Below are 72,089 nucleotides of genomic sequence, written 5' to 3'. Positions count from 1 at the left end.
TTGTTTGTATATTTAAGCCTAAAACTAATGATTTTGGCTCAAATAGAATACAATTTTATAATTTTCAACCAAAAAACTTGAGTTCAAAAAAATAAAATTTTGAACTCAAAATTGAAAAGAAAAACTACAAAAAGAATAAATTTAAGGTCCAATTAGTCCGAAATAGGTCAAATGGACCAAATTGTATTGAATGGACTAAATCGACTGAAATGGACTAAACGGACCAAATTGGGATGCATTGAACCAAAAAGACCGAACTAGACCAAATGAGCGTAAGTGGACCGTATGGGCTGAACGGACCGAATTGGACAGAAGTAGACCGAATTGGGATGCATTGGACCTAATAGACTGAACTGGACTAAATGAACCTAAGTGGACCGTATGGATTGAATAGGCCAAATTGGACAGAAGTGGACCAAATGGACCAGATTGAATCGAATTATATTTAATGGACTGAAATACTACATTGACATGGCTCAAAAAGAGTAGTAACAATAAATAATTAGGAATTTGTTTATGATATTGTTGATGTGAAACTAATTAATCATGTCAGTTTGTAAATTTTTTAGTTAGTAAACATTATCGTTTAATTGTTCTTTTTACTATTAAAAATTTAAACCCAAACATTTATGTGGGGGCAAGTTTTGTTCCTAAGCCCAAAAGATGAATGGATTAAGACCCAAAGAGCCCAATACAATTAATTTGTAAAGATTGGGCTTAAAAGCTAGGCTTCAATGGATCACACAACACGTATAGTGAATCAAAAATAGTGAAAAAGTAAAGAAAAACAAGCTTTGCGCAAAGAAAACCTTCCTCGGGAAAATCTGAGGAGAGTGGTCCTTATCTATATTCCTTTTAAACTGGGATACAATTTCAGTTCTTATTACTACAGTGTTTTCTCTACAGATTTTTCCCCTTTTCTCCCTAAAGGGTCTCTTACATTATATAACTCCCTTTAGATAATCTTGGCCCTCTATTTGTTGATCGTCTAGGCTACTGCTTAAGTGCCTATCCCATCAGACACCTTCCTAAACCCCTTGTGAGTTGCGGCAACCAAGACAGCACTATTCAGGGGTCTTCTCCATATAAATGCAGTCAGGAGGTTAGGTGGGATGCATTAAATGTGATGGCAACCACCATCCCTTCAATCATGTCAGGGCTAACCCCTTCCACGAAGCTCGTTCTCCAAAGCATGACCTCCTCTAGTAATGTGCCACTGATGTGGCCTTACTGCCCGAGGGCTTGACCTCCTTGGCACAATAATGGCCCCCTCGGCCACGAATATGACACGTGGCGCAATTACCTTTTTTTTAATTTTTGTACCCCACAATTTATAAGATGTATTATTTAAAAGATCTTATTGTTTGATTAATATTAATTTTTTAAAAAACTTAAGTAACTTCATGTACTAATAGATTTGGACAAAATAATTTAATTAACTCATTTAATTATTTACTAATAGATTTTACAAATGAAATGCACTAAAGTAGACTGAATGGACTGAAATGTTTTGCTAATGTGGCTCAACAAGAGTGTAGTAATAATAAATTCTATGCTTTAACTTTTAGATATTATTATATAGACATAGATTTGTAATCAATGTCACATTAAGAGAACCCCTGTTGTTAAATGTGTCTTTATTTTTTAATTGAAGATAGGGTAATAAATGGAAAATAAATTAAAAAGTTCACCAAAGACTATTATTCACTCTACTTAATTTTTTTTTTCTCTTTTTTTGGGAAGGTTTAGAAAACCCATGTGGTTTCCGTGTAAAAAACCTAGGTTTTGAATATAACACTTGACCTTTGTCTCATATTGCTTTTATGTATAAATTGTGTGGGCAATTTTTGTACTCTGGGGAAATTGATTGCGTACTCCCCATGCCCACACATAAACCATTAAACATTTGTGAAAATAAATGGTGAGTAGCTTGTGTAATGACATGTCCATATTTAGGATTGTATATTCACATAAAACAATACATGTGGGGAGGGGGTGTTGCATTCAAAACCCCCCATGAAGTTAGTATTACACAATTTATCGCTTACTTATAAAATAATACTATAAATGGGTTAAGTGTTCCACAAAAAACCTTAAGTAGGTTCTTTGTTTTAAGGAAGAACCACAGGAGGTTTTGTATATCTTCCCCTAACTTTTTTTTGGCCCATATTTAATTATTAAAATACTTTTAACGATTTAGATTGAGCCTATGGTCAGTATTGTTGTATAATTAAATAAAAATGGAACCACAATAACAACTAAATCCTTTTTTTAAAATAAAAATAAAAATAAAAATAATTGATTGCACAACTGACTTGTACAATGAACATCTAAAAAAAAGATGATTATAGAGATATCGGTGCGGTGACAGTTAGGAGTCTTATAACTCAGTTGCATTATTAAAAAGACTGAGGTTCAATTTCTCTCTCAATCATATATTGTAAGGAAAAAAAAAAACTTCTTTTTCTTCCGAGTAAAAGAAGGGGAGTGCCAGGTGGTAACATTATTAGGAATGTATGAGTCTATGATGTCTGAGTCTGTGAGGACATGTCAGTATATTTTTCCAAAAAGTCAAGTTTCACAGCTTATTTCATGCCTACAACTTGTTGAACTGCAAATTGAGATTGGTGATAGAGATACGTTGTGTAAAGTAGTAAGTTTAAATAAAAGAGATTGTCTATCATTCTCTTAAGTTCTTGACTACTTTCCTTCTCAAAAAAAAAAAAAAATAGTTCTTGACTACTTTAAAAATAATTGTGGAATGAATTACAGTATTTGCCTAACAAAATAGTGTTTTTTACAAGCTATAAAAGCTACTAGTTGGACCCCTAATACTACACAATAAAAGCCAACAGAGTTTCCATTTTGGAACCGAAAAGGAAAAGGAAAACGATGGTGCACTAGTCCCCAGCCCCCACGAAAGAAAAATTATGCATTAAGACAAAAGGAGACCATCCCTTTCGGCTCATCTGATCTCTCTCTATCTTACAGTCTCTTCCCTTATTTGATATGGGATAGAAAATGATAGAAAGATGAAAAAGTGGATAGAAAATATTTTAATTTATCTTATTTTTATTTTGTTGGGAGTGGAAAAATTGATGGATAGAAAAAATAAGTTTGTATAAATTTATTTACATGTTCTTGGTAAAAAAAAAAAAAAAAAGCCAACGGTTGAAATCAAAAGAAAAAAAAAATGAAAAAAGAAACAAAGTGTCCCAGGAAAGCAAAAGATTAAAAAAATTAAAAAAGCCAATGTTGCTCAGGAAAGCAACTGTAGTCATTTTTATCTTTTTTATTTTTTATTTTTTATATTTTTTATTAAGCAGTCATTTTTATCTATATAACAAATCACACTCTTTCCCAATTTTCTTTTCATTTTAGAAAGAAAATATTTTCCTGGGTTTGAAAAGAAAACACCCAAGTTCTATTACAATTTTTTTCTTTTTCCCCTCCCAACTAAATACCCTTTAAAAAAAATTTTCTCCTCATTTACTCTACAAAACTTTCCGTCCACCTTATTTCACTTCTAAATAAACACACTGAAGTTTTAACTACCACTACCACTACCACTACCACTACCACTACCACCATTGTCATCCTATTCTTCCAACCTTTCACACTTTCACCATGTTATACGGTCTCAAATCCTTTTTTTCTTTGATTAAATAATCTCAAATCTGAAACACATGCAATATATCACCCGACAAAAGGTGCAAATAAGTGGTGCACAAGGATGTACGATTGTAAAAATATTATTCAATCAAATCAAAAAAGCTTAAAATAATTTTGCCAAAAATTCAACGTGATGCTCAAAATATCTGCCTATCTTTACTTTACATGCCACCAAATTGAATGACAAGCAAAATAGCTCCGTAATTTCCAGGAAGAGTGACAAAACGACAAAAACTGAATGTGGGTTGGGTTATAGGTTTATAGCCTGTAGGACATTCAGAAAGTGGAAATATATATGAGCATAAGCTCATGGAATCTTTACCACTGCTGTTGGTAGAGATGACATTAGAAGCATCCTTTCGGTGAGGCCCAAAAAGATTTTCTGTTGGTTTGGTTGTGAGCTGCAATCATTAAACAACAATATTACAAACACAATCATTTTTACACTCAATTTCATGATTTGGCGTCTTTTGTGACTATGATTTGTGAGCGATTGACAAAATTTGGAGGGTAGTAGGCAAAAAGTATCCACCACTTATAATCACTAAACTTAATAAGTTGTGAAATTTGGTGTATGATTGAAAGTCTTTAAATTTATTTACCAATAAAGTCTGGTTGTCTTGTTTTAGTTAGGTGGAATTCAAAGGCAACTTCTTTCCTGTTATCTTGGCTCTTCTTTAGCCTGCGGTTGTTTTTGATTGGGAACTACTAAATATTGTATTTGATAGTCAGTCTTTTCTAGCTATGACATCTTTTGTAAATTGGGTAGCCTCCCATACCCTAAATCTTCTTTTTTCCTTGATTATAATCTTGTCGCTTTGGGCGGCCTCGAGCTTGGCTTCTGGGTCTTTGCTCATCTCCTTTATCCTCTCAGTCTTTTGGGTCTTTTTCCCCCTTTGGATAGAGACTTTTCTTTTTAATGAGAGTCTTATTTAGGAAAAATCTTTATGCAGAATTTTAATTTATCATGTGTGTTTTATGATAGTTGCTCTTTCTCATTGTGGTCGAGGATTGTATCCAAATTTTTTATTCAACAACAAGTGACTTACTAGTTGAGCCAAATAAAACCCAACTCTAAACAAAAAACTTATAAGGTATTATTGTTAAATATATTAAACTACTATTTGTAAATCTATAAATAGTATACATTCAGTAAATTAGAATTCTATATTACTGCATGAATCAAAATTGACAAAATTGAATGAGTTAATTAAAGTCAATCGAATTCAGAACATAGAAAAAGAAATTCATCAAGGCTAGTGTTTGACATTATGTCCTTACTTCCTAAGAAAAATTTCGTCCCTCACAATAACTTGGACGCTTGCCTTCCTGGATATAATCATATAATGATCTATTACACCTAAGAAATACTGTAACCTTTGTGCCTGAAAAATTAGCCAAAGTTTACGGTTAACTCTCTCTAATAGACTCTACATAGAAATATGATGCAAAAAAGTACTAGACTGAAACGCAAGAGGGATAGACATCTATAGACAGAATTATGATTATTTGAAATAGTTGCGAAAGCAAAAGACATAAATCAATGAATAGACACAAAATAGTGATAGTAGTGAGCCTGAAATGTTTGTTAACAAAATTTAAAATTTAAAATAATTTTGCCAAAAATATATATATAGGTAGAGACCAAGCCCGACCCATGACCATGCCCACGTCTGGTCCCAACCCAATTCACATGAGGCTAGGGTGAATCCAATTAAGCACGGCTTTTATTACTAGTTTCTCATACTTGACCCTACAGGAAGTACCATCACTACCCTTTTTAGAATTTGGGCGTCACACTCTCAATCACGTTCACTGTGATGTTACTAGACCAAGAATCAAACAATTATGTGAATCTGACACAACACTTTCCTATAATTCTTTGCTCCCGATTTCAATTTCGTCCACAATAAATAATGTTTGAAAATCAATTGTGGTTACTCTTAATGAGATGTGAATAAATCAATACATTAATGTGAGATTGTAACACCAAAATTTTGAATTCTACCCATATTAATTCCGGTGTCTTTATTTCTCAAAAAAAAAATCCAGAGTCTTAAGTATAACTCAAAACATGATGACGCCAAGTAATTAGTTTAAAGTCTACATTAAGTTATGACACAGAATTTGGAGCTTACAAGTGTAGTTACAATTGTTCCCGACTCAAGTAAACCTTATTCATGAATAGTGTGAAGTCACCCGTGTAACAGTGAAGCTTGTTACTATTTGAATCCATATCCTCGTACTCGCAAGGTCATAACTCATATATGACTTAATAGTTTTGAGCTTAGCGGTTGAAAGCTTTAGCTGGACCCTAGTAAACTAACAAGACCCAACAAAAATCTCAATTTTGGAGCCGAAAACGATGCTGCACTAGTCCCCAGTCCCCACAGAAGAGGGGAAAAAAAATCTGCATTAAGACAAAAGGAGACCATGCCTTTTTGCTCAGCTGAATCCCTTTTTTCCTGTCTTCCTCATCAGATAAGTTCTCACCACCACCGTTCGTCGTCATCTTCTTCCATCCCATGTTACAATTCCAAATCTCAAAGACATATATGCAGTACTTCAACCGACCAAAAGTGCAAATGAGTGTTGCCTCTAATCTAATGTCACTTCCCCCAAAGTTATTTGTCACTGTATTATAGATTTTTCAATCAAATTTAAACAAAGTACATAACTTTTGTGTTATAAACTTCCTTATACTAAATTCTAATTGGAAATGGATAAATTTATATAGACCCACTTCCATTGGTGTTGTATCTAATGTATAATATCTAAGAAAACATATATAAATTCTGCCCTTTAGTAATTATCAAAAGAATGAATAAGTTTATGAAACAAAAAAATTCCATAATAGTATTAGTGGTTAAAATGATTAGTACATAATAGATAGAGTGAAGTAGGTTATGAAACTATAGTAATATTAGTATGTTACTCTGATCAAAATTACCACCTTTATAATTTGTTAAAAAAGATTGTGAAAGAACAAAAAGCGTGTGTCGTTGGTCTGTCTCAAAGACGAATTGTCCTTTATCTGAAATTCTATGATAGGTTGTACTTTGTAGAGATATTCAATCACAATTTTGCCACAAATTCAACATGAGAATCAAAATATCTGCCTGTCTTTACATGCCAGCAAATTGGAAGACAAACAAAGAGCTAAGTGATCTTTGTGGTAATTTACAATGAAGCTTGCATTCACAAGCACAAGGTGGAAGCTAGAGAGATAAAAACGATGAAAGCCGAACCTGGGTTGGGTTTCAGGACATACACAAAGTGGAGAAGAAACTACAACTAGTGATGAAAACAAAAACAAAAACAACATTCAAGCCAAATCAGGAAAATTAATTGGATGTTGTTGAAAAGATAAGATTTGGAATTTTTTGATTGATTCTAACAGAAGGTCCTCCTAGATCTCTTACTAGAGCCAGTGAATGAAGGACTAATTTGTGGAACAGTGAATCCATCATCCAACCACCTTTTGCTGGCTTTAATGTTTGTACCATCCTTCATGATCTCTTTGAATCCAGCTTGTCCTGCAGCCATTTGTGGAGCACACACCGCAGGAACTGGTGCTTGTGGGACCCAAACTCCAAAGCTCATATCAGCTGATGAGAAAGATTCCATACTGCTCTCAAGATCAGCATCCAGAAACGGCAATACACCATCACCAGTCTAGAGATCCAGTACAAAATCATCAGTGAATATTTGGGTAATTCATATATATTTTTTCAAGAACCCGAAACCAAAGATAAAGGGAATCAATGCAAACCTTACAGAAACCAAAGGGTGCACAAGTTGAATCAAGAAAGTCCTCAACATGCCAGCCAGGAAGGGTCTCTATTAAGTACTCTGATATACTACTTGTTTGGTCTGCTACGAAATTTTCACCAGCACTCTTGTTGTTAGTAGTGATAGTTGGTGGCGTAGTTTTGGTCAGAATAGGTGGTTGTGGAATTGCTAGAGGAGCAGCAGCAGCAGCAGCAACAGAGTTCTTGATCAAGGGCTGAGATTTATGATGATCAGGAACAGAATCACAAGCTTTGGTTAAAGCAGCTGTAGAGGTTTTATACTGAGCTGAGGTAGCAGAGAGCTTAACCCCAGTAAGAAGAAACCTATTGTGCTTCTGGGTGTGCTCGTTGGCTGTGTGGATAGGAAAATCACACTCTCTGCATAGAATAGCTCTGTCTTGCTGACAGAACAAGAAAGCTCTCCTCTCCTACGTTGATACAAACAAACAAACAGACAAACCCATTACTCAACGTATTTATGAATAAAAACACGTTACTCAACTAGCATCTCTTTCTGTTTTCCCCGCTGTAACCATTTAAAGGGGTTTATGGGTATTACCTGGCAAATATCGCAGATAGGGAATTCTTTGGAAGAAGGGTGGAGAAGCGAGAAGCGTTGGTGCTTGGAGGCGAGCTTGTTGGCGTGGTGGACGCGGTGGTCGCAAGCATCACAGAGGGCTGCCTCATCCGCGGTGCAGAACACCGAGGCGTCATCTTTGTTACAGACATCACACTGGATCTTCATCTGTTTGTCACAGTGAGTTTGAGGTAGCTAAAGCAAGAGGAAAGGCAATGGTGAGAAAGACAGAGAGGAGTGGAACGAAAGCTTGTAGAGAAGGAAGAGAAGGAAGTTAAATAAGAGAATAATATAGCGTAAATAGTTGTATAGAATTATAAACTGTTGAAAAGGATATTTGGGAAATTAAGGGATCAAATCTCAAGCTCTTGTCTCTTTCCCCATCTACAAGTTAATTTTTAGAGAAATGAATGCCATTGCAGTAAATGTATTGAGGTTTATTGGTTGTTTTTTAAGTGATTTGGTGAATATTTTGCAGTCCTAGTATCCTAAATAGGTTTTACAGTGAACTTTATGCCTTAGTTTCAAATTTTATGTCTTATGAGGATGAGTGCCTAACTTTCATCATGTTTAGCGCTATTTTCTCTGTTTGGGTTAATTTCATCCCATTGAAAAAATTGAGAAGGTTATCTTACATATCCCTCTTCTAAATGGTCTCTCATAATAACACATTGAGCATGTTGGTGTGAGTTTGCTCAAAACACTTTGACTTTTATTGTGAGTCCCACACTGGTTTGGAGTTAGCTCCCTATGTTAATAAGCCATTGTAAATCTCTTTTGATATGTTAAGATATGCGGCCTAACCTAAACTTAGGTTTTATTTAGACCACAACTCTCAACAACAACTCTCAACACCAGGGTCGGCTCAACGAATTTGGAGCCCTAGGCAAAAACTTCAAACGAGGCATTTGATTATATTTAATTATAAATTCATATATTTATTTCAATTAAAATTTATTTTTCTTACTTTTTGAGAGGCAAAATTACTAATTAAGTTTTTGCATTCAAGTTTCGCTAACATTTCATTTTCAATTGATAATATGACTAATTCACTCAATTTTTCTTGTGGCATAGTTGATCTTAAATAAGATTTTATTAATTTTAATTTTGAAAAGCTTTTTTTCTGCGAATATATGCATTTGGAAAAGATTCTAGCCTCTTTATATAATTTAGTACTGTATATTTTTAGACCCCTTAAACACAAATTGCTTAACCTAGTTATTTAGCTAAGTGATTACTTAGATAAATTATTCAGCTCTAGGTTAACACATTTAAATTATATCATGTAAATAATGTGAAAATATAAAGAACACAACGATATGATAATCAAGGAAAACATAACCGGTAAAAAACCTGAGTAGAATTTAACTTAGCTACCATCAAGGTAAAAATAGATCCACTATGAAAGAATTGAAGTTTGTACAATAAGACTTAGACCACTAACATCCTATTGCTATCTCATGTAGAAAACTTACCACCACGACCATGTGACAGCTCTGAGTCCACGGACTACTTCTTTCCTTGTGACTTTGAGACTCCACTCAAAGGTTTCAGATCTTTTTTAAGCAGCAACTGAAGTGATCATTAAGTTCTTGACGCGAATCTTGATCTTGATAACTCTATGTGTGTGTATGAAGGTAAACATCTCTAGATCTCACAAAAGATTCAACACAAAACACTCCAAAGGCCTTCTAAAATGTAGCTAAGGTTTTTCCTTTTATACTTTGAGTAAAACATAAAACCTTACATATCAAACGAGCTTGGGCTGAATTGGAAATTCTACAGAAAAATAAATCTGCAAGTGGTTTGATCGATCAAGTCTAATTTTCGATTGATCGAGCCTTACAAATTTTGTCCAATAATTTCTGCAATCACTCGATTCTAATTTTACAATTAAAAACACTTTGAGCAAGCCTAAATCTAGACTCTATGTTTTGATCATGGTTTGCTAATATAATACATATTGAAGTTCTAATACATTATTCCTTAAGGTCTTAGAACCTAACAAGTACATTAATTGGAGAGTTTTCATTTATTTAACTTTTAGTTCTGAAAATAAATCTAAGCCATCAATATCAGAGTAAGTTTCATGTGTGAGAAATCATTCAAGATTTTGTTTTTTACTAGTAATAAATTTGTCCATAGCTACTTTTTGAGATTCAATTAGTTCTTCTCTTTGTCTTCTTTTTTTTTTTTTTTTTTTTTAGTTTTTCATATCCAAATGGATATTTTCTAATAGACATTTGCAATTAAAAAATATTTATGAATAAATGAAACACAATTCATAATAAAAAAATATAATTTAACTAGAATAATATATACTTAATGTATAAAACAATAGAACCTCTTTTATCAAAAGTACAATTGCAACTTTACTTTATATGATCACTTTACACTTTAAACTTGCACAAATAAATTAAAATTAATATTAATACAAAGTAAATTATTCTAAATTTATAATTTTGTTATCAATACTCTTTTTGTGTAGGATTGTAGCGATAAACCTTTTTTTTTTTAGCAAAACGTGTAGGACTAAACTTGATCCACTAAGACCAGCCCACTATTCATCCATACCACTAAATCTGATTTAAAAAAAAAAAAGTGTATGACTAGGATCAATGCTTTAAGTAGGTTCCATTCCATAGTCTTCTAGAAAATACTAAAGAAATTAAGATTTAAGAGTAAAAACAAAAAAGAGTAAAAGAGTACAACAAAAGTTAAGCCAAAAAGGGGAATGAAAACCCAGCAGCAAACATAATTCCATGAAGAAGACCAAAGAGGCAAAGAGAAGAGAAAACAAAAAATGAATCTGAAATGAAGATCTGTGAACACACCAAGTCTATTGCCAACACTAGTGGCGGAGCTATGTTTTACATGGCCCCAAAAATGCTCAAAACTTTATTATAGCTGCTAAAAAATAGGTTATACAGAATTGTTGTAAGAGCTGGCCCCTCCAAATGAAACTAACTGGCCCCTCCATGTGTCCTTAACTACTTGTTTCAATCATATTTACTAAATTACTTTGACTTTCCTTCCGTCTTTCCTCCATCTCTCCTCCCCCCAACACATCAACAAGCCCACAACTTTTATAAGTTTTATAGTTTTACTCACTTTTACTATTAGCTTCTCTTTTTAATATGTATTTTCCAATGTTCTACTTTCCAGTCCCTTCTAAAAGAACTCATCACTTAGTGGAAATGTTCTCATAGTCTTACACTAACTCTCTTCAATCTCTTTACAAAAATTCAGTAGAGCATTGATGAGTGGGTCATACATACATAAATAGACACATATTTTTTGTGACTCAATATGATTATTTAGTCTTGACTGGCCCCCCAAAGATAAATTTCTAACTCCGCCCCTGGCCAACACCAATTGATGAGTAAGCCAACTAAAAAGAGTGTTTTTTTTTTTTAGAATCAAGATGGAGAGAGAGTGTTTTTTCTTTCTTTCTTTTTTCTGCCTTTTGTTACATGTCTATTCTTTTGGCCTTTTGTTATCTTTTCTTCTACAGTTTGTTATTTGTATATTGAGAAAATCAGTGTCTCTCTTTCTCTCACTCTCTACATTTCAAGTAATAACCATGGGTTTTTTTTTAATGAAATGTGGTACAAATGTTTGATACAGAGGATACTTGGGTGTGGTGATTTTTTTTTTTCTGAGAAAGTTAAAGATTTGTTAATTTGATTGGACTTTATGTTATTTCAGTTTTTTTGCTTCGTGAGAAACGGTTAGAAATAATTTGTTTTTTCTCAATATTCAATTAGGGGCTTAAATAATTTGGGCGGGACCTTAAATCTTTAGGGCGGACATTTTTTTTTTTTCATCAGATGATAAAGTAATATTATATAATATGTTAGTACTATTGGGATGGGCCTTAAGTGGTGGCCTAGATGGCCTTCAGCCAGCCTGCTCAACACATAACAACTAGTATCTTTCAATCTCAAAAATTTACCTAATTACTTTTTAAAGAAACTCGCTCCATATTTAAGAGAATAATTGTCTTTCACAATTATTCTCTTAAATTGTGAAAGACAATTATTCTCTTAAATATGGAGTGAGTATTTCGCGTCAAAGAAATGCTGTCTATTCGACATCAAGAAATATTTCAGACTTGATTAGGAATTTGAAACAATATCTAACCTATTATATTATCAAAAACTAGATGATGGAAAATGGCATGTCCCATTTATGATTTACCCTACCGAGTGAATCACTTTTTTATTGATGACTCATTTTTGTTCGTACGTTCTTTCCACGCACACTCGATTTGGGGACCGCCCTCGACCTCTCTACTGCTGGCAAATCAATTTATAGACCATGTTTAAAATTCTAAAATTGCTACCTTCCAAGACGCCTCAATTGGTCCACATTTAGTTAATCTATGAAAAATTATTGACTTGTAATGTTAAAAGGTTCTGGTTAATGTGTGCTCTTAGGACACGCATTAAACTATCTATTTTTGAAAATATTTGTTTGAAAATTGAAAAAATTATTAATATTTTTTCAATTTTCGAAATTTTTTTTTTTTAAAAATAAAAATTATTATGTGCCCACTCATTAACAAAATTCATGTTAAAATAATAATAACAACAATGAGTGGAGTACACTGGAGCGTAGTAGATGGAGACTGAAAGTTGACGGCTACTGCTACTGCTACTGCTACTGCACTATACTGTTCTTTGTTGAGAATTTCTAGCTGTAATTGCTGCTTTATTTATTTATTTTTCCCTACTACATTACACTTGGATACATAAAGAGGTGACAACTCAAGCAAAACGATAATTTTGGCGGCTACTTTTCATTTAGTTTATTCATGAAATACAATTTATTTTCCTATGAATAAAAAAAAAAAAATCTAAATCCCTTTCTGCTTTTGGTGAGCTAAAATGGAAAAAGAGAGTGCTCCTATGTGATTTTTTTTTTTAAAATTTCTTCATTGTGACCTTCCTATAAAAAGCATAAAGTAATTTTTAACCTACTTTGTGGAGCATAAACTAACTTTTTTTTGATATTTTTTTATATTTATCATAAGGGTGGTATTAAAATTTTTTTAAAATGATCTACTAATAAATATTCTAAGAGTATTCATTAACTGAACCCATTTTATAATACTAATAGATTGTAGAAAAATTGATTTTATAGTTTATATCAAAAATAAAAAATAAGACAATTGATTTTATGATAACACGTGTAGAGTTATAATTATATATCATCCAAAAATATGCGGTATTGTCTATTATTAGAGAATATATCTCCTAAACTTACTCCATAAAATAGGCACCTCACAAGCATGTGACACAGTATAAGATAATATTTGTTACCACCGATTTTTGCACGTTGGACTGTAGAAAAAATAAAATAAAATAAAAATCTATCACTCTTTGAAATAAATTAACACAAGTTGGAACCTAAAATTATTAAACTATTGCCTTGATCTTCCCTTTACCATCAAGTAGGCAAGGTTCAAAACTCAATACCTACCGCATTTTGGAAGAAATATTCACTAACCTTAGGGTTTGTTTGATTAAGGGTATTTTAGACATGGGAAAGAAATTGAACTATTGATTTCATCTCTTTTGCAAGAATGAAAATTGGGAGGAAGGTAAACAGGGATGAATGGTATTTTTCCTTTTCCATCCGGGCTCACAATTTAATCCCCCAAATAGGACAAAAAAGATAAGGGAAAACGGGGAGATGTGTACAACTACGATTTTGCCCCTCTCTCGTCATCCTAATATTTATGTTTTAACACAACATTTTAACATAACATATTATTGTAATAAAAATTTAATTACTATAAAAAATTATATATATATTTTTATAATAGTGATAGAATAGATATTAATACAAAACAGTTATTTCTTTCCTTCATTTTTTTCCTCGCAACTAAACATAAGAAAGTTACATTATTTATAAATAAATAAAAAACTAATTGCTAAACACACAAAAGAGCTTGCACAAGAAAGTTACTAAGTTTTAACACGTTACTAATTACACAAAAACTAATTACACTCTCTTACTAAGTTTTAACACATTACTTAATCCAAAATTCCACTACAAAAGAGCTTGCACAAGAAAGTTACATACATTTCCTATCTTCTAACATTTCTATCTCTTCTACCAACCACCCCTGAAGAAAAATAACAATTTTCACTCTTTCTAGTTTTCTATATTTTCTGTATTTTCTATCATACCAACCAACAATAGCCTAAGATAAAGAGGTTATGCATCGTAATTTGAAGGAAAATATTAACACCAAAGTAGAAAGCTTGCAATTATCACAAATAGTTTAATCTATCTATTAGAGTCATGCTCACGAAGACTATAAAGTGAGTGATGGTATAAGTATACTGCAATCTTTACTATATAATCTTTATAAATTGATGTGTCATTACACATGCACACACACAAATTTCTAACATTCATTTATTATTCTTTTGAAATCTACCAATAATCTTCATTGTCATATTTGTTAGGTTTTAAATTGTATAGTTTCATTGGCAAACACGTGAACGCAAACTTATCTAGTTATACCTCATAGACTCTATAGGAATGGTTAGACAATGCTCAAGGTACTTCTTCAATGTGCAAGAACAAGAAATCAATTGACTCAAGGAACAAAAGTTTTAATAGTTTCGACCTATTGAAACTTAAGTTCAACCAATCGAACTGTGTATTTTCATAATCCGTTTTGCAGCTCATTAGCCCAACAGATGATTAGGCTTTCAAATTTACTTCAGTAAGTATTTAAAGAAAACCCTAAGACATGTTTTTCAAGGCTTTGGAGTAACTCAGTTTGAGATCTAAAAAGTTTGTACCTACTGGTCTTTCAAGTCTCTATTGATGATCATGCACATAATCTTTAAATTGGTGGATTCCAGTTGTTGATCTCTAGATATCAAGCGTACTAGATTCAAATCTTCAAGGAGACATTGAAGTCATGGGCTGGAGGTTCACGTTGCAACAAATTACTATCAGAAACGTCTATGGGATTCATAACTCAATTCGGTAACTATAGTTAGATTTATAACAAATATGGTTATTCTAACAATAAATCTCTATCTTATAGTGAATATATTCACCTTGGGATTAAGAAGGTCAAGTCATCCTAGGTTTTCCTATGAAACGATTTGTTTCATTAGTTTTTTAGATCATCATATCTTGTCTCATTTATATTTCCGCACTTTCAAAATTATATATTTGACCTAATGCTTCCACAATTAACCTAAGTATCAAGTTGACCTTAAAATTAATTAAATACAGTGTGGGTCTAAACCCAACAACATCAATTTGTAAAAGTTATATAATCAAATTTGTAAAATATCTTTAGTATTTTCCTGTAAAGATAAAGATGCAAATGTTGTTAATGTGTTTTTGACCTCTTTGGGATGGGGGTGGTGTGATGATCAGTTTCTCTCTCATTCTCTCCGCAATTGGGGATTATGGGACCTCTCTTTATGTGCGAGGGGAGCATGGGACGCTTTTAAAAGAGCACATTTATGAATCCAAGCAATTCTTTGGGATAGAATAAGGAATAGGAGCAAATAGCCGAGGAGTCTTGGCTGTCTAGATGGCTGGGGCATCATGGAAAGTTGTCAGGTAATGGGCAATATTGCTATCTCGTCCCTTTAACGAGGAGTAAGTACTGTTAGTAAATTTTGCACCTTTATACATTTATTGAGGGTTAATTGAATACTATATTTCTAGAGATGGCAAATCCATATTCTCCAAGAAGTCCCTCATAACTTTCTTGCTGGCATTTGGTAAAAAAAACCTTCTTGTTGGCATAAGTTTGCTTTGAATATAGTATAATATAGAGAATTGTGTCATGGTTACCCAATGGATATTAGGTTGGGAAAGGGAAACTAAAGAGAATGAAACTTTCTCCAATGGGGTCTATTTATATAACAAGATTTAAGACTCCTAATACTCTTATCAATGTCTTATTAGTTCTTTGATATTCCTCTAGAAACTCTAAGTATGGAGATTAGCCAATATTCTCAACCTTTTAACAAACATTGAATGGTTCTAAACTTGTAATCACGCTTTTCAGAGCAACACTTCAAAGAATACGGATCTAATTTTGTATAAAAGAGTGAATAGCCAGCTTATAAGGGAATCATCTTCTCAGCCATATGTAATGCAGATTGATTGAACTTGTGAACAACCCAATCTTGGACAGTATTTCTCTTTATGGCTCTATTGGTTGACATCAGTCATCACTAAGAAAAAAGAATGTATTAAATATTTCTGTTACAGTGTTACAGTTGAAGTGGCGCTTTAATAATTCAAATGATCATTTTAAGACCATAGCTTGTTAAAAGATAGAATATAATAATTCAAACTATTTTTTATTCAGTTGACATGATTGCAGCCAAATGATTCATTGGAGTAAACAGTTTTAAGCTTGTGTATATAACAAGCCCAGCTTTACGATCGTTGTGATATTAGTCATATTACAGTTTTATCTCATAGCTATCGTTGAGATATCACTTTTAAGTCTCTACTTTATTACAAATTTACAATAATGTCAGTTTTTTTTTTGGTCCAAAATATTGATACTATCAATTTTGGGTGAGTTATTAATGGCAAGGGGTAATAGTTGAGGGTGTAAATTTAAATTATAATTTTTGAAAATTGAGCGTGTAAATTACAATTTTTAAAAGTTGAGGGACCGAATCTAGAAGTGATACCAAATTTTAGAAGATGTGAAATACATTTTAATTTTTAACCTTCCTTTTTCTCTCAAGATAAAGGTTTTTGGGGATCTAATTACCGAACATGTCTCATTATTGTAATGAACATATCAATTGACTTACAGATCATTGACATTATGTCAAGTCATCTCTTGGGCTGTTTGATGACGGAATTTACATTATCATGTTAGTGTGTGTGAGTATAAGCAATTTCTTACTTAATTTCACTACTTAAATGGATCTCTCATATCATAGAATGGATTACTATGAGGACCAATTTTATTTTAACTAACATGAAACCAAAAGAATATATTCCCTCTATGTAAAAAGTATCTTTTGTGACAAACATACCAAGTCAACCATGTAGCAAGCCAATTAAGTGTATGTCATATAATTCAAATTTTTTTTTTTCAAAGTTGGTCCTACCAACCTTGAACATTGGTATTCACTTATTGGCTCTCTACATGGTTGCCTTGATATGCCTATTTGATAGTGACGTTATTACAAGGTGACGGCATATTAAGAAGCTGACGGAAGTTCACTTATTACATACTGAATGCACGTTAAGAAGCTGACGACAATACGCTATCCGTCAACTACTGTCATTGACACCTCTTTGACATTCAAGGCCACACCCCTTATGTGACGACGTTAAGCTAAAGGGATCAAGATAGCGAAGTCAAGATTGACGGCCAAGGTGAGAAGGTCCTTAGCTGACGATATCTTTGGAGATGTACCTAGGCTGACGGCGGTATAGGAGGTGCACATTGGTTGACGACCTAGGCAGAAAAAAGCTGAAGGGGTAATCCAACCTCCATTCTTAATCTATCTTGACTTCTACATACGTGAATATAAAGAAAGTTCTTTCGCTACACGTTTGGTCTTAGTCAAAGGGATCCCTATAAGGAAAAGAGCTCTATACGATATGCAAAGATCCGCGAATTGCTCTTCTAAAAGGAAAGTACTTCCTCGCCAAGGCGTTTATTCGGCTCTACACCACTATATAAACCCCAAAAACCCTCATGACAAAAGGTACGCACAATTACCTCAACTCTGGCACTCTAGGATTGTTTAAAGATTCTAACTTGATCGTCGGAGGGTCTTTGGCCGGCACCACACCGGTGCCCTCTTTCGATCACCTACTTTTTCTTCGCAGGTGTTGCTTCAATCGGTGGAGTACTCGCAGCTTACTGGTGATTTCTTAGGCATCATCACTATTAAAAGCATGGATTTAAAAATCAGTGCGGTCAAATGACCAAAAAGGCATTCTTGACGAGTTTTGGAGGTTTTTAACAAACTGAGTTGGTGCCCGGTTCCTAGTTGAACCAATTAAACTGACCTATCTTGTTTGTTTTTTAAAACTATGATTATAAGAGATGCTGCTCCCCTCTGGGCTCTTCCCTTAACTTTTCCTGTCTTGTGTAGAAGTTTTGTTAACTCTCTTGAGGAAAGTAGATTCGGAGAAAAGAATTGCTGGAATAGCTATAAGTAGAGATCATAAAGCCATAGAGATGCTTTTTACCTTTACATTTTGTTTGGTTTAAGAGACGATGGAGAAAAAGAAAAGAAGTGAAGAGAAAGATAGGATTTTCATTATTTGGTTGGAGAGAAATGAAGTGAGAGAAAGGAGAAATGGAGGGATTGTTTTTCCATTGGCCCCTCAATTTTCTTGGAGGAAAAGGAGAGAGAAGAGTGAACTCAATTTTGAAATATACTAAAATTCTAACATATGAAACATTAGAGTTATTTTAATTATATACTAAAATTCTAACATATGAAACATTAGAGTTATTTTAATTATATACTAAAATTCTAATATATGAAACATTAGAGTTATTTTAATTATATACTAAAATTCTAAAATAGTGTTATTATCGGAACCTCAAAAGGGCTCGCCCAAAGGTCACTCCTAATAATAGCCGATGCATGTTTTAGAAGATTTGTATCAATCAGAGTGACATTTCAATTGTGTTTTTCAAAACCAACTTTTTATTGTTTATTAATAAGGCTTCTATAGTATTCTTTTTCCCATCATAAATTTTACACCGTGACAGAGAAATTCACAAAATTCACTAACTTTTTTATTCAATTGTATCCTGGAAATAGATTCTCTTGCAACCCATTAGCAAACTCTTTGAGTGGAAGTAAATATTACCTTAAAATAACTATAATTTTGTGGCTCTAAGCCTTTCAATTATTGTGTTCTTTTCATTTTTTACCTCATAATCCCCAACAAAGATAGAAGATCGAATACTTTACCTTTTACCATAGTGGAAGATCTGTGTGGCATTTTCTATCATTAGGATAGTGGTGGCTCAGAAGTCTCTTTGATCTTTTGACTCACAGTTGCAAAGAAAGCATTTATTAGTAAGTGTTCTCAAACCAATATTGGTCTATATGGTCGATTTCATAAATAAATAAATCAAAAATCAAAAGAATTAGCACTCCTTTCTAGTCAATCTCATCGCTTCCTTGAATCTTAAATCTTCCTTAATGGTGACTAGATGAAGAATTAATTATGATGGGAGAGGAAAAGAAATTCTGCTTACCACTAGAAAACAAATTACACTTTTTTTTCTTTTTTTTTTTCGCTCAGAGGCATAATCATATGACTGATGCTATAATATTCTTGCCCTACAGGAATCTTGAAGAAACATAATTGAAGTTTTTGCTCCAACCATTTAATTATAAGAAAATAATATTTGTACTTATCGTATGCAATGTATATAACTCATTTAATCTGATTAATCAAGTGAGTTAACACACACAGAATATAACATGTGTCACTTTCTATAGGTAGTTAGACTGTTAGAGCCTAAGACTCAAAAAAAAAAAAAAAATCAATTTAGAATTCCACTCATTCACTTGGAGGAAAATATTTGTGAGTGATTCATGGGATAACAACAAAAGAGCACACACTTAGCCAAAAAAAAAAAAAAACAGAAAAAGAACAATCACATGACTTGTGCTTATATTTACAATCATCCAGAAGAACAAATTATGTAGGGATTTCATTCATATTTGAAGTCATATTTTTATTCACTTCGTCACAGTAGGAAATTTTCCATGTACCTCTTACTTACAGTATATCAAGGCTTTTTAAGATTTAATTTGCGTCACACCTGTTTATGTAGGCGTTAGAGGTCACGGATTGAACAATGTCTATAATTGTTTTTTTCTTTAATCAGATACTTTGCTTTTCAAGTTTCAAACCTTCAATAATAGTCTAAGTTTGATTGTACTTGTTTTTTTTTTTTTTTGAAACGCAATTGATACCGACACGATAAGATATGGATATATTACTATATATAAAAGCATATCCCTAAATTCTAGCTTCATACATAACTAGAGCATAGGCATGCGACTCCACATACAGTTAAAAAGGTTAGGTATTTACTATTTAGAACGTATTGATTGAGCTGGCTGAAACTATTTCCCCCTTGTAATTTCCTTTGCTTCTTTTAATGATAAGTTTTATTCAGGACAAAAAAGGTCAATTTTTTTTTTAATTAAACAGTAATACTTATTAGAATATACACTAAAATAATATTATTATTATTTTAAACTGAGTTTATAATACATTACATAATCAGAGTACAACTACAAAATCGTCTTTTTTTTTTTTTAATTTAAAAAGTCAAAATGGTCTAACTTTTTTAATTGTAGACTAAAGTTATGAATAGCAAACGAATCTACTTATTATGATAGGGAAATTACACACATTAGATTTTAACTATCTATTTAGGACCTATACTATTGAACTTATCTTTACACAATTAAGAGTTGTATGGTTAAGTAACATTGATTAATATCCTCGACAAGGAGAATCATATTCAAATCTTGCTTATTACGTCTTATGATAATAATTGATCAAAAATGACCTTTTATCCAATAAACAAAATGAGAATAAATTGATCAAAGAGTCAAGATGGTGTTTCAACTAGCGTGGAGTTCAGTTTTTTTTTTTTTTCGTTCGTTTGGAAATGTTGAAAGAAGTATACCGAGGTACGGGAAGAATATTCTTAAACCGTTCTTTTCATTTCATTTTTTTCCTTTGGAACAGGCGATAAGGAAGGAATGACTGAGTAAGTATGGAGCAAGAGAGAGAAATGTGGGGATAATAGAAATAAAAATATTGTGGGACTGGCTGCCAAGGTATGGGGAAGATGCCAATAAAGGCAAAAAAGGTTCTTCACCATCTTCAATAATAACAAGAATAAACAATGGTGGATCTCTGCTGGATAAGGTTTTACATGTATGATAGAATGGGGTCATGTCCTCGATTCTCCTAAAGACAAAGAGGTTCCCCCCCACTTGCCACTTCCACTGGCTGCCTCTTTGTCTATCCGAGGGGTCGTTTGGATACATATTTAACATTGTTGTCTGTCTTCATACATATATATTAATGTCTCCAGCCTAGTGTTGTACTTGGGTACATTTTAATATGAAATACTTTATCACAGGATTTTTTTTTTAAGAAATAATTTCAATTTATGGCGTCTACTCTTTCTTGATAATTGATTTTTATTATTAAATCATGACATCAATTGGTTTTTAGTGTAAACGAGAATTTAACCCTAAATCTTTTATTTTTGTGGGAAAATTGCCTTAAATTCCAATTGTGACTTGCAAAGTCAATTAGATTTCCTAGTTGAAGAATGAAAAAATCAATTGAGTTTCCTTGTTATGGAAGGAAATACTGTTTTTTGGTATGGAAGAAAAGTTTATTCCTTATTAAAGAAATAATATATTCTTAGTCTAAGAGGGAATAAGAAAAAAGTCTTATAAATAGACAATACTACAAAAAATTTTATGGTTGTGGCCCCAAGGGTCCTTCCTATGAGAAAACGGAAAATAGAGCGTGAAACCAAGAGAAAAAATGAATTTTCGCTTGGGAGAAATGCAAGAGGAAGGTGAGAGCTGCAACAAGGACGATGGTTGCATATTGAAGAAAATAGAGAAAGAAAAGAAAGAGAAAGCCGCACAAAGAGAAAGAGAGAGCAGCCAAGAGGGAGCCGCTTAGAGAAAAATGGACAGCCAAGAGAGAGAGCTGTGCGTGGAGAAAAAAATAGAAAGGAGAGTGCAAAGTGTTGTCGTCTTTGAGAGAGATAATTAATGTGTCTGAGAGTACAGAAAAACAAGAGAGATTTTTTCTTTAGCTGTGAGACATACAAAAGAATTATTGTAATTAATTTGATAATAATGAATTGATTCGGAGTTTGTCCTGTGATTTTTCCCTTAAAAAAGAAAAGATTTTCCACGTAAATATTTGTATTTTGTGTGTGATTGCTATTTTAGATTGCTAATATTGTGATAATATAATTTGGAACCCAACAATTTAACTACAAAATATTTTACAAGTTGAGATAACTAGAATCTCTTTATCATGATTATAATTTAATTAATGAAACAAGAACAAATTAGTGGTTTTTCCAATATGTTAATGCGGTCTTAATATGGAGCTTATATTTTACTAAAACCTCTTACCTTACTAATATATTTTTAGTAAGACAGAATTTATGCTAATTTATATAATGTTATTCGAGTTTAATGTTCAGCTCAGAAATGGATTCCAACTCACGTATATAGAAAAGATGATTTGATTTAATTCTAACTTTATTGTACTTTCGCCCTTTTTTTAAATGTGGGATCCGTCAAAATAAGCTCCAAAATGCCCAAAAAACTGACTTGTTTTTGCACAATGCACATGTTTTGAACGCAAGTACAACAATGCAAGTGCATCCATTTCAAAACTTAGGGGAACTTGTTTAGCTTGCTGGTATAGAACTGAATTTTTATCTTTAGAAGGCCAAGAATGAACTTTTTATTTTAAAAAAAAAATTCTAATATAAGAAATATACTAAAATTCAATGGTGAATTAATATAGGGTAGATTGTATTTTTGGTCCTTAGAATTTTTAAAATGTACCAATTTATTCCTTTCTTCCTTTTCTATCCCTAATTTTTTTATAAAAAAAAAAAATTTCAATCCAACGATAGTGAATGCATTATGCCTAAGAATCTCAAATGGCTTATTAAAGATAATGCATAGAAAATAAAAATTTGCATCTTTATCAGGCGAATATTCATTATTCAACCCATGAAGGAAATAACATGAATGTCAATAAAAATTTGCATAGAAAGTCATTTTTTTAATCTTATTCTATGACCAATGATATTCTTTTAACTAAAAAAATCCAATTAATGCTTTCAGTTTTTTATTTTTATTTAGAAAGTTTCAATTTATAGTGTCCGCTCTTGATGATAGTTTTTTATTATCAAACTAAGATATTAATCGGTTTTTTGTGTAAGCAAGAATCAAATCTTTTATTTAACCATTAGAAACTTTACCAGTTGAGTTAATTGAAATACACAGGATTTTTTTAAAATGTTTGCGGAGCCAAAAAAATAAAAATAAAACAAAATAATCGTGCTAAATACAAATATAGCTTAGCCATTTTAATTTTTGAATTCTTTAAACCAACTTTCAATTTATGAGACTATCATTTTTTTTATTTTTGAGTGGAGGTAGATGTAAATTTTTTTGGGTCAAGACTTTCAACTCATATATATTTTTATATATTAATAATAAAGTTTAAGAGTTCAGAGAATAGTTTCACTCGAGGATTTAATCTGAAATAATAAGTTATACTCTCTCTCTCTCTCTCTCTCTCTCTCTCTCTCTCTCTCTCTCTCTCTCTCTCTCTCTCTCATACCAAGAGGATATCTCTGGTAAAGTTTTTTGACATGTCAATGGAAGCACAAAAACCTAAGAAATGATCTCATTTGATGTGATTAATTGTTAAGAATGTTATAAATATATGGATAATAATTGTTGTATTGGGATTTAGTTAATTATAATTCCAAGTATGTTAATTACATTTAACACATGTTAGAATTATTAATGCACATGAGGAATAATAGAACCAATAGGATAAGACCACGTGGCTAATGAGATTAGAGCTAATCTCCTATAAATACATGATTGTAATTCAACATTGGATTATTGAATAATAAACCAACTCATTGCTCTCTCTCTCTCTCTCTCTCTCTCTCTCTCTCTCTCTCTCTCTCTCTCTCTCTCTCTCTCTCTCTCTCTCTCTCTCTTTCTCTTAATTTCTATTTTTCTCTATGGAGGGTAATTTCACAACAATTCATATTCGTCCCTATTGGGAACCACTGGGTTCCTAACATTAACTCAAGACGACAACCATCACTTTTCCATTCTCCTACTTGCATAGTTATGACAACCATCAATTTTAATTTTAATTGAAATAAAGGCATGAAACTAAGCTGACTAAATTACAAATTGCACCTTCTATCTTTACTCAAAATTTAATTTAGTAATGTAAATTTTAGTTTATTAATTTCAATCCTATAACTTTTACTTTTATTTAACGTAGCCCTTCTATCTAATTCCGTCCCATTATGCCATTAGTTGCCCTCTAACGAAAGTGAAGAAAGGGCTATATTGAAAATGGATGCAAATTATAGGATGTTAGAAATATTGAATGATTGTATTATATTTCTCACTGAAAGAATATACATAAGTGCCTTTATATAGGAGGCATATGAGTGCAGTTCAAGTAAATATGAGTGCAGTTCAAGTAAATATGAGTGTAGTACAAGTAAGAGTGCTATACAAGTAAACTAGTTGGGCCTAAAGCCCATAATATCATGTTAACAGCCCCCCTCAAACTCAAGGTGGATGTGAGACCAACTTGAGGTTGTCAACCAAAGTACGAAGGCGTCCCGTAGGATGTGACTTGGTGAAGATATCTGCAAGTTGATCTGTAAAGGAGACTGATATTAGCTCGAGAGCACTATGGACAAGATGATAACAGATAAAATGACAATCGATCTCGATGTGTTTAGTCCGTTCATGGAAGACATCATTGTGAGCAATATGAATGGCACTCTTGTTGTCACAATAAAGAGGAGTAGCAGAGGATGTAGACACACCTGAGTCTTTGAGAAGCCATTGTAGCCAAAGAGACTCAGATGTGGTATCAGTAAGGGCACGATATTCTGCTTCAGTATTGGAACGGGCCACATGAGTTTGTTTCTTGCTTCGCCAAGAAATCAGAGAAGAACCAAGAAGAAAGCAATAACCAGTGGTGGACCTGCGATCAGTGGGGTCTCTTGCCCAATCAGCATCAGAAAATGCACGGAGAACAAGAGGAGACTGAGCAAAGTAGAAAAGACCATGGAAGAGAGTGCCCTTTAAGTATCGAAGAATGCGTAGAACAGCAGCATAGTGAGTCGATCGTGGAGCAGACAGATATTGGCTCACCTAGTGAACATCATAGGAAATATCTGGATGAGTAACAGTGAGATAAACTAAGCTGCCAACTAAGCGTCTGTAAAGAGAAGGATTAGACAATGGTTTCCCCCCTGAGGGAGTCAGATGCGCATTAAGCTCAACTGGAATGTCAACAGTCTTGCTATTAGTGAGTTCAGCTCTAGACAAGAGTTCAAAGGCATACTTGGCTTGAGTAATGTAAAGTCCATCTGTAGAATGAGTGATTTCAAGACCCAAGAAGTAGCTAAGATGTCCAAGATCTTTCATCTCAAACTGCTGACTGAGAAAATCCTTAAGTTCTTGAATGCCACTGAGGTCAACACCAGTTATGATCATATCATCCACATACAGGAGAAGTAAAATAGTGCATTTGTCAGTGCGACGAAGAAATAAGGTAGAATCATAATGATTGGCCATGTAACCCAAGCGAGAGATGGTAGAGCTGAATTTGGCAAACCAAGCTCGTGGAGCTTGTTTAAGGCCATAAAGTGCACGTCGAAGGTGACAAACCTTGTTTGATTCAACAGAGAGACCAGGAGGAGGTTGCATATAAACTTCTTCACTTGAATTCCCATTAAGGAATGCATTTTTGACATCCATCTGGAAAAGATCCCATTTACTGGCAGCAACAACAGCTAAGAGGGCACGAACAGATGTGATACGAGCAACCGGAGCAAAGGTCTCTTCATAATCAATCCCATACTCCTGTGTAAAACCTTTTGCAATAAGACGAGCTTTGTCGCGCTCAATGGACCCATCAAAGCGAGTCTTAATCTTGTAGATCCACTTACAACCAACCATAGATTTTCTAGGGGGGAGAGTGACCAAGTCCCAAGTATGGTTTTTAGATAATGCATCAAGTTCCTCTTTCATTGCAATTTGCCATAAAGGGTCAGTGGAAGCCTCACGATAGGTGTGAGGCTCGTGCAGTGTAGCAAGGGCAGTGTAACAATGATAGTCAAGTAAATGATCAGGAATGGACCTTACCCGAGTTGAGTGACGAGGTGGAATGTCTTGTGCATGATCTTCAGGCGGAGCAGGAGCATGGGACCCAAGATCAGGGTTGGGTAGCTCGTCTTCAACCTGTTCATCTTCCACCTGTTCATTAAAGGGGAAACTAGGAAAGGGATCAAGGATATCTGGTGGTTGGACAAAGAAGTCAATAGGAGAATGAGGAGCAGCTACAGGAGGATCAGGATCAGCTATAGGAGGGTCAGGAACAGCTACAGAAGGAATATGTGTCTCATCTGGAAATAGATCTAAGACAGAAGAGGAAGATAGAGAAGCACGGAAGTGAGAGAGCTCGACAAAGAGGCGATGTTCCCAAAAGACAACATTGCGGGAGATACGAAGACGATGAGAAATAGGATCATAACACCGATACCCCTTTTGAGTTTCGCCATAGCCAAGAAAACAACAAAGTCTTGACTTAGGCTCAAGTTTGTTATGCTCATGTGGCTGAAGAAGAACGAAACAAGCAGAGTCGAATGAGCGAAGGTGGTGATAGTTTGGAGGTGACCCAAAAAAGCGCTCATATGGAGTTTGATTTTGGATGATAGGACTGGGAATGCGATTAATAGCATGAATAGCATTAAGAGCAGCTTCACTCCAAAAAGGAGCAAGAACTTTGGCAGAGAGAAGAAAGGCACGAACAGTGTCAAGAATATGACGAAGTTTTCGTTCGGCTCTACCATTTTGCTGAGAGGTACCTGGACAAGTTAGTTGATGAACAGTGCCATAGGAATGTAAAACAGCTTGGAAAGCATATTGAGTGTACTTAAGAGCATTATCAGATCGAAAAATTTTGATACATTTGGAAAATTGAGTTTCAACCATTTTTCCAAAATTAGAATATACTTGCAATAATTTAGAACAATGTTTCATATTAAAAATCCAGCTATAGCGAGAATAATCATCAACAAAGACAACAAAATATCGAGATCCACCAATACTAGAGACAGAGGAAGGTCCCCAAACATCAGAATGAATAAGGTCAAAGATATTAGTGGATATTGATTCACTAGTATTGAAAGGCAAAGTTGGTTGTTTTCCTAACTGACATGAAACACAATCAAAATTTTATGTAGACACTGAACCTAACAAAAATCTAGAAGCCAATTGTTGTACACGAGAAGAAGATGTGTGACCAAGACGAGCATGCCAAAGTGCAAGGGAAGGAATAGAAGAAACTGCAGCAGCTGCGGCAATAGAAACAGGAGCAATAAGTGGAAGACGAAGGTTGTCCACGGGAAACATATGCTCAACTCTGGGACCGGTCCCTAGCTCCTGTCCCGTCCTTGGATCCTGCACAATACACCTAGAATAATCAAATATAATTCGATAACCCAACTCAGCTAATTGTTCCACAGAAAACAAATTGTTAGAAAGGTCATGAACATTAAAGACCCCAGAAACTAAGAGGTTGGAGGTTGAAACGGAACCTATATTATGACCAGATATTGTGGAACCATTTGCTGTGCGAATAGTAAGAGGGTGTGGTGTAGGTTTAAGTTCAGAAAATAAGGACGAGTGAGGTGTCATGTGATTGCAACAAGCAGAATCCATAAGCCAAGAGGAAGGAGACATACCGGATAAAACTGAGAGAGAAGAGGAATAAGATGCATTACCAACCATACGAACGACATTGGCGATGATGTTTTTAAGGTCATCTGTGGACATGGTGAAAGTGCGACCTGAAGACTTAGACTGTGCGGAGACGGGAGCCATTGGTTGGACACTCTCAATGTTAGCAACAGTGGCAGCAGAATTTGAAACAGCTGATTTATTGCGCTGATAGCAAGGCTCAATATTATAGCCAAAACGTTTGCAAAAATTGCAAAAACGTTTGCTGGATTGTCGGCGACGATTATTGCAAAAGGAAGAAGACCTGTCCTTATTCTTCATTTAGAAGCAAAATATGCGAAAATGGATTGCAAAAATGAAATCTACGCAAAAAACTGGGTAAGGAGCACCTGGACTGCAAAAAAGTCAACCCTGGAGAAAAGTCAACGATCAAAGTCAACCTTCAAGTCAAAGTCAAAGCGGGTCAACGTCAGTCAACGCGGGTCAACGATGACGTGGCGGGTGACGTCAGCAGTGCAGATGGACGATGATGTCAGCAATGACGTGGCAGTGATGACATCACCTAGGGCTGACGTCAGCAGGTGCAAGTCTGGCGCGTGCAGCGCGTGTGAGCGCATGGCGGCGCGTGAGGAAGAATTTCGGCGCGTGGGCATGTGAGCTTCAGTGCAGAAGATTTGGACGGCGCGTGCAGGCTCTGATTACTGCGAGGTTTCCACGATTGAGTAGATCGGGAAGAGGCGATCACTGTGGTACCTTAAAAATATTTATTGGAGCAAGATGCATGGCGGAGATAGTTAGTGCAGTGGTCTGTGTGGTGCGGTACTCCTCAATGACGGCGGCTGCAGGTCCGGAACCCAAGGACAACGACTGGAAGACGTCGGAGGTTCTACAGCGAAAAACTGCGTTGGCTGCTGTGATGGCGGAAGTGATGTTAAGAATAGAGTACCACCAATAAAGACAAGACTGCTAAGAAAAGGTCAGAGCAGTGGCTCTGATACCATGTTAGAAATACTGAATGATTGTATTGTATTTTTCACTGAAAGAATATACATGAGTGCCTTTATATAGGAGACATATGAGTGCAGTACAAGTAAATATGAGTGTAGTACAAGTAAGAGTGTTATACAAGTAAACTAGTTGGGCCTAAAGCCTACAATATTATACATGTTAACAGCCCCCCTCAAACTTAAGAATGAAATGAATAAATCAGAAATTACAAGACTATATTGAATTTTAAGCAAAGTGGAAGTGTGCAATTTGTAATTTAGCCAACTAAGTTCATATGATTTGTTGATACTATCAAATTCGGGTTCTCCTGAGATCGAGCTGAGGAGCGGGATCCAGCTCAAACATGTCACCCCATTTCTCTATCCATCAGGAATTATCGGTAAAATATGTGATACAAAAATAACAGCATCAAGAGGACCATTTCAATATCTTTTAACAACCTTTATTTTCTGTATCGAATAGAAATAGAATCGTGATAATAAAGAAGCCTTAATCCGCAATTCATGTTTGGTGAACTTTAGACTTCTAGTGCATCTAGCAAGCTGGCTTCGAGTGGACAAATCCAATTCTTGGACCACTGCCTCAAATTTTTAAGTAGAACTAAAGAAAGAGAGTACAAGAAAATTGAAAAGATACTACTTTCTGAGAAAGCAACTGGGCTTGAGAGAGAGAGAGAGACGTACCAGTATTGATTATTGAACATGATGGTCACATTTGTGGGGACTAAATGGTAGCTAATTAGCTTCTGTGAGTCCCTGACAGTATCAGAATGATGGTCACACTTGTCGGGACTAAACGGTAGCTAGTTTGGTTTCTTGCATGTAAGATGCCGCTAGGGAGTAGGAACATCAAAGAAAAAGAACCCAAAACGTTATTTTGAGCTTGCTTGAGTAGTTGAAAATTGAAATTGTCCTCTCACTGGTACTAGTTCTTATAAATGAGCCAGCCTGCATTGTCGATGTGCTTTGGTTGTGAACTTAAATGGTTTTACTTTTGTGAAAGTTATTATGTGTGATGATTAAATGATGAGCAGAAGTATGAAAGAGAGAGTACACACCAAGATTTATATGGTTTGGCCTAACATCCTATATTCACAGTTTTGATAGCTACATATCATATTAAACGCTTGTGTTACAATGAACCCAATTTAAAGTTTGTATACCAGAGAATACTAGACTAATTCTAGATTGACCATAAACTAACTTAATGTTAATATGTTTGTTCTACAAGTATATGAGCTTAAAATTAGTTTGGGTTATTTGGACCATAATATATCTAGTACCAGTTTCGACTAATTAGATCATAATATAATTAAAGTCCAATTTAGAAATTGGTAATATGCAGGGTCTTTTTTTTAATATTATTTATAGTATTTTTATGACATATATAATAAATAACATAACAGTTTAATTCTTTTGTATCCGTATTATACTGGTTCTCCCCAATTATTTAATTGGGTCAAAGAAATTCCCCAAAAATATAAAAGATTTGGCCATTTGGCTCATATCTGTGACCCCTCTCTTAAAATATAATATAAAATAAAATAAAACTTTTAAGTCAACAACTCTCTAAAATCAAGCAGTGTTACTGTATCGAAAATATCAACCATCTCTAGGACTAGAAGTGCTGGCACCTTGTTTAGGGTAACACCTCAAGCCATTGGGTTGGAAAATGCTTAGACTTTGGGATTGGAAAAGTGTATAATTTTTTTCTCTATTTAACCTCAATTGATTTACTAATTTTAGTTATAAAAAAATAAATGAAGTTTAACTATGTATGTGTGCTTTGGTTCTGATATAACTAAAGAGAATAGAGAACAAACCATGTTTTGGAAATCATCATTTTTCTATTTGTTTTGTATTGTTTTATGAGGAGAACATAATTCTTAGTAGTTTTGATAGAGTGTTGAGATAACAACATTTATTTTTTGTTTGTGTATTTGGTTTTTTTTTTTTAAATAATTTTGATAGCATTAAATTACTCGTTGTGAGTAGTGGTACAAAGGAACTACACTCACTCGAGGAATTAGTTAGTTGTGCAAAAAGACGTGGACACTCATGTTAATAAAAAATAAAAGTTCTATTTTTATTGATGATTGACTTGAAATGCATTAAAACATAATTATTTTTTATTTTATTAAAAGTTTCATAAATGTTAGTTTTGTTTTTTCATTTATAAATTTAATTTTAAATCTTCATATATTTTTATTACCCTAATTGGTGAATTTATTTATTCATGCTATGACTGAGAAACAAATCTTGGTTTGTGCATGACCATGACAATATGCCCGAGGCCTTGTTGCTCATAATATTATTAATATGCAAGTGGAGTATATACTATTCGATTTCCCAAAAAAATTGTGAGATTTATTTTTCAACTGGAGGTGAGCGGCAAGCCCAGGCTCAAGCTCAGAATTATGGCCCAGATTCTGTCATAATTCTTTTGGGCCCAAAAGACAAGTTGTGGGAATTTTGTCATTCTAAATCCACAACTTTGTTTTGGGTCAGAATAATGCCCTTGGCCCATGATCAGGCCTTTTTCCTTATTCAGCTTTAAAAAAAAAACCTGGCGTTGGAAAAGATTTTTTTTTAAATGAAAAAAGAAAATATTTTACTTACACCTAAACTCATTTTGTGTCTTAATCTGATAATAAAAAGTAATCATTATCAAATAAATATATATTTTGTGTAATATGTATCCATATTACCAAAATATATATATATGAAAAAATTATTAATTGAAGTATCCCACCCTCATAAGAGGTCATTCCAATTAAATCCTTAGGAGGCTGTCATTGAAAATTGTCCCCAAATTATTTGTATATTTTTAGGGATCAAGTTGGTCCTTACACGCCAAAAGCCTTATAGTTTAATTGGTTGTACTTTCTAAACTTTCCAATTAATAAAAACATATAATCTTCAAATCTCCCTTCTACTGTTATAAGTAAGGTGATTCGTTGTAAAGATAGTATTTCATGCATGAGACCTACCTATCAGTGAGACACTAGTCTCGTGCGCCTAGCGCATAAACTATTTTTCCGCATAAACTATTTTTTGTCTGTTGTATTGCCCAGCAAGCTAGTAGCTTTGCAGGGACTATTGTAAATTTCCTAGCTTCCTCCCCCGTGCATTAATATACGAATGTAAATTTCCTTCATGATGAATAAAAGTACCTAATCTTTGTATATAAAAGTAGTAAAAGGAATCCAGATAAAAAAAACAAGCTAATATTATTTTCTAAATGAACATTGAAAGAGTTTCAGTATGTTCGTGTTATAAGCAGACAAAATAGAAACGACATCTAATAATGTAATAGACATGGGATCAACAGAAGCCCCTGTAGAATCTAAAGGAAACGATCTTGTCTTGGTACCGTTGGAACTTAGATTTATATAATGCCAAGGCCATGAGGTTTTTAAATGAACTGCACATGGAGGCTGCGCACGAAAACAGGGCAGCCTCTTCAATTTAAAATCCTAGACTACGTACTATTTTAACCATCTATTATAATTAGTTAAACATATTTGAATATTTTTTTGGCTTACATATATGATATATTACATGTTGAAACTATATAACATGCAGTACAAAAAACGCGCGCTATAGCCGCGTTTTTTAGCCGCGTTTATAAAAAAACGCGGCTATAGCTGATCTATAGCCGCGTTTTTGGAAAACGCGGCTATAGGTCCCCTCTGGCTGCCTGGAGCTGCGTTTGGAAACGCAGCCAGAGGGGGACCTATAGCCGCGTTTTTAAAAACGCGGCTATAGGTCCCCTATCCGAATAAATTTCTTAAAAGGAATTTCTAAAAAGGAAGACCCGAGCATGCAGCCAGTGGGGGCCTATAGCCGCGTTTTTGGAAAACGCGGCTATAGGCCCCCCTCTGGCTGTGTTTTAAAAAACGCGGCTCGCAAAAAAAAAAAAAAAAAAAAAACTCCCACGTGCCCCTCTCTTTCCCACCTGCATCCTCACCTACCCCACTTTCAGCTATAAGTTCCTTTCTCTTTTTTTTTTTTTTTTTTTTTTTCTTTCTTCATTCTTCACTCAGCTTCAGGTTCTTCTCTCTTTCCTCTTTCTTTTTTTTTTTTTTTTTTTTTCTTCCTTCTTCTTTTTTTTCCTTTTTCTTTCTTCCTTCATTTTTCCAACGTAACTATTTTTTTTTTTTTTTTTCTTTTTTCCAACGTAACTCTTTTTTTTTTTTTCTTTGTTTCTTTGGAGTTCCTGCATCTTTTTTTCTTCTTCACTCCAGCACAACTCTTTTTTGTTTTTTTTTTCTTCATCCCAGACACTAATTTTTCTATAAATCTAGTTTTTTTTATTTTTTATTTTATGTTTAGTTAGTAAGAAAATGTTGAAAATGCTGAAAATTTTAAATTTGTGCTATTGTATCTCTGATATTGTGCTTATGTTTAAATGGGTTTGTATTCCTGAGCTTGTTTTTTTGTGTTTCTGAGCGTGTACTTGTGTTCATTGAATGGATTTAGTGTTAGATTTGGGTTGGCTTTGTTGAAGGAAATGAGATTTATGGGTTTGTGTTCTTATATTTTGGAGCAAGTTGTGGTTGTATTATTAGTATGTTGTGTTTGATTTTGAATTTTTGGGGTGTGTTTGTATTGTGTGTATGTTGTGTTTGATTTTGAAATTTTTGGGTTTGTATTTGATTTTGAATTTTCTGGGTTTTCGTTTAATTTTGATTTTTTTTTTTGTTTGAATTTTGAATTTCTTGAGGCGCAGCAACACCCAGAATTTTTTTTTTTGTTTTTAAAAAAACCTATAGCCGCGTTTTTAAAAACGCGGCTACAGACCCACAGGGTCTATTGCTGCGCCGCTTAGGCCGCGGTTGTAAACGCGGCCATAGAAAACGCGGCTTCAAGTCCAAAGCCGCGTTTTCGGGGTCTATAGCCGCGTTTTTGAAACGCGGCTATAGACCCCGTTTTTTGTAGTGATGCCAATATGTTTTAGTTGTTAACATATAAAATGAAGGATACGTATCACGAAAATGACAAGCTTGAAGACATTGCAGTTAGTAAATGGCAATACAGTTTACTATGTAAGTCCAAGGTCTAGACTCGATAAAAATAAGTTCGATACATAGGATCTTGTACGGAGACTGACACACAGAACATAACAGTTACACTAGCAACTGAGAAGTCTAGAATTGCAAATTATGCTCTAATCGGTCATCTCACGACACAAATGATATAATTTTAGAGTTCATTTGTCTTTAATTTATTCTAACATGGCATGTAGGGGATGGATTAAACTCACACATATGACATATGTGACTTGTAATTAGATTATGTTACTTATACATGGTTCTACCACCAATACTTGATAAAAAGTAATCTAATCACCACTTAAAATATGTATAATTTTGCTTTTCTGTACCGACCAAAAGCTCAAGAAAGAAAAAAAAGAGTTTCAATTTTCTTTCACATCAACTGAGAAGAAAAATTAATAGGAAGAAAATCACCTAAGAAGTTCTTAACCAATCCCATAAAATTAAATATCTCTTGGACAGCTTATTTGGCTTTTTCTTGAATTGCTTTTTTTTTTTTTTTTTTTTTTTTGAAATTGGATTACCTTGCAAATGTGAGATTTTTAAAACGTGTATCTAAGCAAAATAAACTAAAATAAAAAGTGTGGCAATCAAAAACTTAGTTGGGAATTAGTATCTTAACATAGTTGGGTTCGTTGAAATATTTTGTAAAAATATTGCTCTTTTGGAGCTTTTATATAGAAGATTCAACTTTCAAGTGGAATCCCATTTTGAAGATGCAAAGTTTATGCGGAGTTAGCAATAATACAAATGGCTGAAATTGTCCATATCTGTAAAGTGAAATTGCAGCTTGATTTTGTAAGTTCTATTAAAGATATCAACTATTATCAGTCTACCTACATGCCGGCTTAAGAAGATGCTTAGAACATTCACGGTAAGAAAGCTAAAAGATTTAGCTTTTAGCAACTCAAAAACCTACTTTATTTATTTTAACAACTCATTTTACAATACACCCAACATCAAAACTTCTATTTTAACATTCAACACATTAAAATAATATAAACAATACAATAAAATAATATATTTCATTTATAACGGCCAAAATTGGGAATTAACCCTGTTTGCCAAACAATATAATTAGTAGGCACTGTTACAAAACTATATTTTTTACTAACATCTTGAGTTTAAAAGACTCGATTTAGGGCTTATAAATCGAGTCTTTGAGACTCGCTTTCAGTGTTCTGATCACGTCTGATTTGGCCTTTTTTTTTACATGGCGTCCACCTGAAAATCAAGTCTCTAAGACTTGATTTATAAGCCAATCAAGTAAAATGTTTTAAGCCTGCATCTTTAGCCTCCTTACACACATGTTCACCATCACCATTCACCACAAACATCAATAACCACCAAAACCCACATTTTACCTATCCCACGTCAAAGTCCACCCACCACCATGAGGTTTGTAGAAGATCATGACTGAGCAAAACCCACCACACAAAAAAAAAACCCAAGGTGAGCAAGCCCAGATCCACGGCAAGCAAAAAGTAGGCCCAAGGTGGAAAACCCAAAAATGATCTGGCCACCACTCCCAACCCAACCACCGATTTCATCCCCAGCAACCACCTAAAATCCAGATTAAAAAATAAAAACCCCAAAACCTACGACCCATTTGGCTTGTTGATTGGGGTTCTTTGCAAGAAAATCCAAAAACCCACGACCCTAAAAGTCGGATTGGACCTTGAGAGGAACCCACTGTCATGGAGGCCGATTGGCCATGGAGGCTTCACCGAAGGAGAGAAAACGAGAGAGAGAGAGAGAGAGAGAGAGAGAGAGAGAGAGAGAGAGAGAGAGAGAGAGAGATATGGATCATAACAGATGAAGGTGAAGGAAGCCACCATCGCGATAAAGGTGATGAGAGGCCGTAGGCAGCGATGCAAGGGCTTCAGCTATGGTGGTCATGTTTGATGAGAAGGATCGTTGTTGGCTGTGCGATTGAACGGAGAGGAAAGCGATGCCGGGGTTTAATTGGGGGCAACCACTGTTATCGGAGAAAGGGAAAGAGGGGCGGCGGATTGTGGATGGCGGTGGTGATGAGAAGAAGCGTGATGGTGGTGATGGAATGGAGGCCGTTGATTGGGAGAATTGAACATGTGTGTAAGGAGCTGAACATGTTTTGTAAAGGGCCGGCTTATAAATCGAGTGTTAGAGACTCGATTTCCTGGTGGACGCCACATGGAAAAAATGTTAAATCAGACATAATCAGAACACTAAAATCGAGTCTTTGATACTTGATTTATAAACCTTAAATCGAGTCTTTAAAACTCGAGATGTTAGTAAAAAATATAGTTTTGTAATAGTACCTACTAATTATATTGTTTGGTAGACATGGTTAATTCCCAATTTTGGCCCATTTATAACCCTTGCATATATCCTGCAAATCGGAACCCCAAAAACCACCATCACCGACCTATAAACCCCCATCACTGACCCACAAACTACCATCATCGACCCATGAACCCCACGCACCCACGATCTACAACAACCACAAAAAAACCCAAACAATCCACCAAGAAATCCCCATTACAATCACTGCCAATTTTTGTGCTCGAGACCCACCAAAAAAAACCCAAACCTCCGAGACAAATCCAGCACAAGGGAGAGGGGGCTAGGCGGAGAGAGAGCTAGGCGAAAGGGAGAAAGGGCTAGGCTGGGTGGAGGGAAGGCTGGCCGAAGAAAATCCTGGGCAGAGAGAGTGCTCTGTGGAGAAAGGCAGAGCTGTGAGCTTGAGTTTGTCTGCGTCTGTGTGAGAGCAATAGTGAGATAGGGTTGAATGAAATCACGCATGTGGGAGAGAGTTTGAGTGTGTGTGATTAAAAAATCAATTGTTGCAAATACCTCTCAGCCACAGCCTACTGTAGCAATGAAGAAAAAATTATACCAATTAGACAAATTACCTCCCTTGCTGTATGGTGTCTTTTCAGTATTTAGGTTGCTAAAATGACTATCTATTCATTTTAGCAGCCTCATTGTTAGTGCTCTTACTAGGCATGCTTGACTCATTTCATAGATCTCGATATTAATCACTCTATGGCAACATGGATGTCACAATGTTCAAACCCGTATTTCTAATATTCAAAGAAGAAAAGTGATACATCCACCAATTGCAATCCTTAAAAATTTAGCAATGTCAAAAGTTACAAAATATTTCATAATATGTTTTACACTTTGTTATACTAAATTACCATTGTTGCATTATCGCATTTAGTAGTGATACTATTTTTATTGTGCAACAATCATAACATATCATACAAAAAAATGTATATTGTGACAAAGAAAGTGTACTATGTTAAACAATTGAAGATACATTATACACGTCAATCTCAAGGAATCACAGGCCCAAAATTCTTACAATCCACTAAAGACTTCTGAACCGCACCTTGACAGAAGAAAAACCTATCAGGGCACATGTACAAACAGTTATCCACAAGGCTCACATTAACCGAACCCGGTTTCAAACCAATAAAAGCAGCTGGTATCAACCCGAACAAGTAATTCCCACCAAGCAACAGTCTCTGAAACGACGCCGTTGTTCCAGCTCCTGCAGGAACAGCAGCTTTCATAGCATACTCCATTGGTATCATCCCTGTAAACTTGTTGTGCTCCAAAGACAAAGCCGAGAGCTTTGGCATTAATCCAATAGACGCTGGCAACAATCCTCTAAGCTCGTTATAGCTCAGATCAATGGCTATCAATCTGCTATTAACATAGTTACTAGGCACTTCCAAAGATGTGAAATTGTTGTGAGAGAGTGTGAGTTGTTGAAGTGAAAGATGGTCGAAAAGAACTGAAATCACAGGCCCACTGAGCCTATTATGACTCAAATCGAGTACTTGTAGATAACCCAAATTGGCTAAGCTTTCTGGGAGGTTTCCTTGTAAGTTGTTGTTTCGAACAGAGACCTCGACGAGGGACTTTGGCAATGTTAATGGGACTTCACCAGAGAGCTCATTATCGCTGGCATCGAAGAAATAGAGGTTTCTGAGAGAACCCAGATTGGGAATCTTGCCACTGAGGTTGTTTCTTTGGACTTCGAGTCTTTTCAGGTTAACCAGTTTGTTTAAGGTTAAAGGAATGGGACCGTTTAGTTCGTTGTTGTCGAGGTAGAGCTCGTGGAGCTGAGAGAGTGAGCTGAGCGAGTTGGGGATTGGACCAGAGAGCGAGTTTCTGGGGAGGCTGAGTCGGCGGAGGCGAGTCAAGTTGGAGAGTGAGTCTGGGATTGAGCTCGAGAACGAGTTGTCTGAAATTTCGAGGGTTTGTAAGTAAGGGAGTGACCAAGTAGTGGAAGTGAGTGAACCTGAGTAACCCGCCGGGTCAAGAGTGATCTCGGTGACTCGAAATGAGCCGGAGACAACTCGGTCGCATCTGAAACCGCACGTGAAGTGGTTGCTGAAGACGTGGTCACATGGGTCCAACGAAAAGTCCCATGAACTTAGACAAGAACCAGGTACAATGGACTTTGGGTTGAGACCATTTTTCAAATCTTTGAGAACCTTAATATCTGCTGGGTCTGTTGTTGAATCTACAAGGAAGAAACGCTGGGAAAATATGAACATTAGAAGCAATAATGAGAGATCATAGAAAGCACCATTGTACTTGTACTTGGCCATAGCTTTTCTGAGGTTTGAAGGTGATTTTGTAGATCTGAGTGTTGAAGAAGAGAGAAAGAGAGGAACCGAGGAAGAGAGATTGAGATTGAGATTGAGATCGAGATCGATTGTATTTGTACGGTGAGGTTGATAGATTTTTCAGGATATAAACGAAGTTATGAGAGAGGGGACCCACATGAACATGATATGACATGAGATCATTGAGAATCTGAGATGCCATGATCTGATAATGGGTGTTGGGTTGCTTAAATGTATGACTGAACCTCACGTGCGCTTGGGACTTGATCCAAGTGAAGTGACGAAGAGTGACTGGGTGAGTGATTTGGCAGAAGTTTTTTGTGAATTTTTTTTTTCGGTAAATACAATATTGTATTTTTGAAATAATATGAAAAGGGTAACATTTTTAAAGACACTAGTTCCATTCATATTTTCAAGATCTAAAAATTGAGGGTTTGCATTTGAACTTATGATTTTAGGATGACATATGAAAGGAAAATTTGAAATCAGTTACGATCTCAATGTAAAATATAGAAGTCACGATTTTAAGTTATCATATATGGTTGATTTGAACTTGTAATTATACTTGATTTTAAGCTATGTTTGTTTTAGTGGTAATTTTTTTTAGAAAATAAGTTATTTTTTAAGAAAAATTTTCAATAAAACTATTTTATTTTTCAACGTTTAGTAGCAATTTTAAATGAGTTGAAAAATAACTTACTAACTTCCTTTATTTAGCTTTTTAAAAAATAATAATAATAATGAAAAACAGTCTCTAAAAATAAATCATACTTTTTATATTGATCAAAAATAATTTTTTTTTGACTCATCTTTTTTTATGCTACTAAACACTGAAAAATATGAAAAACTATCTTTATACAAAATTTTTTATCAAAACAAACGAAACATTAGAGTTTTTATTTATTATATTATAATTGTTTTCAATCATAAGATAATAGTATTGATTTTGACACACATTTAAAAGATTAAAAATTAAACGGAAACCATTTAAAATATAAGACCAAAGTTGAAGACTAAATTTATAATTAAAACTTTAACTTTATTACGGTTCAAAACTCACAAGAAGCACTAAAATTGATACCAAAATTTACAATTCAGCTAATATATATATATATATATATACATATATATATATATATATAAATTGTTTGCTTTCTATATCTTCATTTCCTTTCACATCCAATGACTGTGTAGGTGCATTTAGGTTGTTGATTTTTTCTTATACTATCAAAATATCAGTGGATGTTCTTATTTCTTTTGATTAGTGTAAAAATTCCTAGTGTCCACACACATTTTGAGAAATTGTTCACACATACGTTCATTTTTATAGATCATGGATCAAATCAATGACGGAACTAACAAGAGACTAATGGGACCATCCCCAAATTTTAAAATTTGTTATAATATTTTAAAGACCTAAAGCTAAAATAACCAAATTTGGTTCCCTCAAAAGTTAAATATTGGTCTTAAAATCCCAACAAAACAATTCACCATCTAACTCATTCTTGAGTCTGCAATTTTACATTGCAAGATCGGGTGGGAGAATTGCTATTGCTCTCCAATACCTTCACTTCCAGTTCCTTTATGAGAGGAATAGCATATAAGACCAGAATTTAACAATTCGAATTTTCTTAGGGCTGTAAACACATCAAATTTGGTCCAGATCATACAAAATCTGAATTGAGAGTTGACCTTGGTCCTTGTGTAACATAATCTGAGAACCTTTATCCATCGGATTCTTAAAGAATTTATTGTTAATGTTATAAGAATATACCATAATATCTGCATGTAATCCTAACTCATTAATCAAATAGCTTGTGTACAGAACTTTATATTCTGCAATTTTACAACTTTGGAGAAGAGCCTCCTAATGTTATCTTTTTAGTTGATGTGGTCAAGAGTCTTATAGTTCGGCTGACATTTCCTGATGTTTTTCGTATAGAGAGATCTAGAATTTAAATCTCCGCTCCCAATTGTTGTAACTATTAAATTACTTTTTTTGAAAAAAATATATTGCAGATGAAGAAATAATTACCAATATACCCTATGATTTTTTGTTTTTGTTTGTTTTTGGGGGGTGTTACATACAGAAAAAAACATTTTGAAAATGCTTTGTAACCTAAAAAATAAAAACAAGACAGTTCACTTCACAGTAATTAGTCACATACAACAGACTTGATATAGCTTCCCCAAGGAACCCAGAAAGCGCGGCAAAAATGAGCACCTTCTGATGCGATTTTTAGTCATAGCACCTCAGCTACAATTCACATTAGGTGCTTCTACATTTGGTTGTTCTTGGTGATGTTATCCAAATACTGCTTCACACAAGTTTGGTTCATCTCAAATACGAATGGCATTCCTCGTATCTGCATATTTAATTTTTGTGACAAATCATCTCAAATTTCAATATATAGTTCATTAATTTTTATCCAATGGCATTCCCCTTGTGACTATATGAACATGTAATCAAATCTTAAAGGTAAGGCATAATTTGTACTAGGATACCCCTACAATAATAGATCTAGTAATTTAAACGCACACAGCACTATTAAAATAGAGGATTGAATTATAAAAATAGAAGATTGGCCCCACAGGCTGCTAGAGACCATTGTCTGCTGTTATGGGTCTTTTGTACCCAAAATATAGGCATTGCGAAAATTTCTTCATGATATCATACAAACCTGATGGGCCAGATGATGTGTGTGGAAATAAGTGCAAGAAACTAAGAATATTAGAGTCACAATCCCAAATGTACCTACTACCAAATTAGGTGCAGGATTCTGAACAGAGAATTTTGATCATGTACAAGAAAGAATGTAGAGAGATGAATTGATAAACAAGATAAAAAGGGGAGAGAGAGAGAGAGAAATACTAATGATGCCTAATAAAGGGTCAGGTTTTACAGAAGACTCAAGATCCTAAGCAGTAATTAAATAAAAATAGCAATTTTAGAATGTTACCCTAGGTAACAGATCAAAATTGGCCTAATTAAATGATGGAACAGATTGATTATCACCACCAAGACTGGGCGGTGCTAAACATGAAGGATACTAAACTCTGTTTGGGAGGAGGGAAAGAAGGAAGGGAAAGAAATGGAATGAAAAGAAGTATTTTGGTATATTTCTTTCATTCTCTTGTTTGGGAGTTGAAGTTGGAGAAAATGGAATGTGTAGGAGAGAATACCCATTCCTCCATTTTCCTTCAAAACCTCAATTTTCATTCCCTCCAAAATTGAGAGGAATTGGAGGGAAGGAAAGAACATAATTAATAAAATTTTCACTAAAACTCCCAAAATATCTCTACACATTTAACCTTTTTAAAAAAAGGGTATTAAAATGATTCATTTTCATTCTTTTAGTGTTACTTCTAAAAAGGTTACTTACATTCCAATCATTTCCATTCTTTTATTTTAAAATATCCAAAAAAGATTACTTAATTTCATTCCATTACTTAAATACAATCCATTCTTTTCCATTTCTTTATGATTTACTCATTCAATTCCATTCCTTTATAAACTTCCAAACGAAGGTAAGGCAAGCATTGCAAAGTTGGAAAGGCAAGGTTTTCCAGGAAATCCGCAATAGAGCTTATAATACCATTTTATTATATTCATGTTTAAGAAGCTATAGGTACATACCTCAATCAAACAGCTAGAAAGAAGGCTTAGACTCTGACCAGGGCCTACTTCCTTGTTGTTCACTGAAATTGAACACTTGCCAAGATTTTTCAGACAGAACGATCCTCCTTTGTCCATCTCTATAATAGCCTAACATACAAGGAAAAGAGGAAAGTTCTCACTTCAAAGTTCAAGTCAAAGGAGAATAACTACCCTCTGGTGGGTTAGCAAAGAGGGTGTCAAGAGAATCTAAATATGTCCTGGATGAGATCAGTGGCATCCCTGATAAAGATAAAATGTTCATGTTTCTTAATTAAAACACAGAAACAAAAACACATAAAACAAATTAAACAAACAAGTAGACTTTAGTAAATAAAAAAGAAACCTGCTTTTATATTTAAGAAAGATCATGCAAATAACATAGACAAATCACAAATCATCAATATTTTACTTGGCAGAAGAAAATCTCTACCCTCAACGATAGGTGCCGCAGCCATTATGTGAACCATGGTACTTAATTTTACTGCTATTTTCTTTGGTCAAATGGCAATAGTAGGCTATGAAAAAGTGGTGCAGTTCATATTATTCGTTTGACTAGAAATAGTTTATTCCTAAAAGTTTCAACATAATCCTATCCTCCTAATCCTTGACAATCATGTTTTTTCCTGCTTTTTCTTCCCCCATACTTTTTGACCTACTATTTTACTTTCTTCGCCATCAGCTTAAAGCAAATTACTCGTTTGGAGTAGCATATTCATTGGCCCTTGTTGCACAGCTTACCCCCCAAATGTTGCCACTTGTACCTTCTTAAGAATGCATTCAGTTCCTGTTTAGACTTTACAAAGGATGGTGTTAAAACAATATAAAAGAAAAAGTGACGCAGTAAGAGTGAAGACAATTTTATTTCAATTTAGTATCATTTAATTTTGAAGGTCAATTGTATTTTATTTTAGGTCTTTTTTTTTTTTGATAAATTTATTTTAGGCCTTATTAGTGAATTAGATTATTAGTTTTTTATTTAATTTCCTATGGTCTATGGTATTTTTGTAATTCAAGAATTAGGCTTCCTTAAGTCAATTAGAATTTTTAGTTTAGCCCTAGTCGTCTAGATAAGCACGTTGTTGTACTCCAATGAAGATAGTTAGACAGTTTGCCTGAATAATAAAATTATTGTTGGAGTTTTTTAATTCCTAAGTTTTGTTTCTTTTTGTTTGGTGCTAATTCCGAGCAAGCCTAGGTTCTGAACTTTGGGTTATTTCTATTTTATGTACTTTAATTTCCATGTTGCATAAGTTTTCGCTTTGTCATGCATCACTAGCATTGCTAATAAAATGGTATTATCAGCCAATAGAAGATGAGAAATTATCATACTGGTGTTAGATCCTTCCCCAACCTTGAAGCCTGAAATGAAACCCCCTTCTCCTCAGTTTTCAACATTCTACTCAACACCTCCATAACTAAGATAATTAGCTATGATAAAAGCGGATCTCCTTGCCGTAAAGGCGTAAACCCCCATAGGTATTAAAGAAACCTAAGGGTGGGCCATTCACTAGCCCCTAGAAGTGTACAATTAATACCCAAGAGTATATCCATAGTTTCCAATTATCAACAAGCCCCATTCTACGTAGCAAATAAACTAAAACATCCCAATTAAAATGATCATAAGCCTTTTCAATATCAAACTTGCTGATCATTCTTGGGACACAGGACATTGACTATCCAAACATTCATTTGCAATTAGTATGAAATCTAGAATCTACCTCCATCCCACAAATGTGTTTAGGGACCCAGATACTAATTTATTCAGCAACAACTTTGCTAATATCTAACAAATGCTTCCAACCAAACTAATAGGCCTTAAATCTCTTATATTTATAGCATTAGCCTTCTTAGGGATTAATGCAATAAAAGAGGCATCAGGAGATTTTTCAAACTTACAGTTGTCATAAAACTCCTTAAGGAAAGCCATCACATTCACATGGCATTCCACCACTTGCCAACAATGTTGAAAAAAGGTCACAGTAAAACATTTGGTCCAGGGGCTTTATCTCCCCTCAATTCCTTAAGAGCTTGTACTACCTTATCCTTTTCAAATTCCGTTTCCATCAAACTGTTATCTTCCTCATCTATGGATGAAGACACCAGCCCATCCACACATGGTCTCTTCTTTGTTTCTTTGTAAAGGGAGCCATAGAAATTGATAATTTTGCTAACCTCTTAAGTCCTCTTCATACACCATTCCATCCATCTCCAATGCCCAATATGATTAGATCACCTATGAGAATTTGCCAAACTGTGGAAAAATCTGGTTTTGCTATCTCCTTCCTTTAGCCAAGAAATTTCTTCCAAGGTTGCTAATTTCTCCACTTCAGATTTCAACTCCTCCCTTCAATTTCTCTCTTCTGAAGTCAATCCATTTTGTAGCACTTTCTCATCCATGCACAACATTTCATTAAGCAAACTCCTTTTATTAACACCCACATCCCTAAACCTGCACTTCTTCCAAGTTTTCAAATCTTCTTTTAGAGTTTTAAATCTTCTGGCCAGCTTGTGACTAGGGAGCCCATGAAAGTCACAGTGATTCCACTAATTCTGAACATTGTCAACAAATCATATATTTCAGATTTAAATACACATTCTCCCCTCAGTATACCTCCCACCGCTACAAAATGGGACTATGATCAAAAACTAGTTGTGACATCAATCTTTGAGTAACATCCATTAAATGTTCTTCCACTCTGCAGATACTAAAGCACGATATATTTGTGACACAGATAATTAGCCACTGTTATTTGGCCACAAACCCCATTGAGAGGTAAATCTATAAGATTTAAATATCTAATGAAATCTGAACTCTCCAGTATTATGAACTAAGGGTTTGTTTGGTAGCAAAATTTAAATAAAGTTTTCTGTTTTCAAATACAGAAAATTGGGACTAGTTTTGGGGTGAAAAATCATGCCAAACAAGATGGAGTTGAGTTTTAGTTTGAGAAAACACATTTTGGAATATGGTACCAGTGTGTCTTATGTGGTTAGTATGGAAGGAATGCAATGCCCGAACTTTTGAGTACATTGAGAGACCTATTGATCTGTTGAAGACTTTGCTAGCTAGGAAATTATTTGAGTGGTCTCGTATTTGGAGTCTCACACATTGTATTTCCTTGTCTGATTTCATTATTTCTGTTAGATTTTCTTTTTGATTTGAATGTATTATTTTCATTGTTGTGAGTTTACAATTGTAAACACATTGCACTTTTGATATCAATAAAACTTTTATTACCTATCAAAAAAAACACACACACATTTTGAAAACAATTTTACAAAACACCTAGCAAACAAAAACTAAAATACAAAAAAAAATTCACTTATCAAACAGGCCCTAAATCTATCACACCCAAACCTTTCGCTAGGGAATCTAATACATTAAAATCCACAGCTATGCACCAGGCAACCTCCCATCTCTACCTCACATCTCTCTGCTCTTCCCATAGTTATAAAAGCCTTAATTCTTTACCGTTTGTTTATGTTTTTAAAAAACCATAACATTCTAATTTTAAAAAAAGATATTTTAAATACTAAATTCTAAATTTTTAGATATACTCATTAAATCAATGAAAAATTAATTGGTGTGTTTAAAATTCCCATCATTTTAGTAAATTCTAAGAATTTTTGGAACTTGGAAGTCCTTTTTTTTTGTGACTTCCTTTAATATCTTGTTTTAAAAATATTTATTATGTGCAAAACAAACCAAGCATTGGTTTAGGCTTAAACACCCAATTTTTTTTTTTTTTTATGAACACCACCCCAACTTCACCACACACACACATTATATATATTGTCATATTCCACTCTCACAGTCACATCAAAGTCGTACTCACACCATCCTAACAAAACAACCACCCCCTCCGCCCCCCAAAAAAAAGGATAAAAAGATTTTGCTGTTTGTTCCCCTCAAAAGTCTCATACTTGCAATTGAAGGCAATTAAAAAGCAAGATTTTGTCATTAGCACCATGTAAAGGCTTATTCTTACACTTGAAGGCTATTAACATGGAGATTTTGGGGGTGAAGGTGAGCAGCCTACCCCTAGGAATATATATATATATATATTGTGGTGTTGCTAAGAAAACAATTTTTTTTTTCATTAGCTCCACATAAAGGCTCATAAGGTAGAAAGGTATTCCAACTTGTTAAGCAAACTAGATTCATATGCCGGGGTGGCAGCACTCATTGTTCAGGGGGTTCAAATGAACCCCCCTGACTTTAAAAAAAAAAAGAAAAAAAAATTATGTATAAAAAAATATTTTTTTAGTTTATTTTATGCTTAAAAATATTTTTGCATACGTTGGCTAAAATCTTGCATACTCTAATCATAGATCAGTACAACCTAAAACTAAACAATAATTAGACATTTAGTGTATTATTTATGTTAGTACGTAATTGAATAAAAAAAATAGTAAAGTTTTGGGATCACTATCATTTGGGACAAAAATCCCACTGCAAAGTCCATAAGAAGCCGAATTCACTATTTTTTAGCAAACATAATAAAGAAGATCTACATGTAACAGAGAGTATGGCTTTGGATAGAATAGAATGGAGGAAAAAAATACAAGTGGCCAACCCCAAAAAGTTGGGACTAAGGGTTTATTGTTGTTGTAATAAACAAAATCTATCTGATTTAGAATCAACTTTCTCCACAATCCTTCAATTCCACACCAGAATGGTACCACTAGCTGTATGAACTGCATTGATGAGTGATGACCACCCAATCTACATACGGATTCCACCACAGATTCCTAACTAACGATGCTGTTATTCGTACCATCAATTTAGGTCTCCTGCAAGCATACCACATCACACTTCCATTCTTTCAACATGTTCCTCACCATTGTCCATTTCTGTAATTGTTCAAACCCTTAACTTTCCAGGCAAGTAGGCATAATCTCATTATTGATGATATGTCAGTAGCCTTATCACTGACTTCCCCTCTCCTACTATTTACTGATCTTCCATCATAATTCACTGCACATATCAAAATTTTAAGCTCCGTAGTACTCTGTGTGATGTAGGACAAACTACGGATTTGCCTATGTTTAGTTGTGGTGGGTTTAGCCATTTAGGGTTAGGACAAAGATGAATTAGAGAGAAGTTAGGGCTGTTTAGGGGCCGTGTGAACAGTAACCTTAGAAAGAAACAACTAAGGCCAGCGTGCCTATTACTCAAAACACCCAATTTTATTAATCAACTCATTCTATTTTCTTTGAATACATTGAGTACAATATACATAAAGACTCTTATTTGCACTAGTAGTAAAAGGATTCCTATTAGTACTAGGACTACTAAAAAAACTAATAAACACTAACTTGGATGCAAAGTAAATAAACCTAAGACATTTAGAATACCTTAGAAGATTCTAGACTCAACTAAATTACCAAAATACCCTCAATTCACAGGAATTGTGAAAATTACAGATTTGCCCCTTAATATAAAACTAACTATAACTAATAAAATAAAAACCCAAATTAAAAATTGTTTTAACCCTAAAAGACTCATAATTAGACCATTAAAAGGGCACTACTTTCACTTCAATTGGACTTCACATGAGGACCCAATAAAATAATTCTTGAATAGACGAATTTGCAAAGTAATAGCATATTAACCTTCCATGACTCCATCACTGTGGGACTTTGTTTGCTGCATGATTGTTACCAACCCCTGCTGATTTCCTCCTTGTCTTTCCTAATAGCAATCAGCAAGGGAACAGATGTCGTGCCTGTAATGGGAAGACCCAGGTACTTACTAAAGCTCCTTACTTTTTTTCTCAAAACCCACTCCGAAGCATCAATCTCCCCAACAACTAGGTTGATTCCTCACTTGTATCTGGATCAATTCAATCAAGTGGTTCACAAACTACTGGGCTTAAATTTTCCCTAATATCACTCTCGCAGGAAGTCACCTCGCATTGCACTGGCAAAGGCTAAGTTGTATCCAATACTTTTATATCAATATCCAGTACATAGGTTGAACCACTCACAAACAAAATTTCCATCCTGAAAAGAAATCTAAGTTTAATGACAGACCCAACAATTCTACGGAACTCCAAGGAAGTGCAAACCCCTCTGGCAAGCTGTGTCTCAGCTCAGTCCTGTACCAAAATCCGATTATACTACAGGTGACCCAAGCCTCATGTCTCCAATGAGATAGCATTGTTACCCTGCCAAAACTCCTTTGCTAAAATCGCATCGATATCCCTTACTACAGTTGGCACTACCAAATGTCACGATGTCACCTCCTTAACTCCAACCACCTCCAATTTCTTTGTTCCCAATGAACACTTCCTTGACATTCAAGATTCCATCTGATCCATTCAAACCATCTTCTTATTCAATTCTACCAGTTGTTTCGATCCGATTGCCCCTTAAAGGGTTAAGCCAGATTCTGCCTCAACTGTATCAATAGAGTTTTTGCCTTTTGGCTTGGAGCCTATTGGATTCTCTCCCGCCCCATTCAATTGCATTTGAGTTGCCATATCGATATTAGTAGCATTACAAAATGGTAATGAATTTGACCCAACGAACCACAAGCTTTTTATTCTGGTTGGCCTAAAAGCCATGCGAGTACCCTCCTTATCTATCACTACCTGCAATGGTTTAGGCTTTGAAATAAGCCAACCTAGGACACCTCACTGCCCTCAGATAAGGTGAGAAAGGTGGGATTTGAATCAGTTTATGCCAGCTTGCTGCATTTAACCTGGTCTAGTATTTAGTGACATGTTTGATTTGGCATTTATTTCCCTTTTATAAGTCTTATCTAGACATTCTAGGAATAAACACGATATATAACCACAGAAACAGATCAAGAGCAGAAAATATATGAGTAAAATCAGCACTTTGACAGTTAAGGAGAGAAAGATCAAAGCAAAAATGTCATTACTATAACTGAACAAGGCAACCACAGAAAAGCTCACCTGCCGTCGAGATATTTTATTGGCACGCCCTTCCCTTCCCAAGTCAATGTCGACAATGATGCCTTCAGTTGCTCTACCAAGTAAAACCTACAGAAACAAATGATGTAACATTGATAGCATTGTCACATGTATGCTTACCTAACAATGATTTGCACCATGCATTTCCATTGGTTAGCCTGATTTATAACACATCAAGACCTACATCACTTTAGGAATTAAGTCCAAAAAACTCCTCCTTACTTATATATATTGTAAGTTACACATTTAAGACAAACAATAAAAATTTATCAGCTTGATTCTTTTCATGATATATTTCACATTTATCATCAGAAAATCCACACAGATTACTTTGGCAATATAGATGAGAGTTAAATCCAAACTCAGTTCTTGCCACAAAATTCATTGGTCTGGACATGGTTTCTGCGGAACCCACTGCAGCAATAAAGCATATCATGCGGAATTATACCATTTTTTAAATGGTAATGTTTTTAGATTTTCAAGGTAAAATTTTAAGCAAAAAATTACTTGAATAGTATTTACAAAATTATGTGGTAAAATTTAGAAGATTTATTCAGAAATTGCTTTTTAAAAGGAAACACCAGAAAGAGAGGTCCGCCAAGAGAGAATATAAAGCAAACCCAGTATAGGTTGGGGAAGGATTTGTAGCATTGAAATACCTCAGGTTTTTTAATATAATGCTTTGAATGGCGGCCATACAAAACGGCAAATGCTCCATGAGATGCAATGGCTCTTTGCATATAAGAATGAGCACCCTGCTCCAGCCGTATGATTGCCCTCTTAGTTTCCTCATTCTGATATCTTAAAACTACATATAGAGAACAAAAATATAATCAAATGCTATATCATATTATATCATATCATGCCTATGTATGATATAAGCACAAAAAATAAAGATGTTAATTCTCTCAGCATTAAAATAAAATAAAAAGTTTATTTTTCGGGATTGGGGGAGGGTGGGGAAGAAGGGAGGGGAGGGAGGGAGCATTGCATTACAGATGTAATGCATAGCTCCAGTAAACAAAGTTTGATCTCAACAATATAGTCTTACAGATGAAATATCAAATATTTTATTAAAGAACACAAGAATACCTCCTAGACAGGCAAATTTACACATACAATGAGAGAGAAGTACTGTAAAAATAGTCATTGTAATCATGTAGTCATTATATTTTGATGACATTGAAGACAGATCCCAAAATAGCAATTCATAAGTAAACCAAAAACATGTGAATGTATACTGAAAACATGCATACAGAGCACACATTGTCTGTCTATGGAAAATTAATTAAAAATCAAATACTGAAATAATCCAATTCATGAACAGGAATCCACATTATCTATGTTATATATACATGAATTCCCCATAACATCAATCAACTTGGGAAGCAAGCGTAGTATACATCTAAATAAAAGGTAGATTACAATAAATTCCCAGCCATTAAATTTCTTTAAAAAAAAGAAGAAACAGAATGACACCATTATTTAGTCTCCATATATTAATAGTTTAAAACAATGTAAAGGTATACCAGTGGCAAGAGGATTGCCAAACTACAAGTGTAAACCATCCCAGTTAATAGGCAGACAAGTAATTAATCATTATATAAATTCTTGCTAGACTGAAAAATACCTTCCTCGTTAGAAAATAGATCCTGGTCCTCCGGATCCAAGTCCATATCAAGTATCTGCAAGGGGAAAAAGATCAATGAAAACTGTAACAATCTAGTTAAATATGAGAAACAAAATATCCACCAATAAACTCTAAGGCTAGTAATTAGCATTTACCATTGCCTCAATATCTGAATAATGAGGTACATCATTGTCACTCTCAACAGGTGCCTCTTCCTGATCTGATGTCGTAGGTTTTACTACAGGTTCTGACATAACAATATCTACAGATGTCACTTCTGCATGTGTTGATTGATAATCTCGAATCGTAGCTGGTTCATCTAGTTCCTGTTTAATGCCACTAGCATTTGTCTGGGTACAGCCTTTAAAGCTATCACAAACAAGAGCTGGCTTCTTTATAAATGAATCCATTTGGTTATGACTGAGATGTTTTACAGGTGAAACTCCTTTAGTCTCTTCCTTCAAAGCATCAGTGCTCAGACTAGCTGAATTAAGTTGATCAGAACCACCATAAGCAATACCTGCACCCTTAGACGCCACAAGTGGGAAATCACTATTCCGTAACTCAAACTTAACCCCAGAGCCACCTATTGGATGGTTCACACTGGGTTCAGGCAACACATGTGGGCCTATGTTCTTAGAAGATACATGACACTCTCCAAGGTTTTTTCCTTCTCCCTTCATCAGAACGCCTCTTTCTCGAGCTCTTTGATTACCTGAGATATCATTAACATTTGAAGAATTTGGATTAATAGCTTCTTGAAATTTTTGTTGTGATACAAAGGAAACAGACGATGGGGAGAATTGTTTTGGTGGGATAAAATCGTCATTGCATGGAATTTCTGGATCCTCAGTGTTCAATGTACAGCAAATAACTTCGTCACACAGATCAGGAAACTGAGGATTTGAATGTGAAAAAGATGATATCATTTGGGCTCCTGAATCATGAGCTATACAGCCATCATCATAGTGAGGCCCCCTGTTCTCCTCTAACTCTCCAGAACATTCAATAGATGGATTCTTGATATCTGTATCTAGAGCTATTGATGTCTCTGGTTCAGTCATACTGGGTATGTGATTTTGACATACATCATTTGGGGAATTCGACAAAAGTGAACTCAGGCCATCATAGTAAGATTTATCAATCGCTTCCTTTCCATCACCCATGGCCAAGAGTTCTTCCTCATTTGTAAAATTCAAGAGAGAATTAGACAGTTCTGCCAAATATCCTTCTGCACTAGCAGTTGGACTTCTCAAACCATCACAAGTCAATTCACTTTCCAACTTGAAATCCGAGTGAACATCATACCCTGATATTGTTGCATTCTTACCAAAATCATCATCAGGAAGTTCAAACCTATCTCCAGTTTGCAGATCTTTTTCTCGAAGGCCAACATCAGGCATAGATGATGCTGCAAGGCCCTCAACTGGTCCCCATATAGACATTTCATGAAGTGGAGATGAAAATTCCAAGTTGTGAAATGATGCACCACACTCTGACATAGGTGAATTGAACACCTGATTACCTTCAAATTCCGTGCAGATATGTCCTGGATCATTATTAATTTGATCAAATGTAGATGAGGGTTCCAAACCTAAATCATCAGCTTCCAACATGCTGTGTGCCAGCAATTGTTTTGGTTGAACATATTCCTCAAACACGGAGCCATTGACAGTAAAAGGCAGATTTTCTTCAAAAAGATGAGGAATTTCATTGTGTATGTTATCTTGCTCAATACAAAAATCTTCTTCACCTGGTAGCCGGAGTCCTGGATGAAAGTCATGGCCATTAGCAGCAGTATCGGCAGTAGCAGTGCCACCATCCATCAGATTTTGTGGAAAAACACGATGCATAATATCCAAATTTGACCCTTCAAGTCCGCAATGATTTGGCATGGTATCACCAGGCATGCAATCTTCAGGTAAAGGCTCATTTCCACTCGCAATGTAATTGCAATCACCAGGTGCAACAAAAAAACTTAGATCCATGGAATTAAGTGGATCATTGCATACTCTTTTGAGCAGAGCATAGTAATTACTACGGACACTGTCAGCCTTTCTCTTCCCACAAACCGATTTGTTTTCTTTTGAGTTGCCAAATCTATTGAATTTTGATGGAAGAGTTGAACCAGAACGCTCAATCGCAATCATGTGAGGGGAAGCTTCTGCAGAAATAACTGGATCATAAAGGAGAGAATGCCACCGATCTTGCAGTTCTCGAACGGTAAATCTTCGAGAAAATTGCACTGCACCTTTAGCAAGTGATTCCAAAGAAGCACCAGCCTACAAACAGGAGGAAAAAAAAAAATCATACTAGGTTTTCAAAGTTGATGTATTGTGCCAAAAACCTATATGCTTTAGTCAATAAACAGGTTCACAGCTGCAATCCCCCTTAGAAAAAGATTTACTAATGTGCACAAATATTGGAATGCTCCAATTAATAAACAACTGGCATAAGCTAACACCCATCTTTATGTGACCATTTTTATTATATCACAGTAGATACAGATTAAAAGATAGTAAGCAATCAAAACCTGCAATGGCAATGCCACATGAAAGATACATTTGAACCGTTGCTAGTCAAGCTATCTGTTTTTTCCTATTAGGTGCAATAATTCCAAATAATGGGATGCTCATGCATAAACTTCCCGGCAGGAATCAACTGCCATTTGAACTACAACATTGTAGTCATCAATTTCATGTTCGTCTTATGCATATGTATGTACATATCAATATATGTATTATTTACGAACAAATATATGAATATACTTGATGTGGTGTACTTGGAAGGAAAACAATATTCATACTTTTGAAGGTGGAGAAATTGAAGGATCAGCTTCTAGCCTACTTTGTTGGCACTTTGTTTGATTGGTCTTGGGTTTGGGGACTCACATCTGCTTGATCACTCCCAATGTTTGTAGATTCTCTTCTTTCTTGTGCATAGCTTTTGTTTCTTTTCTTTTTCTTTTCTTTTTTTATTTCTTGTATTTTTTGGCTGCTCTATGTTTTTCTTGCATAATATAAACCTTCTTTAATCAAACTTTTTTCTTACCTATCAATATATATATATACAACCTAGTTTTTATATTTCCCCTAAGCACATCCATGATCACTCTCTACATGGTTCTTTTCCGATTATGATAACAATATTTAGTAATAATTGATTTATCAAAAAATATTTAGTAATAAAACAAAAGGAAAACTATTTGCTCAATGAGCATTTCACGAGTGATTTCCTTGTCATTCTCAATTTCTTAATATTTTATAAGAAACTAAATGAAGACAATCCTAGATAGTATAAGGTTGATAATTTCGACCCAGCCCATTAGGCTGTTTTGGTTGGCATATAAGTAGTAAGTCATAAGCGTGATGCAATCTGTTCTCTCCAAACAACCTAGTTTTTACATTTCCCCTAAGCACATCCATGATCACTCTCTACATGGTTCTTTTCCGATGATGATGATAACAATATTTAGTAATAATTGATTTATCAAAAAATATTTAGTAATAAAACTAAAGGAAAACTATTTGCTCAATGAGCATTTCACGAGTGATTTCCTTGTCATTCTCAATTTCTTAATATTTTATAAGAAACTAAATGAAGACAATCCTAGATAGTATAAGGTTGATAATTTCGACCCAGCCCATTAGGCTGTTTTGGTTGGCATATAAGTAGTAAGTCATAAGCGTGATGCAATCTGTTCTCTCCAAACAAGCTTAGCCATCCCAGTTAGCTTAGCTAGTAGAGTCACTTGTTGTCGAATAAAAGATTTGAGGTTTGAATCCTGCCTATACCAAAAACCAACTGGTGTCTTGGCCTGATGATAAAGAGCAATCATCATGGAACAAATGTCATATGTTGAAATTCTATGGTATCTATAAAAGCCTTATGCCATCCCAAGCTAAAGCTGAAACCACATCAATTTGATGGGATCATACAAATGCTAGATTGTTTCCATCAACTTTGAAAAAGATGGAAGTGAGACCATAAGAGACATAGAAGTCTCGGAGGATATTCATTATATAAGTGCTGTGTTTCTCAGTGACAGGTTAGTAAGGTGGAAGCTGATAGCTTGCTTTTTTATGGATATTAACTGCACTATAATTATAGATGAAATAGAATCCAATGAAAAAAAGGGGTTTGATTGGAAACTTATTGCACAGGTACCTGTAAAATCTATCTTGCTTGAATCCCAAACAAAGACCAAGTACAGGGTTTGACTTGGAAAAGCTGGTTTAAACAGATTTTAGTTTCAATTTTACTTTTCTAATAGCCTACACATGTCCCAGCCCCCTCCATCTTTCCTCATCCCAAAACTGAAATTTTTTTTATTGGTAAATAGAAAAACATGACACAATTGCTTAGGATCGAATACAGATCACCCATATGACAAGCAGAAATACTCACCATCATGTTACAACTCAGCTATATCCCCCCCCCCACCCCCACCTTTTATTTCCAGGGAGATCCTATAAAAAGCTTGTATTACCACATTTGAAAGTGCAAAACAATGTGCTCCCCTCCACAGAGATTGTATCAGACATTTGGGGAACCTGATTAAAAAAAAAAAACTTGCAACACAACTAATTGCTTAGTTGAAAAGCACTATTGATCCTCCACTGTTAAGAAATGAAGAATTCCATGTCTCGATTAATAAAACAGAAATATCAGCTTCATTCAAGTGATGTTCTGTGAATTATTCATCAATACCAGAGTAACTAAGTAATGATTCAATTACAAAGAGAGCAGCACAATCTATTAGCATAAGCACGTGCTTTCATGACTGTCTGCCAATTAATCCAGAACCACGATAAAATTATTTCATCCACTCTCATCTTTTCCTTTTCTCCTTGACCAGCAACCATATAAATTTGAAGAATCGAAATGCTTTACAAACATTCCTCCTGGCTCACACTCTTAACATATTTAGAGGTCTCAATGAACCACATCACAAATTTTCCATTTTAAACACAGTACAATAAAGATTTTCAAGTTGTCAAATCTTTTTAGTGAAGCCCAGAAAACAAACCTATGACATGTGATGTGTGATGCAAATATCTAGAGCATTTTGTGATATGCAGTTAACATTAGATAATTTTACTCATTAAATGGCCAACAGAGGATCCCAGAGATACTAAAAAGTTGGACAGCCTCTTGTATCAAATATGCTTGTGAATCTCAAGCACATATATACACAAAAAAATTTAACAAAGATGATTCACAAGCACATGACACCATCTCAAAGAACTAGATTTCAGGGATTTGATATTTTCAACACCCTATGACTACAGGAACTTCCAAAGGTAACAGCTGGGTCCATTTTTGCAGATCGTCAGCAAATGTCTAAGGTTTGTGGTTTGGTTAAACATAACACTTAATATGTTTCTCAGGCTTCAAAAACATAATCATCACACACGGAAAATGGAGACATTCAATATTGAAACTTCAAAAATATAATACTAATTAATTTCTAAATATGCACCCTGACAATTCAATTCCAACCATGCACTCTTAATAACACATCTAAAAGATGAATAGAACCACCATACCACCTACAGCGTATAAGGGGGACAACTAGTAGTCAGAATGTAGCTTAACATCACCTGTTCTAACCATATTCTCCAACAGTAATCGCCTATCCCTATCTAAAATGGTTCAAATTCCTAGTTTTTAAACCAAAGGTGACAGAAATCTTCCAATGGAAAGAGTTAAAAGTATCCAATGTGGTATACAAGCAAGCCCAAAATTCCGTAGTTTCAAAAAATTCATGCTTCAACACAACAAACCCAATATTTCAAATCCCATAATACACACAATGTCTATTACCAAAAAAAAAAAATTATCAAAAATAAAAATAATTAGACCGCTACACTCTACCTAATAACTCCAAAAAGAAAAGTGAATAAAATAGAACCAGGAAAATCATATAAATAAAATAAATAAATAAAAGACAGAAACTTCAACTGTTATCCAAGAACAAAAAAGAAATTCAAACACAAGTACATAGTTCATTCCACAACACAAAAAGCCAATCTTTATAAAAGCTTGAAAAATAAAAGAACATGAATGGTGGGTTATATAAACTTTTACCTCAACAGCGTTCTTAAGCAAAAGGTCATCTTCAGGGTTCCATGTAGAAACCGGAGCAAGAGCTCCCATCTTCAAACCTCTCTCTTTCTCTCTCTAGAAGCGAGCGAGCTTGTTTATTTGAGAGAGTAGTTGGCTATGGAGGTAAAAGCTTTGTAGAGAGGGAATGGGAAAAAAATAAAAAATAAAAAAAAAAAGTAGAAGGGTTTAAGAGAAAGAGAAAAAACCTAAAGAAAAAGGTGGGTGGGGTTTTGAAACGTGGACAAATTTGTTATTCGGTGGTCTCAGGTTACCGCCTAGTTCATGGAATTTCTGTGAAATTGAGATTGGGCGGTGACACGTGCAACAGTCCTCGTTTGCGTATCTCAGTAGATTCTTTTTTAGTTGTTTATGCGACTTCGGTCGCCGCGGCCCCTCCTGTCCACCCGGGTTGACTATATCCGTATTATTCATTGCATAATTTTTGCCATAGTTATTTGTCACAATTACTGTATTTTATTGGCATCACTTTTATATGAACTTTTTTTTTTCTACCATTTATATTCTGTCACATAAATAATTATAGTTTAGTTTGTAATACTATTATATGTATTCATTCTTTTTTTTTTGTTAAGTGTCATCATCTTGATGGGTTTAGTACTGTCCAAACATGCAAGTCTAATCTTTCATAAACTAAAAATGTAAGGAAAATTTTACAATAACAATTTTCTCTTTTTGGTTTTTTAAATATGAAATTTGATAATTATATAAGTTGTTAATAAATGGTATTTATTATGAGTGTATATATATGGAAATAGAACTATGGATAAAGTTTAACTATAAAATTAGTTGTAGCCTAAGATTACAACCTTCCTCGATATCTTTTTGTTGGAGGTTTATTCTGACAAATTCACCATTGGATTATATCTTCTTCTTATATCCTCCATGCTTGTAAAATTTCTAGATTATTAAATACCAATAACTATATCATCAATAAATAGTTTAAATTACAAGTTTTTGTAGTTTAAAACTATGTATAAAATATCATAAGTTTGTAGATCATGTAGTAAATAATATCTGATTGATATAAAAATTAACATGTATATTAAAAACATAAAGAACATGCAATTCAACGGTTAGATTTTCAAAATATGTATCAATGTTTATTTTATTGAGTAAAGTTATAATCTTAGGTTACAACCAAATTTGTAGTTTAATATTATCATAGAACTATATATTCTAACATTAGGCATTTATACAATTAATTCGAATTTAGTAAGGATGGAGTGTAAAGCCCATGTTTTATATCATTCAATAAAAAATTGTTATATCAGCTTTTTACTTAAAACTCAATACATCCTACCGCATATAATAACATCTTAATAAACTCACAGTTAAAGTTAAATTTTCAAATAAATATTATAATTGATTGAGTGTGGATGTACCAATTCTTTAATATAATATGATGATATGACATGTTAAAATTAGAGGAGTAAAACTTGAACTTTACATCATATCCTTATTTAATTTAATATTTTATACAATTTGCCACGTCAAAAACATTAAAGCCTCAACAAATTAGTGGTCATATGTATTATTTTATTCCATTATATTATAAATACTAGACATTTATTATAATTGTGTTTATATATGGAACTATAAACGAATATATATATATATATATATTAAAATAATGATGTATACAATTATAAAACCTCAAAAACTCATGTCATGTATCACAATATTATAAGTACATTATTATAAATATTATATATGTGGCACAATTTTATGCAAATTATAATACTTGGAATTCTCTCATCTTCCTGTGTATGTGTTAAAAATACTTAGTATTCTTTAAAAAAAAGTAAATGCAAATTTATTGTGTTTAATTAGTAAAAAGAAATGTTATAGACAAACTATTTTACAAATCATTCTTATTAGAGAAAAAAATTATTGGTGTCTTGGCCAATAAGCAATTTTTATGAGACTGTCCACCATAAATTCAAAACCTATTCGGAAAAAAAAAAAAAAAAAAGGACTTATCCCACTTGAAAAGGATGACGATGATTGGTTTTAGTGGGTTTTATTTATTTTTTGACTAGACCCAATTCTTTTTTGAAGAGGACTTGACAGTTGACGCAACTGTTAGAAAGAGTTTGAGATTGTTTAATATTATTACTACCTCTGAGGACGTGCTTGGGTGTGAATTTAGAGATTTTTTTTTTTTTTCTGTAAAAGTTAATAATTTATATCTATTATAAATATTTTTTTTTTCAAACAAATAAAATTTATAAACTTTAGAGATAAGTAATAACTGTAAATTCTTTTTTGAATATGAAAGGAAAAAATTCTAAATTTTAAGAATTATCTTTTTGAATTTAAAATGAAATTTGTTATTTGACATTTATGACTTTATTTCTAAATAAAGTTATAATTTATTAATGAATATATTTTTGAATCATATAAAAGTCCAATTGAAAGAGGAAAATTCTCTTATATATAGTATAGATTATTATTGAATTAGTAGGGGATTGATGGATTCGGGTTAAAAGTTTTAGGACAAAATTTAGGTACAGTACATAAGATCCCCCTTTTAAAATTCAATCATGTGGTTACTTAATTAAAAAATACACTTTTATCCCATGTGAAAAAATCTACATGACAGAATCATAAGAGGGAGATCTAAGGAACAACACCTAAATACTATACTTAAGTCTTGCCCAAAGTTTTAAACATGTAAATTTTTTTTTTTGAGAAACAACATTTAAGAATTTGGGAATGACTTGCGCGTTACATTTTGACTATTTGAACCCAACTAATTATACATTCAGCTTGTTTAAGTACCCATATTATTCTTTCTCAAAAAAAGAAAGTACCCATATTATTAATTTTATCTTTTAAAATAATAGGGTTTCTATACAAATAAAAAAAGGTTAAGTATGCATCTCTTTCTCTCTTAAAAATATAATAAAAAAAATTATCAACATACTAGAGAAAATTGGCGTCAGATTATCAAAACCATGGATTGCCAAACCATGGATTCAATTACTTTCCTCAATCTTCATGTTGTCTCTGTCTCACATGATATTGCAACTTTGCAACAACGTACCCTTTCTTTCTTTTCAGTAGCTTTGTTTTTTTCCCTTTTGCTAAGTCACACCCCCCCTCAGCATTAATTTCCAACAGTCCGCGTCATCTCTCTCGCTTTTTAGTGACATCCAAGTAAGCAGCTCATGACCTTTTAGAATAATATCATTTTAAATATAAGGAGAAATTACGATTTACTCACATGTGATTTATCTTAAATTTAACTTACCTACCCGTAATTTTATTTTTGACACTTTACCCACATGTGCTTCATTATGTTACCATTCAGTTACCCACTCCATATTCTGCCGTTAGTCTAACAAGTTTTTTTATCAAAAACACAACTCACGAAAGATCAAACACGCCTCTAAAAAAAACACACTCTCACGCCTACAGTGCTCACCACTCCACTAGTGGATTTGAATGATTCCCCTTATGGTGTTCCCTTGAATCCTTCTCTGCACAATTGGCTCCCTTCCCACTATCCCAATTCTAGAAACGATTTCTTTTCCAACCACACTTCAGAATTTGATCCCTTTCCTTCGTCGGATGCACTCTCATATGAAATACAAATGTTTGTTTGTGTTTTAGGCCATAATAAACAAAAACAATTTACAAACCCAGCAAGCAATGGCAACAGAACCTGAAGTACTCGCCACTCCGCGCAACGCAACACATTCACCAATCACCACCACTCTCTTTTCCAGTCAGTCACCATTGCAAACAGACCCACAAAGAAGTTATTGTTCTTGCTCAACACAAAACAAAAATACACAAAGTGAAAGTCCCTCTGTCGGTGTCAACCACGTACCCTTCAGTCCAAGTTCTTGCTCAATACTCCAGATTTTTGTGCTCCATTATTATTATTAGTACTTCAAAAAGATTATCTCAAAATCCCCAATTGCCCAGTTGAAACCATCCCCAGCTGCACCCAATTCTTTGATTTTTCATCATAATATGGACTTTTGTAAGTTTGGGTATTTTGTAATGAATTTTTCTGAGCACAAGCACAGGTTCAACCACACTTCAGAATCTATTTAGTAACTACCGATCGAGAACCCTAGGTTTCAAAAACCAAAGGAATCTACCTACAATCGAATAAAGAGAGCATATGAGAGGACAAGAAAACCAAAACTTGAAGATGAACCTAGAACTCACCAGAAATAAGGAGATGGGTCAATACCCACAAATCAAAAATACTATTTGATGGAGTTGAACCCAGACGGTGCCTTGTCCATCCTCGGTGTAGTTGCATGATCAAACCCCAACTGGGTCTCAGTCCAATCTCTCAGGAAAGACGCATTGTAGCCTCTAGATCATTGTCTGGTGAGCACTGTAGGCGTGGGAGCGTGTTTTTTTGAGAGAAGTGTGTTTGATCTTTCGTGAGTTATGTTTTTGATAAGAAACTTGTTATAGTAACAGCAGAATATGAGGTGGGTAACAGAATGGTTATAGAGTGAAGCACAAGTGGGTAAAGTGTCAAAAATAAAACTACGGGTGGGTAAGTTAAATTTGAGGTAAATCACATGTGGATAAAGTGTAATTTCCCTAAATATAACTACCTAGAAAAAAAAAAAAATCTAAGTTTACTTTATAATATGTTTATTTAGGTTGTTTTCCTAAGCATCTTATGTAAAACAATTGAATCAAACAACATACTTACAGGTTATCATTTACAAGTGAAAAACATGGAAGCATGTCTGCCGGATTAACCACACCCAGGATTATGGTTCTTTGTAAATCGGATTAGTTTAAACTTAGTTGTTTTCTGTTAGAAATAATATATGCCGTACGTATGAGAATTGTTGATAATAATGATGATAATGACATTAAAACAAAAAATTATTATTACATGAAAAGAATGAGAGAAAGAGAAAGTGATGGGGAAGATTAACATGACACTGATTGCAGCTGACTAGAGAGAATCTGATGGGGACAACAAAAAAAAATTGTATTAATCAAACAAAGGGGCTTACTTTTGGCTTTAATTAAGAATCCAATGAGAGGGACATTTAGCTTTATTTACACGAGCATTGTTGTGAGAATTTTCCTTTTAATGCTCGGAGATATTTTTTTTTTTATATTTATTTTTTTTATGGAGTTTCAATCTATTACACTTACTTCTAATGGTTGTGTTTTTTATTATCAAACCAAGATATCAATTGATTTTTAGTATAGACAGAGATTGAATTTTAAATTTCTTATTTAACTATCAGAAATTTTATTAGTTAAACTAATTGGAACCCACAATATTCTGAATGATTCAACTAAGTTCTTAGCTATCCGTGAAGAAAGATAAGTAAAAAATTTTAATTTACATGCTACGATACCAATAAATTCCTGTTGTCTCGCAAGATGGAACAAGGCAACATTGTAAAAATCTCAAAACACCTTTTTAAGTTTTAAAGGGTTTGAACATGGGTGATGGGGCCAAGCCTAAAACATTCAACACAAATCTCATAAAGAATCATGAAGTAATAAAGTTGCAATTGAATCTCAGAGAAAAGGGAAAAGCACAAAGTGGTAATTTATGGGACCATTGCAATATTGGAGTCCATTGTGTTTTCAAGCTGTATACAATTGAGTTTATTATAATTACTGCTCAACCCAAAAATATGGATACCTTAACAACTCCTGAAAAAACAATACATTTCCTGTCTGACAGTGTTTTCATTAATGGTTCCATACTAATCACATAAAGTTTGTCTTCAAGGCTTGAACCATAAGGGAAAGACCAAAAAAACAAAATTTTGAATTCTCTTTTTATTCAAGGTTGAGAAAGAAAAGATTAAAATGGAAAATGGGCTTCAAGCTCAATTTTCACGAGAAATTAACTCCTCCATAGTATCTGTACATGAAGTGTATTTAATGTCTATAAGGATTGTTGTGAGATCAGCCCAACAACCCAAAGAGGCCCAATTGCACAAGATCCATAGGGAAAGGAAAGCCCAAGCCCAACCAAGGAAAGATCAAGGACTCCTCGGATAGGCATGGCCCGATCAATGTGTGTGGAATACAGTTGGGTTGAATGGTCAAACCACGTGGGGCTCCTTATGCCACCAAGGGCCCAAGATGGTTCAATACTGAAAAGCACCCCATAAATAGTCCAAATTCATTTTCATCTATTTCACAGTTGATGTACATGAGAAGCAAGCACCATATCTCCAAGATTGTCATCCTGCAAAAGAGTTAAAAAATCCATTGGGAAAGGCATCTGATGGTTGGATGAAACTCAACACGGATGGGTCTTCTATTGGCAATTCGGGAGTTGCTGGTAGTGGGGGTGTAGTTTGAGATGATGGTGGCAGATGGATAGCAAGATTTACTAGGGGCATTAGGCTAATAAGAAGTTTCGTGGCAAAGTTATGGGGCTTAGGGATGGATTAATGATGTGCTGCAATTTAAATATTTCATCTCTAGTAGTTGAACTTAATGCCAAAGCTATTATGGATGTTTTAGGTAACTTTATCCATGTGAATAATGTTATTTCCTCTATTTTGGATGATTGCAGGCTGTTGGCTTCCTATTTTCACCGGATTCAGTTTAAACACTGTTATAGGCAAGCAAACCAGTGTGCAGATAGCCTTACTAGGATGAGCTCTAGTCAGAATTTTGAGTTCACTTATTTTGAAAGTCTGCCTGTTGACATTGCTAATGCTTTCAAAAATGACCTTAATAGCATGTATTTTAACAGGCTCTTTGTAGTTTCTTAATTTTTGTAATGAATCTTCTTTTACCAAAGAAAAGAAGTAAGCACCATTTCCACATTAAATACCATTTACAGTCTAAAGTACTAACAATTACTCAGTATTAAATATTGAATGACCGTCTTTACAGTAGGGAGTGGCAAATCATGCCCTAACCCATCCTCTCTCACCTTGACAAAAAGGGGAGGAATGAGACCAAAAAATCTCCGCTCAGTCTCTCTTTCTTGGGGAGTAGAGATCTGAATTCCCTATAAATACCCCTTTCCCAAGCTTAGGGAAGGGAGAGAGACTTCTGAGCACTGAGCAACCATGTACCGAGCAAGGAGAGCAATCTAAAGAGTTCCATTTTTTTGTTGTTGCTCTGAATCGAGATTGTAATTCATGAGTTTCAAGTATGGTATGGTACATCCCAAGTCCTATAAAAATTGTATCGAGTGACATTTAACCCACTTCAGGGATAATTTAGAATTGCCACATAATCTTCTTTAGATTCCTCTAGATATACCTAGCATAAAACATTTGGCAGAACTAGTATGTAAACATAATAAAGAACTAAATGAGAGTCTAACTTCATCATACTATTATTCAGAGAAGCAAATAAGTCAACTGCATATTCTAGTAGAAAAACGATTAATGTTTGTAGTTATATATAGTTGAGTGAATAATTTAGATGCTGTTAATACTCATAATTCGCATTCTTGGAATACATTGGTAGCTGAATGCCTTTGACCTCAGGTGCTACTCAAGCAAGGTGTAAGTTGTGAGATCTGACCCTGCACCACTATGAAAATTAGACTGCCTAGGTCTCAGGCGTAAAGCAAATATGTGAGGATCTCCATTTGAGCATCCAATAACAGCACCATAATCTCCATTATCAACTAATCCATATTGTGGGTCTTCATTTCCTGCATCCTGAATAAAAGTAAAAAAGATCCTTCTATTAGTTCCAATTTGTTTCTCAAATTTTTAATTCCATAGATATGTATATGTGTGTGTAGCATGATGCTTACAATTTCATGTAGAAGATTTCTATGTATTTCTTTAGCATTCCTTAACTGCAATCAAGTGAAGAAGGGGAAAGAAGAAATCCTTTATCAAGCAAAACTCAAAAACACAATTAAGGTTCAATGAAATAGATAAGTAACCATATATATTGCCCTTTGGGTTTTACCTTTTTCTTGAAAGTTTCAGTTTGGTTACTAATCACCCGGTACTGTGGAAAACATAAAAACCAAGTTCATTAATTAATAAGCTTACAAGATAATTTAAAAAGCCTAGAAAAACCCTTGCTAATTTGTTAAGCACAACAAACACATACACACACACACACAAAACCCACAAACAAACATCCCTTATGCTGCTGGCCGCAACGTATTTCCAAGTAGATAATAGATACAAGATGGGGAATAAAATTAAGAAATTCCACAACATGCATTATGAGTAGGGCCTATTTAGAACTTTGGATGAGTTTATTTATTTGTTTTTATACAAGATAGAAATTTTACTCTAGCCTAATCTAAGTGTATAAGTGTGTGAAGCTCTCTTCTAAGGACTTGAACCTCGACCTTTACCCCCCACACCCTACAAATACTTAGATCTGTGGAGTGACCACCGCACCAAGAGTTTATTATGTTCATTGGTTTATTACGTTTTAAAGATAAGTTATGTTAAAGTAGGGTTTAAAAAGTTTAACCTAACCAAATAAATAAAATAAGCTAAAAAAATTTGGCTCTAATAAAGAAAAAGAAGTTTATAAAAAATATGTTGAATACTGAATACACATCTCTATTAAATGGGTTTATAGCTAAGAATGAAAACCATTGATAAAATAGAAAGATCTTACAATAAATCAAAACATGCGTAGCTTATTCCTCCCCCCTTTTTTTTAAGTGAGTTTCCACTACCAAGGAGAGGGAGAAAAGAGATTTGAACAAAATGTATGCATATTCATCAAATAAAACAGTAAAGGGAGTGCATTTCTTCTTCTTTTTCTTTTTTCTTTTTTCTTTTTTCTTTTTAATAAGTAGCAAAAGGTATGCATATTCATCACATTTTGGGCTCAAGTCCTTTCAAGTACAACGTTTATACATATCCATAGTAGTTAGTACCCCACAATAACTATAAAATCAAAGAGTTTCTATAGCAAAAAGCTTAAAGTTCCACAAATTTAAATTTCATCACAGCCAAAACATGCACCTAATGAAATCAAATGAATATGTAAAATAATAAAAATCATAACCATAACAATAAAGATAGCAGAAATTTAGCAAAATTTTTAATTAATGGTGGCCATAGATCCAACCTTGCGGTCGCGAATAACCTTGACAGCATTCTCCATGTCTTGCTCAAGAATATGTATTTTTTCCAAGCTTAGATCATTCGCAGATTCACCTCTCCTCTGCCTATCAATCAGAGTTTCAAAAATAAAAATCCTCCAATTAAATTCAAAATTTTACTAACACATTATCCCTATGAAAACTTTTTCATTTATTTGGTAAGTACTTCTATAAAAGTCCAATGCAATTGTCACATGCAGCTCACAAGATATAACAACACCCATAATCTATTACATATATACCTTATCTCCGTTCGAAGACTCCTATTCACCTCCTTCAGCTTCTTCAACTCTCTTTGCATTCTCTGCATCCATTACCATACTTCAACAAACCATTAACTAACACAAACACATATATAATATATATATAAGCTTGGGCAATCCAAAAATTTAGTTGGCCTAAATTAAAGACCCAATAGAACGTTGACTTGTATTGTGATCCTCCTCCCAGAACCAAGGATCTAAACATGTGCAAGAACTAGGTTATTGAACAAGATTCAATATCTTATTGATGGTTAGAGCAAAAGTTAAAAAGTTCATTTTTCTTCAAAGCCTTAGGCTGTAAAAAAAGTTTAAAAAGTTACTATTTTTTTCCTGATCTAATGACTACAGAGAAAAGTTAACTTTTTAACATTTTGTTTCAGTTGTGCATAGTTATTGCATCACATTTAAACCATTGCGTAAGATCTCAATCCCAAAACCAAGTTAAGCCCAGAAAAAAAAAAAAGGAAAAAAAAAAACAAACAAAAAACTTTTGAAGATAAAACATCTTCACGATTTGTTTTCTATGTTTTCAATGTTTTATACAACTAAAAACCTTTAACTACAAAAAAAATATTTTCCTATTATGTAGAAAACCAAGTCAAATTGAGAAATAAGAGGGTAAGTGTATTCAAGCAAAGTAGTCAAAACTAGGCATAACTATATATTTATATATGGTTTTCTTTTTTTTGAGAAACAAACACACACAGAGGAGAGTGAAATGAGTTCTAACACAAAGACACACTACAATTCCACTCAAAAATCATGTTAACTTTTAATATATATGGTTTTCTTTGTCTTAATTGCTTCTCTTTTTGGTTTAGTCGGGTAAGGAGGTGAAAGATCCACCTAAAACTCTACAGTTACTGTTTTTATTTCTGTTTTAAGGTATTCTAAGATAGTTCCTGGCTGTATTTATTTTTTAATCAATATATATATCATATTAATTTTTTATTTCAAAATTTTGATAGAAATTGTGGTAGATTGCGAGCACACGATATGTTTTTATTCTTTTCATAATCATTTTTACCTCAAAAAACTGTCAAATACTTCATGCGCCAATGGTTAGTAAGGACCAAAGGATCTATTCATTAAAAAAAAAAAAAAGAGACAAAAGCATCAACAACTAAGTTGTCAACTTGTTCATGGAGGGATTGCATTTCTGCTTACTCTTCTAACTTCTACTATAATTGTAGAAAATGGGTGGCTGGCCTAGGGCCAAGGCACCCAATTAAAAAGGTCATATCCTAGTAAAAATAAAGGCCCATCTTGTGAGCGAATAATCATTTTTTTAAAAGAAAAAGTTACATACCAAAAAAAAGGCCCTATCCCAATAATTATCTTGACATAAACAATTTTTCAAAAAAAATCAAAAGTGATAAAATGCTATTTTAGATTGATTAAATTAGTCATTTTATCAATTGAAAATGACATATTAACAAAATTTAAATACAAAAAATTAGTTAATAATTTTGCATCTCAAAAAAGTGAGATGCATTATTATTTTTTGCTGACAAGTGAGATGCATTTAAATACTATGATGCAAAATTTAAAATTTAATTTAATATTACCCCATTTGAAATTATCGGTATATATTAAACCGGCCTTGTTGCATAATATAGGCATTTTCATATTAAAATTCAGCTGTGTAACAAAGTAGGAGATTATTTTTTATATTGAAAATGAAAATGCTAAGTAATTTAACAGAAAATATACACACGATTTAGTTGAAATATATTAAGAAAAAATATTTTATATATTTTCTTTTATTTATGTTCTGTTAAAACTGCATATAGCTGTTAGTTTTATTTTTTATTTATATTAATTTAATCTTTAATCTTAATCTTAGTTTATTTATGTTTTGTTACTGTATGTATAAGTATAATATACAGTATATAGTTTGCAAGAGAACCTCATAGTTCGAGCTCCATATGTCTGTCTCCTTGGCCTTCTGGTACTCATCAATCAATTGCTTCGTTCTAAACCCCAAATTTTTTGCAACCATAAAAGAAAGAAAGAGAAAAAAAATTCAGGATCAAACTTGTTTGGAGAAATCCAGGTTTAATTTAACAAGTAGAAAAAAATTAAAAGACAAATAATAGTATTATAGAGAAAATAGACAACGTACGTGGTGGAAGGGCTAACATATTCTTGGACCTTGCCAGTGCTAGAGACCATAATAATAGAAACTTTAGCATCACACAGAACAGTGAGCTCGTTGGCCTTCTTGAACAAACCGTTCCTTCTTTTTGAGTACGTAACCTGCCTGTTCGTTGTGTTCTCTATCCTCTTGATCTGAATCTTTCCTCTTGACATCTCTCTCTGTTCCTTCTTTTCCTTTCTCTTAGCTTTCAAGATGTGAGAAAATAATGAACAAGAAGAAAGGAAAAGAAAGTGTGTGAATGAAGGGCATTGGTGAAAATATAAATAAATAAAACTTTATTGCCAAATTTGTGAAAAGCTTTAGAAGGAGTTGATAAAACAAGGTAATGTCTTTCCAGTTTGGTTTGGACTTAGGAACCCGCATTCCGATGTGGGACCATCATTAGTTTCGATCCGTCACGGAACCATGGTTCCCCGTTTTGAGACTTTGTACTTTGCTTTGGTTTGGTTTTTGATTGATTCCGTTGTGTTTTGAATGTGACCACTGACAAGACCTGCGGGGATATATACATGGAAGAACATGTTCTTGTTCAGTTGTTCCGTTCATTTAACCTGCCTTTTTGTTTGGAATTTTGCATTCCTTACTTCACAATTCACATGCAACTATGACCCAACTTTGTGTTGAGGAAAATAATGACCTATTTTGTAAGGGATTTTTAGTATTATTGTTTAAGTGTTGTGAAAATATATATAAGTTAAAAAATATTGTGAAAACACGTGTTGTAGTATTTAAATACTGAAAACTGTTGTTTAAATAGGAATGACAACGGGTCGGATTTCATTATGCCCCGAACCCGACCCACGGGCCCAACCCCGAAACCCAAACCCACCCCGTTTAATAATTGGGTTTTTTTTTTAATATCCAAACCCGCCCCGTCGGGTCCCGTGGGCTCCGCCAACCAGTTTAGGGCCTTATTTAAAGGCCTTAATCCATGGCCATACAATCTTTTAAAAAAAAAAAGAGTTTCCCTTTCAAACACAATATCACAAACATAAATTCACAGAATCACAACACAAACTTACAAATTTGAGAGAGAACATGAGCCAAAAAAAAAACCCCAAAAAAATTATTGGAGAATTCAGTTCACCAAGGCTCTATCTCCGATCTCGAACTCCTACTCGGCCTCTCTCTATCTCAGACCACCAAGATTTCAGATGATCGGCAGTGGTTTCAGCCATTAATCCCACCTCTAGGCCAAAGCTCAGGCCTGACCTCAACACGACCAAGAGCTCCTCTGATCATCGCCAAAGGGCCTCTCTACCTGTCATGGCCTAAACCTCGCACATCTCCCTCCAATCTAACCTCTGTGCTTCTCCTTGGTAAATAGCAACCACCACATGATGAGAGTGAAAGTGAGGGTGGATCGGTGAGTGACTGAGAGTGAGGGTGAGGATGACTGAGTGAGATCGTGTGGGGTGGGTTGAGAGAAAATGAGTCTGAGAGTTGAGGTGAGAGCACTGAGAGGCGGCTTGAGCTAAGAGAGACATTAGAGAAATGAAAATAGGGTTAGGGTTTGATATAAGTGACATATATATAGGTAGGTATTTTGGTAATTTTACTTTAAGTTTAAATGGGTCGGGTCCGGGTTTTTACCAAAACCCGGATCTGACTCGGACCCGCTTCGAGTTTTTTTTTTTAAACCCAAACCCGACCTTATTTTTTATCGGGCCGGGCTGGGTACCTACAAGTCGAACATAAATTGTCACCCCTATGTTTAAACAACAGTATTAAACACCCCCTAAAAAAGTTGAGAAATTAACAAACCTCCTCTCTCTTCTTCCTTCCAAAAATAGACTAAAAAAATTAAAATAAAAAAAGATTCGGTTAATGTATGCCCTAATGTGCCTTTAGAGCTTACATTAATCATTCATTTTAAGAGATTGTTTATGAAAAATAGAAAAAATTATCAAAAAAGTTAGTCACTTTTTCATTTTTCATAAAAAATTTATTAAAATAATTTACTAATGTATGCCCTAAAGGAATATGTTAATAAAACTCATTTAAAGATAAACTTGTGCCTAAATATGTAATAAATAAATAAATATATATATATATATATATTTTGTAGTTAATTTCCAAAATTTTAAATTTTTCGTCAACATTTTTAAATAACAAAAATTCAATTAATGATTGAAAAATATTTTACAATTTATTTTTTCAAAAAATTTTAACAAAAATTTATAGAAATGGCTTAATTGAAATATGAAACTTGAGTATTGAAATAAACAAAAACAAAGTTAGAGGACTAAAATAAATTTTGAAGAAACTCTTAGAAGGTGAGTTTTGCACTTTAGCCTTTTTTTTTTGGTTTTTTTGGGATGAGTAGGTTCTTTATACATCACATTTGCTTATTTCTTCCTTTACCACTATTTATTTTTCTTTCTAAGCAAATTTAGATAAAGTATCACAACCCTAACCCTTTAGGTTTTGGTACATGATATATATGATCCCATGGGACAACGAAGTGTTTTAGGTTCTAGGATATTCATAATTTGGAAGTAATGCATCATAATCCATTAATTAATATCAAATTTGATTTAATTGAATCATTGATGTAGCCATAATATTTTTTAAGTTACTATAAATTTTATTATGATTTGTATCATTCCAATATATAATAAATATGATTTATAAGATTTATATAATAAAATTTATAATATTTTTAATACCATTAATTTGTATATATTTCTAGCACAAATTAAGTGAGAAGAATAAATGTTATTTCACATCAATAATTATTGGAAGTTTCATCCTTTTGATAATTCATATGATTATTACTCCAGAATCATAATAAGTCTGCAATAAAAATGATAGCTCGAGGCACGGGACTAGGACACCCTAGGTAGGGGTTGATTGCCCTATATATGTGACATTATTTCTATTCAAGACATCGTGATTTGTAAAGGCCCCTAACTCACGGTTGTCAGCCGTAATATCCTCTGGTTTTCTCATTGCATGCAGAGGCTCATTTCTTGACTTGAGGCGTAAAGGTAGGTCTTAAACTCTTAATGCTTCGGCCACAACGCTTACTCGTACGAATATTTTGAAGATATTAACGTTGTTCAGCATCGAAAGTAATGTCATTTCATTTCTCTCACCTGTCTATTCACAACTTTGAAACGCTAGCTGTGTGCAGCTTAATTACTTCTCTTAATCAATGTCTAAGCTACTGTTTGACAATGGTGTTTAAACAATTGTTTATATACCACAATACATATTTATATACATATATATAAATATATATATATATATATATTTTTTTTTTTTACAAAATTTAAATAATATTATTACAAATCTCTTACCAAACAGACCTTAAGACCTTAAGGGTTTAGAGATTAGAGAATTATTTTAGGAATTTTTTTAGAGAAATGATATGTCTACAATATTGTTTTGACAATTATTTATATTCAATCGTATTTTTAAGATAATTGTTAATAAATTATAATAGGAAAATTTTGACATCACTTTTATGGGAAATATAAAAAACTGTCAATAACATTTATTATTTTATCACTTTTCCAATAAAATATTTCTAAAAATAGCTTCTAAACGAATGCCTTTAGGCATTAGTTAACATTTCTCATTTATATTTCCTATAAAAGTGAAATGGTTTATTAACATGACCTTAACAATAACTTAACCCAAACACCCATGACATTTCATCAGTGTTTTAAATAACAATTTGAAAAGCTGCAGGAAAAAGAAAAGATGAAGAATGGATAGCTTCAAGGGTAAGGGTTAGCTTTAGTACTCTAGTGCATTGAAGCCTACCTATGGACATGTGGCAAAAATTCAATAATAATCACGCTATATAGAAATCGTGTTTTAGAAACACAATTTCAACTCTACATATATATTAGACATCCAAACCCTTAAAGTTTGGATATCTTTAATACAAAATTTTTGATGGTATTCATTTGTATCGAAA

At 33.9% G+C, this 72,089-nt stretch overlaps 4 protein-coding genes across 6 annotated transcripts; all 4 read right to left on the bottom strand.

Annotated features, from left to right (window-relative positions):
- Nucleotides 1-6,740: 6,740 nt before the first annotated feature.
- Nucleotides 6,741-8,326, bottom strand: LOC142642537 (B-box zinc finger protein 21-like). Its single transcript, XM_075816920.1, has 3 exons — nt 8,023-8,326; nt 7,445-7,891; nt 6,741-7,347 (listed from the first exon to the last, which is right to left on the bottom strand). Exons 1-3 carry the CDS (start codon nt 8,206-8,208, stop codon nt 7,066-7,068), a joined length of 915 nt encoding a protein of 304 aa, XP_075673035.1. The 5' UTR covers nt 8,209-8,326; the 3' UTR covers nt 6,741-7,065.
- Nucleotides 8,327-36,896: 28,570 nt separating this feature from the next.
- Nucleotides 36,897-38,459, bottom strand: LOC142610093 (uncharacterized). Its single transcript, XM_075781810.1, has one exon. The coding sequence runs from the start codon at nt 38,292-38,294 to the stop codon at nt 37,008-37,010; it is 1,287 nt and encodes a 428-aa protein (XP_075637925.1). The 5' UTR covers nt 38,295-38,459; the 3' UTR covers nt 36,897-37,007.
- A 1,841-nt stretch (nt 38,460-40,300) lies between these two features.
- Nucleotides 40,301-56,805, bottom strand: LOC142629933 (uncharacterized). 2 transcript variants are annotated; one of them, XM_075803982.1, is made up of 7 exons: nt 56,632-56,805; nt 50,697-52,823; nt 50,542-50,596; nt 49,571-49,719; nt 48,894-48,980; nt 41,950-42,078; nt 40,301-40,678 (listed from the first exon to the last, which is right to left on the bottom strand). In XM_075803982.1, exons 1-7 carry the CDS (start codon nt 56,698-56,700, stop codon nt 40,592-40,594), a joined length of 2,703 nt encoding a protein of 900 aa, XP_075660097.1. In that variant the 5' UTR covers nt 56,701-56,805; the 3' UTR covers nt 40,301-40,591. The 2 variants fall into 2 exon arrangements, with proteins under 2 accessions (XP_075660097.1, XP_075660105.1); XM_075803990.1 differs by lacking the exons at nt 40,301-40,678; nt 41,950-42,078 and having other exon boundaries at nt 48,942-49,069.
- Nucleotides 56,806-63,995: 7,190 nt separating this feature from the next.
- On the bottom strand, nt 63,996-68,395 carry LOC142622837 (agamous-like MADS-box protein AP3). Of its 2 annotated transcripts, XM_075796394.1 has the most exons (7): nt 68,126-68,395; nt 67,910-67,976; nt 65,980-66,041; nt 65,704-65,803; nt 64,573-64,614; nt 64,412-64,456; nt 63,996-64,313 (listed from the first exon to the last, which is right to left on the bottom strand). In XM_075796394.1, the coding sequence occupies exons 1-7, from the start codon at nt 68,311-68,313 to the stop codon at nt 64,140-64,142; spliced, it is 678 nt and encodes a 225-aa protein (XP_075652509.1). In that variant the 5' UTR covers nt 68,314-68,395; the 3' UTR covers nt 63,996-64,139. The 2 variants fall into 2 exon arrangements, with proteins under 2 accessions (XP_075652509.1, XP_075652510.1); XM_075796395.1 differs by lacking the exons at nt 64,412-64,456; nt 64,573-64,614 and having other exon boundaries at nt 68,126-68,384.
- Between the last annotated feature and the right edge of the window lie 3,694 nt (nt 68,396-72,089).

The sequence above is a fragment of the Castanea sativa genome, chromosome 1, assembly GCF_040712315.1.
Source record: "Castanea sativa cultivar Marrone di Chiusa Pesio chromosome 1, ASM4071231v1".
Lineage (NCBI taxonomy): Eukaryota > Viridiplantae > Streptophyta > Magnoliopsida > Fagales > Fagaceae > Castanea > Castanea sativa.
The sequence above is the reverse complement of the archived record's forward strand: the minus strand, read 5'-3'. Positions and strand labels throughout refer to the sequence as shown.

Bases quoted from the DNA above. Each gene is read 5' to 3' on its own strand.
- LOC142629933 (XM_075803982.1), bottom strand. From the start codon at position 56,700: ATGGGAGCTCTTGCTCCGGTTTCTACATGGAACCCTGAAGATGACCTT. The intron at 50,597-50,696 runs GTAAATGCTAAT...TTCCCCTTGCAG, and splicing joins ATTCAGATATTGAGGCAATG to ATACTTGATATGGACTTGGA. The intron at 49,720-50,541 runs GTATTTTTCAGT...CTCTATATGTAG, and splicing joins TCTATTTTCTAACGAGGAAG to TTTTAAGATATCAGAATGAG.
- LOC142642537 (XM_075816920.1), bottom strand. From the start codon at position 8,208: ATGAAGATCCAGTGTGATGTCTGTAACAAAGATGACGCCTCGGTGTTC. The intron at 7,892-8,022 runs GTAATACCCATA...GTATCAACGTAG, and splicing joins CTATCTGCGATATTTGCCAG to GAGAGGAGAGCTTTCTTGTT. The intron at 7,348-7,444 runs GTTTGCATTGAT...CTGGATCTCTAG, and splicing joins CACCCTTTGGTTTCTGTAAG to ACTGGTGATGGTGTATTGCC.
- LOC142622837 (XM_075796394.1), bottom strand. From the start codon at position 68,313: ATGTCAAGAGGAAAGATTCAGATCAAGAGGATAGAGAACACAACGAAC. The intron at 65,804-65,979 runs GTATATATGTAA...TCTGATTGATAG, and splicing joins AGTCTTCGAACGGAGATAAG to GCAGAGGAGAGGTGAATCTG. The intron at 64,314-64,411 runs GTAAGCATCATG...ACTTTTATTCAG, and splicing joins GAAATCTTCTACATGAAATT to GATGCAGGAAATGAAGACCC.
- LOC142610093 (XM_075781810.1), bottom strand. From the start codon at position 38,294: ATGGCCAAGTACAAGTACAATGGTGCTTTCTATGATCTCTCATTATTG.